We start from the raw sequence: 70,338 nt of genomic DNA on the forward strand, positions 1-70,338 counted from the left end.
TTGGTGATGGGGGGGGGGGACTTTAATACGGTCCTCGAACTGGGGCTAGACCCGGGTCATGTTCCAGACCGGGAAGGCTCCCAGCAATGGCAAGGGAGCTGAAAGGGTTCATGGAGCAAATGGGGGCTGTGGACCCATGGAAAGCCAGACTGCCGACGGGAAGGGGTTATTCATTCTACTCGCATGTTCATAAAGTATACTCTAGGATCGATTTCTTTATCATGAGCAGGGACTGTGTACGGGAGGTAAAAAATACGGACTACTCAGCAATCACTATTTCAGACTATGCCCCACATTAGGTGGACCGGCAGGTCTGTGGGGAGAATTACCAACGCCCGCAATGGAGGTTAGACGTAGGACTGTTGTCGGAGGAGGGGATATGTGAGAGACTTCGGAAGTGTGTGCAAAATTACTTGCAGGTGAATGATACGGGGAGGTGTCAGCAGGGATCCTGTGGGAGGCGCTGAAGGCAGTAGTGAGGGGGAGCTGATCTCAATTCGGGCTCACAGGGATAGGGTGGACAGAGCAGAAATGGATAGACTGGTTAAGGAGATTCACCGGATATGCGAGGAGCATGCGGGGTCCCTGGGGCAGAACCTACTCAGGGAGAGACGGAGACTGCAGGTGGAACTGGGCTTGCTATCTACGAGTAGAACCGTGGAACAACTTAGAAAGGCAAGGGGAGTGGTGTATGAGCATGGGAGAAGGTCAGCAGACTGCTGGCGCAGCAACTCAGGAAGAGGGAGGCGGCCAGGGAAATAAGTAGGGTGGTGGACAGGAAGGGGAGCAGAGTGGAGGACCCGCCAGGACTGAATAAGGTATTTCGGGACTTTTATAGTAAGCTCTATAATTCAGAACCCCCGGAGGAGCCGGAGGAGATAAAACAGTTCCTGGACGGACTAACCTTCCCAAAAGTGGGCAGGGGACTAGTGGACGGGCTGGGGGCCCCGATTAGATTGGAGGAGGTACTGGGGAGCCTAACGGCCATGCAGTTGGGGAAGGCCCGGGGACCGGATGGATACCCAGCAGAGTTTTACAAAAAGTTCTCAGGGATAGTGGGGCCGGTGCTGACCAGAGTTTTTAATGAGGTGAGGGACAGAGGGACCCTGCCTCCGACAATGTCGCAAGCCACCATCTCGTTGATATTAAAGCAGGACAAGGACCCGGAAGCATGCGGGTCATACAGGCCAATCTCCCTGATTAATGTGGACGCCAAGCTCCTGGCCAAAGTCCTGGTGATTAGAATTGAGGACTGTGTACTGGAGGTGATTGGGGATGACCAAACAGAGTTTGTTAAAGGCAGGCAGCTGACAGCCAACTTGAGAAGATTGCTTAATGTGATTATGATGCCCCCGACGGGCAAGGAGGTGGAGGTAGTGGTGGCAATGGACGCTGAGGAGGCCTTTGACTGGGTGGAGTGGGACTATTTGTGGGAGGTACTCGGACGGTTTAGGTTCGGGGAGGGACTGGTAAATTGGGTCAGACTATTGTACCAGGCCCTGAAAACTAGCGTAAGGACGAACAGGATAACGTCAGACTATTTCAGACTACATCGTGGGACCAGACAGGGATGTCCACTCTCCCCGTTGCTGTTTGCGCTGGTCATAGAACCGTTGCCGATTACGCTGAGAGCTGCAAAGGGGTGGAAGGGAATGACGAGGGGGGAGTGGTGGAGAACAGGGTCTCTCTCTATGCGGATGACCTGCTCCTATACGTGTCGGACCCACTGGCCGGGATGGAAAATATACTGGAAACATTGAGAAAGTTTGGCCGGTTCTCAGGATACAAATTAAATATGGCCAAGAGTGAGATGTTTGTAGTGCCAGCAAGGGGCCAGGAGAATAGGCTGAAGGAGCTGCCATTGAGGCTGGTTGGGGAAAGTTTCCGGTACTTGGGGATACAGGTGGCACGAGACTGGGGCAGGTTACATATGTTTAATTTGACTAGAGTGGTGGAACAAATGAAGAGGGAGTTTCGGAGATGGGATGCACTCCCGCTAACACTTGCGGGGAGGGTACAGACGGTAAAGATGACGGTAAAGATGACGGTAAAGGTTCCTGTTCATCTTTCAGTGCCTCCCGATCTTTATCCCACGGTCCTTCATCAAAAGGACCGGCAAAATCATTGTGAGCTTTGTCTGGGTGGGAAAATCCCCGCGGGTGAGGAAGGCGATGCTTGAAAGGAACCACAGCGAGGGGGTACTGGCATTGCCGAATCTGATCGACTATTACTGGGCGGCTAACATAGCCATGATAAGGAAATGGATGGTGGGTACGGGGTCTATCTGGGAGCGGGTGGAGGCGGCTTCGTGCAGGGGCACCAGTCTGGCAGCCCTGGTCACGGCTCCCCTACCGCTTTCGCCGGCCATGTACTCCACCAGCCTGGTAGTGGGGGCGGCCCTGCGGATATGGGGCCAGTGGAGGAAGCATGTGGGGGAGGTGGGTGCGTTGGTCTGGGCTCCAATATGTGATAACCATCGATTCGCCCTCGGGAACATGGATGGAGGGTTTCGAACATGGTGGCGGGCGGGGGTGGGGACGGTGGGCGATATGTTCCTGGATGGGAGCTTTGCGCATCTGAGGTATTTGGAGGAGAAAGCTGGGCTGGAAAGGGGAAATGACTTTAGGTACTTAGAGGTGCGGGACTTTGTACGCAGACAGGTTCCATCCTTCCCACGCCTCCCGCCAATAGGGATCCAGGACAGAATAGTCTCTAGAGAAGAAGGAGGAGAGGGTAGAGTCTCGGATGTTTACAAGGTGCTCATGAAGGGGGAAGAGTCCCAGACGGAGGAACTGAAACTCAAATGGGACGAGGAACTCAGCGTGAGATGGAGGACGGGGTATGGACAGACGCCCTGAGTAGGGTAAACTCAACCGCAACATGTGCCAGGCTCAGCCTGATTCAGTTTAAGGTCGTTCACCGGGCCCACATGATGGTGGTTCGGATGAGCAAATTCTTTGGGGTAGAGGACAAGTGCGCTAGATGCGCGGGAGGACCAGCAAACCACGTTCACATGTTTTGGGCATGCCCTAAGCTTAGGGGGTACTGGGAGGGATTTTCGGGGGTCATGTCCCGGGTGCTGAAAACAAAGGTGGTGATGAGTCCAGAGGTGGCAATTTTCAGGGTTTCGGAAGACCCGGGAGTCCAGGAGGAGAAAGAAGCCTATGCTCTGGCCTTTGCTTCCCTGATAGCCCGGCGACGAATACTCCTGGCATGGAGGGACTCAAAACCCCCGAAGACTGAACTATGGCTTTCGGACATGTCGAGTTTTCTGGGTATGGAAAAAAATCAAGTTCGCCTTGAGGGGATCTGTATTGGGGTTCGCTCATAGGTGGCAACCATTCATCGACTTCTTCGTGGGAGAGTGAACGTCAGCGGGGGGGAGGCGTGGGAGTAGAATAGGAGTGATAAATAGGCTGGTAGTGTTTATGGGAGAGGAGCGGGTATGTGCATTATGGTTTGGTTGAAGTGTTGGTTTTCCGTTGATGTTTGCATATTTCTGTAATCTGTAACTGTTTACAAGCCAAAAAATACCTCAATAAAATTGTTTGTTAAAAAAAAAACATTCCTCTGTCCACTAACTTAGTCACCTCCTCAAGAGTAGTCAGACATGACCTTCACAAATCTATGCTGGATCTATCTCCCTGATCAACCAGAATTTTTCAAGCTGTTCAGTTAATAAGAACATAAGAACTAGGAGCAGGAGCAGGCCATCTGGCCCTTCGAGCCTGCTTCACCATTCAATGAGATCATGGCTAATCTTTTGTGGACTCAGCTCCATTTACCAGCCCACTCACCGTAACTTTTTATTTCTTCACTGTTCAAAAATCTATCTACCTTTGCCTTAAAAATTCACTGGGCAGGGAATTCCACAGATTCACGACCCTTTGGGTGAAGACGTTCCTCCTCAACTCAGTCCTAAATCTGCTCCCCCTTATTTTGAGGCTATGCCCCCTAGTTCTAATTTCGCCTGTTAGTGGAAACAACCTCTCTGCTCCTATCCTATCAATTGCCTTCAGAATTTTATATGTTTCTATAAGATACCCCCCTCATTCTTCTAAATTCCAATGAGTAGAGTCCCAGTCTACTTAGTCTCTTCTCATAAGCTAATCCTCTCAACTCCAGAATCAACCTAGTGAATCCCCTCTGCAACCCCTCCAGTGCCAGTACATCCTTTCTCAAGTAAGGAGACCAAAATTGTACACAGTACTCCAAGTGTGGCCTCACCAGCACCCTATACAGCTGCAACATAACCTCCCTGTTTTTAAACTCCATCCCTCTAGCAATGAAGGACAAAATTCCATTTGCCTTTTTAAATGTCGTGATACACCACATCCACCAGGTGTTACACCTGCAAACCAACTTTTTGCGACTCATACACAAGGATACCCAGGTCCCTCTGCACAGCAGCATGCTGCAATTTTTTACCGTTTGGATATTAGTCCATTTTGCTGTCATTCCTACCAAAATGGACGACCTCACATTTATTAACATTGAACTCCATCTGCCAGACCCTTGCCCACTCACTTTAACTATCCATATCCCTCTGCAGACTTTCAGTGTCCTGCACACTTGGTTCTACCGCATCTTAGTGTCATCTGCGAACTATTGACATATTACACATGGTCCACAACTCCAGACCATCTATGTAAATTGTAAACAATTGCAGACCCAATACTGATCCCTGAGGCACACCACTAGCCACTGATTGCCAACCAGAAAAACACCCATTTCTCATCATTCTTTGCTTTCTGGCAGTTAACCAATACTCTATCCATGCTAATACATTACCCGTAACGCCATGTGCCTTTATCTTATGCAGCAGCCTTTTGTGCAGCACCTTGTCAAATGCCTTCTGGAAATCCTGATACACCACATCCTCCAGTTCCCCGTTGTCCACCGGACTCATAATGTCCTCAAATAATTCCAGTAAATTAGTAAAACATGACCTGCCTTTCATGAACCCATGCTGTATTTGCCCAATGGGACAATTTCTATCCAGGTGTCTCGCTATTTCTTCCTTGATGATATATTCAAACATTTTCCCCACTAGAGAAGTTAAGCTAACTGGCTTATAGTTACTCACCTTTTGTCTACCTCCTTTTTAAACGGTGGCGCATATATGCTGTTTTCCAATCTGCCGGAACAGTCCCAGAGTCGAGAGAATTTTGGTAAATTACCATGAGCGCATTTGCTATTTCCCCCGCCACCTCTTTTAATACCCTGGGATGCATTCCATCAGGACCAGGAGACTTGTCTACCTTTAACCCCATTAGCTTGCCCAACAGTACCTCCTGAGTGATAATGATCGTTTCTAGGTTCTCACCTGCCATAGCCTCCTTGCCAACAATTGTTGGCTTGTAATTTGTGTCTTCCACTGTGAAGACCGACACAAAATACCTGTTCAATGCCTTGACCATTTCCTCATTTCTCACAATTAAATGTCGCTTCTCATTATCTTTTTTTTAAAGAATGTTTTTATTGGGTTTCATACATGGTATATTTACAGCTGTACACAAAGAGAAAGCAAAATGAAATAACAAAACCACTACATAACTAAAAAGCCAAGGGGTGGGAAAATAAAAACAGGGGAAGTGTATATACAGAGAAGCAACAAGGAGAAAATGTCATTATATATGCCATTGGCTTTCTACACCCCTTCTTTTCTGTTTTTTTTGCTTCTCATTCTCTAAAGGACCAATGTTTACCTTAGCTACCCTTTTTCGCTTCATATATTTGCAGAAACTTTTGCTATCTGTTTTTGTATTTTGAGAGAGTTTACTCACATAATCTATCTTGCTTTTCTTTACAGTTTTTTTCGTGGCTTTCTGTTGACCTTTAAAGATTTCCCAATCCTCTAGTTTCCCACTAATCTTTGCCACTTTGTATGCCTTTTCTTTCAATTTTCTTTCAAGTTATCACATCCCCAATTATAGACTCCGGCAATTTCTCCACCACAAGACGTTAGGCTAACTGTTCTGTAAATCCCTGGTTTCCCCTTTTCACCCTTCTTAAAAAGGGGAGTGGCATACGTAATTTTCCAATCCAGAGGGACTACTCCTGAATTGGGGAACTCTGGAAGATTATAGTTAAGACATCTACTTCCTTTTACACCCTAAGCTCAAAACTGTCAGGTCCTGGGGATTTGTCGATCTTTAGTTCCATTAATTTCCTAGTTACAGATGCTGTATTTATGCTAATTATCTTCTAGCAACTATTAATTTTTTTGGGACTTCCGGCAAGTTATCCTTTTCTACTGTACACACCGAGGCAAAGTAATTGTCCAACATGTCTGTCGTGACATGCCTGAATCTATCATCAAGGAAGAAATAGCGAGACACCTAGATAGAAATTGTCCCATTGGGCAGACGCAGCATGGGTTCATTTCCCCATTATCACTGACAATATTTCCATTTTCAGATTTTAGTGGGCCTACCGTTGCTCTTCACCCACTTTTCCTTTATATAACTATAACATTTCTTCTTATTGCTTTTGATATCCTGTGCAAGTTTCCTTTCATAATGCCTTTTAGTACCCCTTGTAAGCTGCTTTGTGACACTTTGCTGGTCCTTGTGCCAATCCCATTCGTCCAGGTCTGTGCTTTGTCTTGCATTTTTGTAATATCCATTACACATGCCACCATCCTACATAACCATTACACTCATTCCCATCTTACATATTCATTACACAAAGTCCCATTTTACCTATCCATTACGTCATCTGACATTTTTTTTTTTTGTTCATTGATGGGTTGCAGGCTGGGCCAGCATTTATTGCCCATTCTTAATTGCCTTTAGGGGGATATTAAGAGTCAACCAGTCAACCACATTGCTCTGGGTCTGGAGTCACATGTAGGCCAGACCAGGTACAAATGGCAGATTTCCTTCCCTGAAGGACATTAGTGAGCCAAATAGGTTTTTGCGACAATCGACAATGGTCTCATGGTCATCATTAGACTTTTAATTCCAGATTTTTATTGAATTCAAATTTCACCATCTCCAGTTGAACCTGGGTCTCTGGATTACTAGTCCAGTGACAATGCCACTACGCCACCACCCCCCCCCCCCCCCCCCCCATTACACATGCCCCATCTTACATATCCATTACACACACCCGGCCTCACATATCTATTAGACGCACCCACATTTTACATATCCATCATACACGCTCCTGTTTCTCATCTGTATTACGCAACCCTCATCCAGTACACATTCCAGATCTTATGATTCCATTACGCACTCCCATCTTATGTTACACACTCCTCTATCTTACATATCCAGTTCACCGCCACCATCTTGCATATCCATTACAATACTCATCCCCATCAATCCCAGATTTTAATTTAACAGCAGAATTATAAATTAGCAGATTTTCATAATATTCAAGGGTTGCAAACATTTTTAGAAGCAAATTATATTTTGAACATATGAGGCATGGGAGGAAAGGTTTGCTTTTTTTAAGATTGTTCTTATTTCAAATATTAATTGCTTTTAACTTCAAATAAATTGCAGTGATAAATCCTGAGCACAGAAACTGTTTCTTCTTTGTTAGATATGAAGCTTTATCATTGATGATAGCAAATTGATCATTTACTTCTTCTGACTCGAGTTAGATGCTTGTTTCTTCTTCTACTTTTTCTTCTTCAGGCTGGTCACTTGGGTCCTGTTGGAGAATACAGGGTTCCACACCCACTGTTATTATAATACCTTAAGAACATTTTGCTCATATTCACAACTCCACTATCTTTTAACCAAACTGTATAAGAGAAAACACAACATGAATCCAGTATATCTTTTTTTACACAAATGACTCCATCAATGGTGTATTATCTAGTCAGTGTTCATTTGCACATAAACTTGACCGAATGGGTAAAGGGGGAATCAGCAATGTTAATTTATCAGTGGCTGATGAGGTTGACCCTCAATCAGTCTTCTAAAGCTTGCCATCTCTGCCTGTGGTGGGCAGCACGGTGGCGCAGTGGTAGCACTGCAGTCTCACGGCGCCGAGGTCCCAGGTTCGATCCCAGCTCTGGGTCACTGTCCGTGTGGAGTTTGCACATTCTCCCCGTGTTTGCGTGGGTTTCGCCCCCACAACCCAAAGATGTGCATGCTAGGTGAATTCAACATGCTAAATTGCCCCTTAATTGGAAAAAATTAATTGGGTACTCTAAAATTTTTTTAAAAGAAAAAAAATCTCTGCCTGTGGTAACAATTGCAACTCCCCTAAAAACTACAATTGCTCTTTAAAGTTGTCAGTAATAATTGTACGTACTGCATTCAGCTGTACACCGCTGCAATTATCATGAGGCTGGTTAGGTGATTGGTTTGTTGTAGATGAATCCTTAAATTTCTGTTTTGAGGCAATTTTCCCTCCTTTTGGTTTGATAACTGTTTAGATAAAAAAAGGCAGTGAGCATCTCAAAATAAAGCAAAAGAATTACATTGACAAACATTATTTTGGCATTTGGTTTGGTGTCCCTTCTATTGACTGGTTTTATATAGTGTTAAACATACATGACATTTATTCCCTCATCCCAGTTGCCCTGAATGGCAATTGTCTGAAAAAATTCTGGAGTGGGAGAAATTAAATAAAACATTGCTTATGAGAGAAATCCAAATTGATTATAAGTCATTATATCTCTTGGCTTAATTCCCCATCTAGGGTTGAAATCCTTCTTGTGACTTTACTATGAACAGCATTTTGCCCCTCTATAGCAAATGCAAAATCCCAACAATTGGCAAAAAAAAGAAACAATGTGAATGACAATAGCGATTTAGAGGCACAGTAGTTTTCTCGGTATGTTACTGGACTAATAGCCCAGGGAGCACATGTTCAAACCGCACCTCTGGCAGTTTGAGAATTTGACTGTGAATTTAGTTTAAGAAATCTGGTAACAAAAAATTGGGATCAGTAGAAAAACCAGGAAGATGTCAAATTTTGTATAAAAGTCTGTCTGCTCTGTCTGTACCTCAAGTGCCACATAAACATGGTTGATTTTTAACATCCTCTGAAGCTACCTCAGTTGAATCAAATTGTTACTCGCAGATTAAGAGGATGGCCCACCATCACCTTCTAAGAACAAGTAGAGATGGCCAATAAATTATGGTCTCACTCACAATGCCCAGATCCTGAGAGTGGATAATAGAAAAACAAAGTTTTCCCAACTTGGCATAGTTTAGAGCATTAAAAAGAAAATACAGTTTCTCCTTATGTACGAAACCTAACTTTGATTTTGGAGCAGCAGCAGCAAGATGGTCCCAAACAGATCCTCTTTTCACTTATCTTATCGGTCCAATCTTTTAAAATTAAATTTTAAGACTAACATTATTACTAACCTTCATGTAGTTACATTGTGTACCTTGTGTTGCCTTATTATGTATTTTCTTTTATTATATTTTATTTTCATGTACTTAATGATCTGTTGAGCTACTTGGTACACGTGACAATAAACAAAATGCAATGCAATTCAATTTAGATGGGAAGAACTTGGGGAAATGCTACCCGCACTCACCTTGTTTTCGAGCATGTTTTGTTGCGCAGGTTGCAGTCAGCATTGCAAAAGGATGCAACGACAGACTAGATGAATGAACGTGTCTCTGCAAAAGAAAAATAAAAGGTTGCACAAGTCCTCTAAATGTCCATTCTCTCAAACATACATTGCAGCAGCATTTCACAGAAGTCTAAAGAAATGATTAATTCATTTTGACAGATTAGTCTCGTCAACACTACATTGTTAGTGTATTAACTTCAAATATTAATCAATACTTGAAAGTGATTTATGTCAGTTAATATTAATGATGAAAGCCAGACCGGAATATTACCCTGATACATGAGAGGTACTAGAAACAAAAGGTAAGCATTTGGATGAATATTACTCATAGGCAACAACTGAAATATTGCACCAAGTTCCTTTGAAGACTCAAGGTCTGCTCAGACAGACTTACTAACACAGTTATTGTACATAAATATTCCAAATCTCCAATGGGTATGAAAAACAAGAAGAAAAATGAATCAGATTAATCTCTTCTGATGTCTGATAGAATTTCATGAGGTGAAACGAAAAACAAAAATGATTTACCTCTATGACTATCTCTAACTTCCTGTGTGGCCCACAGATGGGCCTTTCTTGCTGAGTTTCTGTTTTCCAACGTACTGTATTTTTGTTCAACACCTTGAATTGTTTCTTTAAATGTTTCCTAATGTTGCGGGGATGTGGTGGAGGTGTGTGTTCTTTCGAAGAGCCGGTGCAGACTCGATGGGCCGAATGGCCTCCTTCTGCACTGTAGATTCTATGATTCTATTTATCACCATACCTTTTAGTCTATTTATTCAATCAACCTTAGCCACCTCCCCTCTCATACCTCAGTAATTGGCTTTGTTTAAGTTTAAGATTCTTTTTGTGATTGGAATACGTCAATTTTAAACTTAACATGGAATTAATTTGTATTATGATCACTATTTCCAAGTGGATCTTTTACGATAACATGATTAATTAACCCCTCCCTCATTAGTCAATATTCCTAATCAGTTCCACAATGTCCTGCTCCAGGAAGCTGTCCATGAAAACATTTTACAAACTCATCTTCAAGACCACCCTTGCCAATTTGATTGTCCCAATCTATATCAAGATTGAGATTCCCCCACAATTAATATATTGATTTTGTGCCACTAGTCATCAATTGTTTTGCAGATGTATTATGCGTTCGGATAAAGAATTTTTAATGTAATTTTATTTGCTACTATTCCCTGTATTGGCCTTATTCACTAATGCACAATTAATGTTAACCTCTCTGTCCCTTCCTATACCACTTAACTTGTCTGTACCCACATCGCTATATTGTTCCATTGCTTAACATTTCTCTTTGGATTTCTAAATCTCCCATCACCGAACCCTCCCTCCACCACAACTCTGTTATTTTAAAACTTTGTCCACAACAGCCGATAAAGAACTGGCTAGGACCATTGGTTCTAACCCAGTTTAAGTAGAGCCAATCCCAACAGAATAGCTCCCTCTTTCCTGAGTACATGTGCCATCGTCCATGAATCAAAACCTCTTTTTCCCCTCACCACTCCTTCAGCTACTTGTTTAACTCTCTAATCTGCTGTACCTATTCCAATTGATGGCATGGCTCAGGTAACAATCCAACAAACTGACTACATCATAGGAAAACAGTATGGAACAACGCAAAGTCATTTTGTCCACTCAGCTTTCTTAGTCTCCCAGATGCCCTCTCTCAGTTGTTAGCATTCTTGCCGCTGAATTGGAAGTTATGGGTTAATATTCCAATCCAGAGACTTCAAAATCTAGGCTGATACTCAAGTGTAGAACTGAGGGGGTGCTACACTGTCAACGTGCTGGCTTTCAAATGAAATGTCAAACCAAGGCCCAGGCTGCTCTCTCAGCTGGTCAAAAAGATGCCGCTGCTCTATTTGAAGAACAACAGTGGAATTCTCGCCACAGACTTGGGCAGCATTTTATCCCTCAACCAACATCACTCCAACAGATTACCTGGTCAGCATCGCAGTAGTGTTTGTAGAACCTCGCTGTGTGTAAAGTGGCCTTTCTTGCAACAGTGACCACACTTTAACAACTCTTAATTGGCTGTGAAACACTTTGTGATGTTCTGAGGTTGTGAAAAATACTACACAGGCACCAGTTTCTTTCCAGGCCCAGTTTGCCCATTTACAATAATTTCCTAACCAAACCTCAGTCTTTTTGTGAGTCATGAATTGGACTGCCACAAAATTATCTTTGAACTGTTTTTACTTTCCCATGACCACACATTTCAACTTCAATTATTTAATGCCCCTCAATAACTTAGGCATCTCTCACCTCGGATCATTAATAAGAGGCTCATGCTGAGGAAATATTGTCATTCCATATCCATGGTGACATTTCACAAAGTGTTGATCTAGGATTAAGGTCAGCTTTAGCCCTGCCTATCTTAGAATGTATCGGGGATGGTAGTTGGAGGGTGGAGGGTATGGGGAGAGCAGGAAATGTTTCACTGAGGAGAATGAATCACGAGGCCGGAAATCCACAAAGCCATTTAATCTGTGGTAAAGTCAATGAGACCCGATTTCCAGCCAGTGATGAAGTATGCTGCTGAACCGGCCAGGATTTCCAGGGTCAGCTTAGAAGCATATTGATGGGATGTCGAGAAGCACAGCTCCTGTGTAGCAAGCAGTAAATTGTAGGGAAGGAGATAAATCTTGTTCTTTTAAGATGAAAATTTAAAGAGGCAGCAGATTTCAGGAAGAATCAGTGACGCAACTGTTTAAATTCTCTTCCCAAAGGATGTTTTATGCTTTTTTAAAACTTCCCAGCATATACACCTGGCAGTATGGGACTGCAAGAAAGGGGTCAGGCAAGATTGGCGGGACAAGGAGATTTGCAGGTCCTTCTGAATAAGATTTGTAAAAGAGCCGGATTGCAGGGAGGATACTACCAAAGGCAGTTATCAGCGCCTGGTTGACTGAAGTGACAGTTTATGCTGAGTGCCACTTCTCTCACCTCCAGGAGGGTGGACCAGTACTGGAAATATTTTTCATGACCTGACAAAAGTAAGCATGGTAAGAGAATAGTAACCTTCCACTTTCCATTTGGCATCACAGCCACGAATCACACTCACTTCTTAAATTAAACAGTGGCCGCGGTTTAATGGCCGCGTAGTGCTTAAGCGAGAGCGCTACAAAGCCGTTACATCGCAGGAGAGGCCAAAATTGAGAACCGCGCCGGGCGTCGATCTGTTTGTGATCTAACCGGCCACGCCCACTGGTAACATCAGGATCCCATCTTAGCGTGGTAAGAAACCAATAATTACCAATTAAGCCCAATCTCCATATAACTAACAGGAGCGATCCCCTATCTAACGGCCTGCCCAGCAAGGAGTCACACGGGCACTGATTAGTACACCGTTTTAAAAACGCGAGGCAGGCAGAATGACTACTATGGGGGCCTGAGGAGGTGAGTAGCCATCTTCACTCCTGGGCAATGAGCCCGGGTGTACTGGGATTGCTGCCCCGGTGTTCATGAGTGGGGGTGCAGCCTCATTCAGGGTGAGCCACCATCGGGGGTTGTGGCCACCCATGGCTAGGCTGGCTGGGAGTAGGGTGGGGGGGGGGGTGTTTCAGCGCCAGTGAGTACGCCACGCCAACCCCTGGATCATGTGGTCCTGCTCCTGAGGCATCCATGTCCCCTGCCTGCCTGCTCACCCAGCTGACCACCCATAACCCACTCTGGCCACAGGGTCTCTGGCCACACAACTGAAGACAATTGCTAATAGGGAATTGGCATACCTCCCAAGTGGATCCCTGTGGGTCGGCGTGCCATGTCGCATTTGGGAATTATTGCCTAGCATCCCAATCAGACCATGATGCCTGGACACTGTGCCTGAACACTGTGTGAGGCAACACCATGGACGCAGCAAACAACATTCGAACACCCAGGGGCTGGGCCCCAGGACCGGGGATCGGCGCCCGGTCAAAGTAACGTTACGTGCGGGTGTCTGGGGTACAGGGTATGGGGTCCCGCTATGGCTGGGGGTGCATGGACAGGATGTGCCAGGTAGGATGGGGCCTAGAATGAGTGCTCTGCTTGCATTCCAGAAGAAAGCGGCAGATACATCAGATTGGTCGAGGTCAATGATTTTTATTATTAAACAAATTTTGTCCCCAACTGCCCCAATCCTCCATGGTGCCACCTTCCCTCTTTAGCCCACCCTCCTACACAACGCACCCAACCCCTTCCTTACCCCTCCCCATCCCCTCCACCCAATGCCCTCTCTGTGGTCCTCGACTTAATTACCCTTCTGGGATGTCTGCTGGATGCACATCAGAGGTGGAGGCAGCCTACTGCGTACCACGTCTTGTAGCTTTTGATGCCACTGGTAGGTATCTGGAGTGACCCGGTGCACTTGGCGGTGGCATATGCCTCACCATGCCACCCTGTTCAGGCTGCTGACTCCGAGACGCGCCACTGTCAATGTGGTGGATCTTGGCGGAGCGAATGGCCGCTGTTGCCACTCCATAGGGTGGCTCCATAGGTTGACACCCAGCACCTCTTCTTGCTGATCTGTGCCCACAGGGCCCTGTGTTCACTTCCGGATGGAGGGGCAGCTGCATCAAGCACAGTGTCGGCACCCTCAGTAATGCTCCTCAGTGACTGGAACATGCTCCGGCAATGCCCACCTGAGACAGGGACATGTCCCCTAGTGACCGGGACATGCTCTGCAGTGCCTCGGCTATGCCCACCTGAGAAAAGGACATGTCCCTCAGCGCCTCGGCTATGCCCATATGTACTTGGGAGAACTCTCCTGGAGACTGGGACGTTTCATGGAGTGCGTTGGCAATGTCCACCTCAGACTTTGACATGCCCCACAGCACCTCATCAAGGTCCACCTGGTCTGGGTCACATCCCCGAGTGACTGGGACACACTGTTGAGGCACTCAGCCATGGCCGTCACTGACTGAGCCATGCCTTGGACACCTCCACTCATGCTGACAACATCGTGCACCAGGCTGTCCACTGCGGTCGCCAGCCTAACATTGTTGGCTTTGGTGGAGCTCGGGGTGGGTGGAGGAGACAAACTTTATGGGGGGGATGGGGGAAATGGGGAGTATAAGTGGGTGGGGGCGGTGTGGGCAGCACTCCTGGACATGGGCCGGGGTATGGGACAGTGCTGGGCGGGGGTGGTGCCAGACGTATGCTCTTGGTGGTGGGGAGCAGGGTTCGGGGTCCGGTGCCAGCTGCCCCGGTGGAAGTCATTGACCTTCTTGTGGCGTTAGGTGCTGGTCCTCCTGGTCACACTCCTCCCAGACGGCACTGGCTGCCCTGTGGCTGACCCTCCTTGACCCTCGGGGGAACAGAGTATTCCATCTGGTCTCTACGTCCAATAATCTGCCCAGGTCGGCATCCCTGAATCATGGGGCTGGTCTCCTCGGTGGCTTGGCTGCAAGCTGTGTGGGGTTGGCTGTGCAGGATCAGTTTAAGTGCTGCTCTCCCTTGTTAGCGGAGGGGCCGGCGAGCATAGTCCCGGCGAATCAGCCGGCGGGATTATCATTTGTGGCGTGAAGCCCGTGGACCTACGTTAAGTGGTCACATTAACGTTTTATAGCGGTGACAGCCGCACCGGGCCGAGCGTCGGGACGCTCGCAGCGGTTCCTGCACACTTAGAAACGTTTTGGTTAAATTGTGCCCTATAAGTCTCCACTCACAGTACATTCTAGTTCAATAGTCCTATAAATCTTCCATCGAGAATCTGTATTTAGAATCCCCCCCTCCAAGCTCTTTTTGCATTAAGACTATTACAATGCAAACCTTTCAAGGGGCCCTTCGAGCATTCATTCTGCAGCATTTAAGAGAGCGAGCTGATTCTGTGGAGCAAACGCTCAAGCTGCTGGAAAGACAAACCAGTGCTGACAACATCGAGATTGGCAACTACAGGTGAATGAATTTCAAACAGTTCCTGCACCAGCACTTTAAAGAACCAAATCTGCAACAAACACCAACTTTGTCACTCTCTCTGGATGCTATATACCCATTAAACCACAGGTCCAGCGCAAGAAAAATAAGGTTAATGATTACATGGTAATGGTGGATGTAAATGTTTTTGGAAGATAATGAAGAGGAACATAACGATGATGATGATGATGAACATCCCATACTCTGTGCCATTGGTGCTCCTGCCTTTTACCTACCTCAATTCCACATCCCATGTCACCCTATGGGGAGATCACAATCATAAGGATAACATTGCAGTGACTGCAAAGTAAAGTTAATCATGCATTTTAATTTTGTTCTGTTCTTTGATGAGCAGGATAGGTATTGTGAGGCCTCGTTACTTTGTTGTGTTGTATGTTAGTGAGAGCCAGAAATAGTGATGGTAATGTCTGGAATTATGGGAGTCAGCAGGCAGATTGGGGAGAGGTCGTGATGGAAGTTTGAAAAGGGTACCACTTAAATCCTACAGAAATGTATTGGGAATGATCTCCAACAAACTTTACAAGAAGCCAGCATGTAACAGGCCTCTAAATACTGATCCATGAAGCTGAATTCCAAAATCTTCAACAACCAGGTCCACTTCAATTAAGGGTTCTATTTTCAATCATTGTAGTTAGTCACAAAGCTTTAGTGACATCGAAACAAACCTGTTGGGCTTTAACCTGGTGTTGCAAGACTTCTTACAAAGATTTTGAACACACTTTCTAAGGAGGGCATTAAATTGGTTCTCAGGAGAACCGAGTAAAATGTGAGAGTAATCTATTGCTCTCTGAACTTTGGTTAAACCAGCATCATGGCAGAACTGAATCACCCCACAATGCTGCTGTCCAGGAGTCAATACAAGATCAATCACACAGAATTATTAAACAAATTAATAATATCTGTCAAGATGATTGACAGAAATTGCCTCCACGTGTAAACTGACATAGAACAAAATGACAGAAGTGATAGCAGCTACAACACTTGACACTTTTTTTAAACCACCAACAGTTCATAAGAATGAAAAGATGGGATAGTTTCAAACCAACAGAATTATACAAGGATTTAATTTGTGCCTCTACATTCAGAGTTAACTGCTGTAAAGGATGGTGTGTTTGGATTGGATCGGATTTGTTTATTGTCACGTGTACCGAGGTACAGTGAAAAGTATTTTTCTGCGAGCAGCTCAACAGATCATTAAGTACATGAGAAGAAAAGGGAATAAAAGAAAATACATAATAGGGCAACACAACATATACAATGTAACTACAAAAGCACTGGCATCGGACGAAGTATACAGGGTGTAGTGTTAATGAAATCAGTCCATAAGAGGGTCATTTAGGAGTCTGGTGACAGTGGGGAAGAAGCTGTTTTTGAGTCTGTTCGTGCGTGTTCTCAGACTTCTGTATCTCCTGCCCGATGGAAGAAGTTGGAAGAGTGAGTAAGCCGGGTGGGAGGGATCTTTGATTATACTGCCCGCTTTCCCCAGGCAGCGGGAGGTGTAGATGGAGTCAATGGATGGGAGGCAGGTTTGTGTGATGGACTGGGCGGTGTTCACGACTCTCTGAAGTTTCTTGCGGTCCTGGGCCGAGCAGTTGCCATACCAGGCTGTGATGCAGCCTGATAGGATGCTTTCTATGGTGCATCTGTAAAAGTTGGTAAGAGTCAATGTGGAGATGCCGAATTTCCTTAGTTTCCTGAGGAAGTATAGGCGCTGTTGTGCTTTCTTGGTGGTAGCATCGACGTGGGTGGACCAGGACAGATTTTTGGAGATGTGCACCCCTAGGAATTTGAAACTGCTAACCATCTCCACCTCGGCCCCGTTGATGCTGACAGGGCTGTGTACAGTACTTTGCTTCCTGAAGTCAATTATCAGCTCTTTAGTTTTGCTGGCATTGTTGTCGCTACACCACTCCACTAGGTTCTCTATCTCCCTCCTGTATTCGGACTCATCGTTATTCGAGATCCGGCCCACTATGGTCGTATCATCAGCAAACTTGTAGATGGAGTTGGAACCAAGTTTTGCCACGCAGTCGTGTGTGTACAGGGAGTAGAGTAGGGGGCTAAGTACGCAGCCTTGCGGGGCGCCGGTGTTGAGGACTATTGTGGAGGAGGTGTTGTTGTTCATTCTTACTGATTGTGGTCTGTTGGTCAGAAAATCGAGGATCCAGTTGCAGAGTGGGGAGCCAAGTCCTAGGTTTTGGAGCTTTGATATGAGCTTGGCTGGGGTTATGGTGTTGAAGCCGGAGCTGTAGTCAATAAATAGGAGTCTAATGTAGGAGTCCTTGTTTTCGAGATGCTCTCGGGATGAGTGTAGGGCCAGGGAAATGGTGTCTGATGTGGACTGGTTGCAGCGGTATGCGAATTGCAGTGGATCAAGGCGTTCTGGGAGTATGGAGGTGATGCGCTTCATGATCAACCTCTCGAAGCACTTCATTACGACTGAAATCAGGGCCACTGGTCGGTAGTCATTGAGGCACGTTGCCTGGTTCTTCTTTGGTACCAGTATGATGGTGGTCTTCTTGAAGCAGGTGGGGACCTTGGAGTGGAGTAGGGACTGGTTAAAGATGTCCGTGAATACCTCTGCCAGCTGGTCCGCGCAGGCTCTGAGTGCACAACCAGGGATCCCGTCGCCTTCCGAGGGTTCACTTTCAGGAAGGCCAATCTGACTTCGGAAGCTGTGATGGTGGGTATGGGTGAATTATGGGCTGCTGGGGCACTCGCCAGCGGATTGTTGGTTACCTGCTCGAACCGAGCATAGAATGCATTGAGTTCATCGGGGAGTGGTGCGCTGCTGCCAGAGATACTGTTCGGCTTTGTTTTGTAGCCCGTTATGTTGTTTAGTCCTTGCCACAACCGCCGAGAGTCTGTCTGTGACTCTAGCTTGGTTTTGTGGGCAAAGGCTGCAACCTAGTGGCAATATTAAAAGTGATGCAAGTCTTTTAGTTTTAAAGCCAAATGGTCATAACAAACAGAAGAAAAACATTGCATAACAATTTTTCTGTACCTTATTTGATCTTTAACTTCACTATATCTAACTGTTTAATAATGTACGGAATTTTGCAATTAATGTAAAGGCTTGATGACTTTAAAAGAAAAGTAAATTCCTGCAGCTAATGTTTTAAATACGTTTGAAATCTATCGAATGATCAAGAATACATTTCTCACAAGTTATTATTTTTGTTTTTATCCCTGCATCAGATAACTTACCGTAATTGTCTTACAGAACTGAGTAACTGAGGGTTTATATCTGTAAACCTTAAGAATGTCTTCAAATGGTATGCTGTTCTGAAAACAAATTTTAAAATGTTGATTGAATCTTTCAAAAGGACTTCAGGAGCATTTCTTAATAAAAAGCTAACTGTTAAAATCACAACAAGATTGGAATACGATGAACAATAGTCGTTTCTGTGCATTCCTCTCATTTCACATTTTGACAAATGATTTACAGATGTTAAAACAACTGATTGCTGAAATTCTTTTGATTAAATATTAGGAAACAAATGGAGCATCTACGATATAGCCAGTTATTGCAGTAGTATTCTTTCAATAATTGAAAGCAAAACTGCACTGTTTGAATTTCTAAAGACATCATAGTACATTATTAATAATAGTTTGTTTGTTGCTCACTTTTGACATTGTATTGCATCTTTATAGGCTGCAAAAATGTTTTGTTGAAGAGACATGGATGATCCAAAACAATGGACTTTCCAGTTGCTCTATATCTCCAATACAGGATAAATCATTCTGATTTTCTCTCTCATGATAGAGAACTCCATTAACAGATCAGCCAAGAACTAGCAAATTTCACCCATAAAATTTATGAGTTAAAGCTATTGTAAATCCCACAATTCCAAATCAGTTCCTATAGCTGGGAGGCTCAGTCACTGGCTTCAACACTTGGTTCCCCCATTTGTCTTCCTTGTTCGGAATAATACTCAGAAAAAATTAAAACTTTTACTCCAATACACAATGTTCTCTTGTTACAATTACCTTTAATTTCAATAGATTAGATTTAAGTGATTGGTCAAGCAAATCATTTATTGCCAATAAAAGTCTGCATGCCTAATTAACAAAACTGAGTGTGCTGGCTGGGGAACTTTAGCTGACTAATCATTCAGCTGTATTCTATGCTGTGGCCTACGTTCCGTCCTATACTTCAGCATTAAAGTGATTGAAAATTTGTCTCACTTCCACCAAATAAAAGGTGCTGCTATGGGTACCCGTATGGGTTCTTGCTTGGCCTGTCTTTTTGTGGGATGTGAGCTCCAGTCCAACTCTGGCCCCGACCCTCAACAATGTTTCTGGTACATTGCTCATTGTAGCAGTGCCATTTCCTGCTCTTACCGTGAATTGGAAAGCTTCATCAACTTTGCTTCTAATTTCCATCCTTCTCTCACCTTTGCATAATTCATCCCCCACTCTTTCCTTCCTTGACTTCTCTGTCTCCATTTCTGGTGATAGGCTATCAACTAATATTCACAATAACCCCACTGCTTCCCACAGCTACCTCAACTACACTTCTTCACACCTCCACCATGTAAGGATTCTATTCCATTCTCCCAGTTTCTCCATCTCTGTTGCATCTTGTTCTGATGATGTAGCCTTCCATACTCGTGCTTCTGATATGTAATCCTATTTCCTCAACAAAGGTTCCGCCCTCCCACCCCACCCACCACCATGGTTGACAGAGCCCTCAATTGTGTCCAACCCATTTCCGACACTGCTAGTCTCACCCCTTCCTCTCCCTCTCAGAACCATGATAGGGTTCCCTTATAGTCATCATCCCACACCACCTGCCTCTCTATTTAATGCCACCTCCAGTTATGCCACCACTAAACACACCTTGCCCTCCTTTTTCAGCATTCTGAAAGGACCATTCCCTCCATGAAATCCTGGTCCACTCATCAATCACCCCTGACACAATATCCAGTTCCCAAGGCACCTTTCCATGCAAGCGCAGGAAAGATAACACCTGCCCTTTACCTCCGTTTTCCTTACTGTCCAAACACTCCTTCCAGATGAACAGCAATTTACATGTACGTCCTTCAATTTAGTGTACTGTATTCTCTGCTGACATGCAGTCTCCTCTACACTGGGGAGACCAAACACAGATTTCCAGAACACCTCCATTTATTCCAGAAGAATGGCTCTGATCTTCGAGTAGCCTCTCATTTCAATTCTCCACCTTGCTCTGACACTGGTATCTCTGACTTCGCCTACAGCAGTGTTGCGATGAGCCTCAACACATGCACAAGGAACAGCACCTCATTTTTCGATGAAGCACTTTACAGCCTTCTGGACTCAAAATCGAGGTCAATAATTTCCGATTGTATTTCTGCCCACCCCTTCAGGGTTTGGGTTCTACGGAGCAATGATCCTGTTGTCTCTGGACTGATGCCAGTTAGATTGTGGGTTTCTTTTATAACAGTTGATAGGTCAGTTTTATTTCAGGGTAGAATTTGAGGTTTTCACCAATAGCTGAGGAAGAGTTCATAGTGGTACTCTCGGGTCACAGAATCTGTTTAAAGTACCTTTTTTCCCAGGGGCAGATTCCCCCATTGGAGGGAGGATTCGAGAGATGAGCCCCGAGCCAAATTCATGTTCCCACCTCCTTTTCCAGCCTGCCATAAAGTGTGTTTATGCAGTATCCAGGACCTTGGTTTTCCTGGAGATGTGACTACCGCCCACTTTGGCAGACAACTTGGAAATGGAGGCAGGCTAATTCCAAAGTGGATCCAATGAAAGGTTCACCTCGTCCTCCATCCTTTCTGAAAATCGTGAAGTCGGTTGCACTTGGAGCTGGAAGAGATCCAGTTTGCTGAGATGTGGTTGTCTGCAGCTCAAAGTGTGAGTATTGACCTTCATACTTTTTACCCCTTTGCTGTCCAATATGTGAATGCCCCTGTGAAAGACCGTCTAGCATAGTGGAATATGAAATAGTCAAATCAATGTAGACTCCTTGGAGTCCTTACTCTGTTACATCAGAGCCCCACACAAGAAAATTGATGACCCAAACTATTTCTGCTCTCCCCGAATGTGCTTGCACTCTGTCATGTGCAGCTAGTCCCAGAAGAATACTGGAATTGAGCACAGCAGCCCATTTGAGTGCAAGTATATCTCTGAACTGAAGTGCCTCCTTCCCCTAGCCCAGTCTGACAACCCTTTAAATAGGAGGCTATTCACTGTGCAAGGACCCGGGCACTCCTAACCTCACACCATTCTAACAGAAGTAAAGACTTAAGAAGGTCTGCTTCTCAATACCTTTGCTACACAGCAGGAACCCATTCCATAATGGCCTGCATACAGGAAGTGAGGCAGCCAAGCCATCAACCAAGCCACACAAGCTTTCCTAGCTGATGCTACACTCACCATTCAGAAAACAGACGTACTGACTTCTGTACGGCTTGCACTCCAATGCCAGAGAACCACAGGCAACAGCCAGGCGAGCCAGCCCCAAGGTTCACAGATGGGAACCTCCAGATGATCGTGTGCGAGGTCAGACGCAGGGATGCCAAAAACTGTCACATATGATCACAAAGAGGGCCTGGATTGACAATACGGATACCATCAGTGCCACAGGGGAGCATCGCCATACTTGCTTCTGATGCCACAAGCGGTTCAACAACTTCTTGTAGTGTGGAAAAGCGAGTGCTCCATAAGGCCAGTTAGGCCCTTGGCCACACATTCTGCACTATACCCAGCAGCAGAGGGGCACAGGATGTGTGCTGCTCCTCACCATTGGAGCAGGCTGCACACAGGCTCACTCTGCCTTCGGAAACACCTTACAGCATAGTGTGTGGGGAACATGCTTCCTCAGAGAAGCTGCCCTTCATATCGAACTGCAGTTCCTTATCTCACTCTCCTTCTAGTCTTGCTGGGGAGATGAGTGCACCATGCCACAGAGGTGGCCTGGATGGGGATCGAAACCCAACAATGAAGTCAGTAGGACAATTGAAGAGGTGGCTATGGAGATAATAATAATCTTTATTGTCACAAGTAGAACATAGAACATAGAACATTACAGCGCAGTACAGGCCCTTCGGCCCTCGATGGTGCGCCGACCTGTGAAATCACTCGAAAGCCCATTTACACTATTCCCTTATCGTCCATATGTCTATCCAATGACCATTTGAATGCCCTTAGTGTTGGCGAGTCCACTACTGTTGCAGGCAGGGCATTCCACGCCCTTACTACTCTCTGAGTAAAGAACCTACTTCTGACATCTGTCCTATATCTATCGCCCCTCAATTTAAAGCTCTGTCCCCTCGTGCACGACATCACCATCCGAGGAAAAAGGCTCTCACTGCCCACCCTATCCAATCCTCTGATCATCTTGTGCCTCAATTAAATCACTTCTTAACCTTCTTCTCTCTAACGAAAACAGCCTCAAGTCCCTCAGCCTTTCCTCATAAGACCTTCCCTTCAAGTGGGCTTACATTAACACTGCAATGAAGTTACTGTGAAAATCCCCTAGTCGCCAATCCGGCGCCTGTTCAGGTGCACAGAGTGAGAATTCAGAATGTCAAAATTATCTAACAGCATATCTTTCGGGACTTGTGGGAGGAAACTGGAGCACCCGGAGGAAATCCACGCAGACACAGGGAGAGTGTGCAGACTCCACAGTCTATGGTCTTGCAACAGAAGCAAGGTGGTGATGGTAAGATCAGCATTGCAGTTGCACATGTTGTTGAAAGGCTCATGTGTGCTTGGTATGCTAATAGGGCGGAGTGAGCAGGAGGTGGGGGGAAAGAGGGTGGTGTCACTGCGCAACACCTCGTCTGAAAGCATATCACACATGGTGATGTCGAAGAACCATCAGAGTGTCCAAGGCTACCTCTCATCAACTCTTCTTGTGTCTCACACAAATCCCAGTGGTTTCAGATCAAGCCGCCCTCTGAGGAAAGCAGTGTCACAGCACATTTGTGCACCATCCACCAGTGTAGAAACCCAGCAACTTGGTGGACTCATGCATATGTGCAGAAATGGCACTGGGTGAGGTACACACATGTGCAGGAGGACGTGTCTGAGGCAGAAGAGTCCGTGGACAGTAACAGTGATGCTCTGCGGGACAGCCAGTAAGGATCACAAGCATCACAATTTGGGGTCAGTACTATGAGCAGCAAGATCAGGGGCGTCATTCTCCGACCCCCCTGCCGGGTCGGAGAATCGCCGAGGGCTGCCGTGAATCCCGCCCCCGCCGGTTGCCGAAGTCTCCGGCACCGGAGATTCGGCGGCGGCGGGAATCGCGCCACGCCACTTGGCGGGCCCCCCCGCTCGATTCTCCGGCCCGGATGGGCCGAAGTCCCGCCGAGAAATTGCCTGTCCCGCCGGCGTAAATTAAATAACCTATTTACCGGCGGGACAAGGCGGCGTGGGCGGGCTCCGGGGTCCTGGGGGGGGCGCGGGGCGATCTGGCCCCGGGGGGTGCCCCCACAGTAGCCTGGCCCGCAATCGGAGCCCACCGATCCGCGGGCGGGCCTGTGCCGTGGGGGCACTCTTTCCCTTCCGCCTCTGCCACGGTCTCCACCATGGCGGAGGCGGAAGAGACTCCCTCCACTGCGCATGCGTGGGAAACTGTCAGCGGCCGCTGACGCTCCCGCGCATGCGCCGCCCGGGGATGTCATTTCCGCGCCAGCTGGCGGGGCAACAAAGGACGTTTCCGCCAGCTGGCGGGGCGGAAATCCCTCCGACGTCAGCCTAGCCCCTCAATGTTGGGGCTCGGCCCCCAAAGATGCGGAGCATTCCGCACCTTTGGGGTGGCGCGATGCCCGTCTGATTGGCGCCGTTTTGGGCGCCAGTCGGCGGACATCGCGCCGTTTCGGGAGAATTTCGCCCCAGATGTGTGGCTATCTGTTGGAGTTCCCTGAGGCTGTGTGGGCTCATGGACTGTAAATGGAGGAGTCCATGGTGCAAATGAGCTCAGCCATGTGTCTTGGGGCTTCACGAGCATAAGCTCCTCCCCTGAGGGAACAGCAACTTCATAATGGGCCATCTCTGGCAGTATCTGGAATGCATACAGGAAAATTGTGATGTCCGGCACAGGATGCAAGAGGATTTATACAGCCTGGACCAGTCAGTTCATCAATGAGCATTGATGCCCACGGTATTCATTCTGTGCTGAGTAGCCTGCACAGGTGCCCAGTACATAAATAAATGAATTCTTTGTGATAATTAACTGTATTATTATAACTCTCAGCTAAACAGTTGTAACAGCATGTAAACAAACCTTTTTTTAACCTGTGACAGTGGAAACTACAGGCCATACTCCATCTCTCTGCAATGTTAAGATTGCATGGCTGTCTTTCTTGCACCAACACATGCTTGCTGCATACAAAGCCACATGGTTAGTCCTGCTAGCCTCAAAGTTCATTCGCTGAACTTTTGCTGGATCAGATGGTCCCTCGCAGGAATGGTTTCCTAAGACAGACTTCATTGTGACACCCCAGACATGGCCGCCTCCATGGTCACCCAGACCACTCCGCAAATGCAACTCTCCCTCCGGATTCCCTACCTCATCATCTCCCATATCTGTCATAGTATCCACACATGTATATAATGGAGTGCAGACAGGCAGTGATTGACACACAGGATGACCAGTAAGCACACAGCACAGTGCAGCCTATCACCAGACAGGACACCACCACTATAAAGCCAGAGGGCACTAGGTTTCCTCTCTCTGGACCCAGCCACTGAGACAGTCAGAGTCCACGAGCTAGCACAGTGCAAACCTGACTAGCACCATGCGGTAGCTAGTAAGTCTGGTCAGGCTAGTACAAGGTCTCCAGTCAGTTCAGTATAGTGTCGACCCACAGTTAAACATGTATGTTAGTTCTATCATTCAATTAAACCATGTTGGATCTTCTACAGTGTTAGAGGTCTGTTTCTCGCATCGCTACATCAAGTGCAGTCCACACCGAACCGACCGGCCTAGCACAGCAATATCCAGCTCATCCTGTTTCTCCCAGGACATCACACCTTCCTTTTCTCTGTCACTACAAGGGTCTCTCCCCTTTCTGGGCCATACTGTGAGGTATGCAGCAGAACACAATTATGTGGGAAATCGTGGCAGGTGAGTATCGCAAGACACCACCCTAGCAGTCCAGACAATGAAAGTGTAACTTGAGCAGGCTGCTCTACTTTTCAATGAAGGTTCTTATCAGCAAACATCTGTCATTTTAACACCTTTAGAGAGGTGAAGAGCCAGTGCCTCAGAGGGTAACCCTTGTCCCCTAAAATCCTTCCACAAACATTTGAGGTAAAATGAAAGAGCAGCAGAAGGCTTGAGTGGCAGAGAATAGATGCATGATGGAAGCCTCCAGGAAAGCATGTTCAGACATGTTTATTGTGGTTACACACGAGATGTATATTCAGAGTTGCAGGGCTTTCTGTTGATGAACCATTCCGGCTACATAGGTGCAGTCAGTGCTATGATGGGCTTGTGTGAACCTGATGATTGCAGCAATTCCAAGTGCCCCAGGCCTCTGGGAGGCTCCACTGGAGGGGAATTTCATGTAGTCTCCAGCCTGCTAAAGACATCTGTGACCATCATGATGCAGATGTTTACAACTGAGTGTCAAATGCTGCAGTGATTTGTGATTGAGCCGTGAAATGATCCAGTGAAGAAATTCAAGGCCAGTTACTGGCAAGGCCCGATTATATGCCGAGTAAGGTGTGAGCTCCTCATTGACAAGGGTACAAATAGCATGACCATTGGAGAGTCACAGTCTCCTTCGGCGTGACTTTTTGACATATCCAGGTAGCTTTGCCTGTCCTAGCAGACCCTGTGCTCTGGATAGTCTCTCCTTCTCCTCTGTGGCACTGGTTCCCCACCTGTGAGCTCCTTAGGCTCAGCGACTCTTCCTGGCGGTGCATACTGCCACTGTGATCTTTTGACAGCCTCTAAGATGATGGTGCACACTTCCCAGCTGCACCCTCCCTATTGTACAGGTGATGTCGACAAAACCTGGTTCAATGCCCCAGCGCCGAGACAAAGCCAGCTGTATTCCTAACCAAAGGTGGCAGAGACCTTGGGCGTCATTCTCCAATGGCCGTTGGTCGCCGTGAATCCCGCCCCCGCCCCCGCTGAAGTCTCCGGTACCGGAGATTGGGCGGGGGCGGGAATCGGGCCGCGCCGGTTGGCGGGACTCCACGCTTAATTCTCCGGTCCGGATGGGCCGAAGTCACGCCCAGAAATTGCCTGTCCCGCCGGCGTAAATCAAAGCTGGTATTTACCGGCGGGACCAGGCGGCGTGGGCGGGCTCCGGGGTCCTGGGGGGGCGATCTGACCCCGGGGGGGTGCCCCCAAGGTGGCCTGGCCCGCGATCGGGGCCCACCGATCCGCGGGCGGGCCTGTGCCGTGGGGGCACTCTTTCCCTTCCGCCTCCGCCACGGTCTCCACCATGGCGGAGGAGGAAGTGACTCTCCCCACTGCGCATGCGCGGGAAACTGTCGGCGGCCGCTGACGCTCCCGCGCATGCGCCGCATTTCCGCGCCAGCTGGCGGGGCAACAAACGCCATTTCCACCAGCTGGCAGGGCAACAAACGCCATTTCCGCCAGCTGGCGGGGCGGAAATCCTTCCGGCGTCGGCCTAGCCCCTCAATGTTGGGGCTCGGCCCCCAAAGATGCGGAGCATTCCGCACCTTTGGGCCGGCGCGATGCCCATCTGATTGGCGCCGTTTTTGGCGCCAGTCGGCGGACATCGCGCCGTTGGGGGAGAATATTGCCCCTTAATCTGCTTTTCCACACTCCCTTGCTGAGCAACTTTTCAGTACAAGGCGAGATCTTTCAGCCAGTTGGAATCAATCAAATATACTTTCAAAGACTTTCCTCGCCTGCTGACCTACTTAAATTACTGTCTATGCATCCAGTCACTGGGTGTGATTGCTCAGGGCTCCCAATTCTGGGTCACCTCTTGGAAAATGGTGTGGCCTCTAATTTGGGACCTTTTATTGCAGTCTCAATGAGTTCACAGAATCACAAAATTGTTCTGATGCAGGAGAATAGTTCATCGCCTCTCTATTCTTGCTCCCAGCACGAGCACAAATCAGAGGCAATTCCTCTCCGGTGAGAGAATATAGGGCGGTATTCTCCGAGCCCGCGCCGGGTTGGAGAATCAGCGGGGGTGCGGGAAATTCCCACCACGCTGCTCCGACGCCGAACAGCCGATTAATTTTGGCAACCCGAGAATTGGCACCAATCGTGCCCACGTGGTCGCCGCAGCGCTGGTCAGGGGCGACTGAAATAGGCCCCCGCGGCGATTCTCTGCGGGCAACGGGCCGAACTCCCGCCGGCGTGGTTCTAACCTGGTACTGACGGCTGGAGCTCGGACCCGCAGCCCCTGTGGACATCCTGGTGGGAGGGGCGGGGTGATCTGACTCCGGGGGGAGGCCTCAACGGGGTCCACGATCTGGAGGGGGCCTACCTCCTTCCGCGCGGCCCGCTGTAAAGTCCCCGATATGTTGCTCCGCGCTGGCGCGGAGGCAGCAACCATGCGCATGCGCCGGCGCAGAGACGGCCATCGCTCACATGTGCAGACCCACGCCGGCTGTGCAGAGCCGCCTTTCAGTGCCGGAGCAGCACGCAGCTCACCGCCACCGTGCCCCCTGAACTGCGGTGACTTGCTGGGCCAGCAGGCCCTTTGACGCCGGCGTACACCACTCCGGTCTTTACGCCGGCGTCAACACTTGGCTGGGATTTCGGAGAATACCGGCCATAGTCTCCCAATCAGAGAATTCAGCTCATTGTCTCTCCATATTCTTCCGACCAAAAATCATCACTTCACACTTCTCGACATTGAACATTATCTGCCACCTACTTGTCTATGTCCTTTTGAAGTTCTGCACTGTCCTCTTCATAGGTTACAATATTTGAAAGTTTGTATCATACAGAAACTTTGAAATTGTCCCTTGCACATAGATCTAGAGCATTAATGTATATCAGGAAAAGTAAGGGTTCTGGTACCGACCCCTAGGGAACAGTTTAATTTACTTTAATTGAAGCTCAGATCATCACGGTTCCAGTTTGACCTTCAAGCACATTCCTGTGTCGCACAAAATGGCCGGTGCTGAAACAAAGGCAGGAGCCACACTAATCAGCTGTCTTTTTTATGTCAGCCTTCCTCATTCAGTTCCAGATCCAGACGAGAAGATCCAGCGCCCAGTGTCTCATGCACCTCTGAAATTAATCTGTCTTAGTCTTGTGGATGTGGGAATAATGTGTTATTTCAAGTTGACAGCCATATTAATTCCCTATTTAGATTAGCTTTCTGAATTGGAGTTTCTCTGGCAGGTTCACTTAAAAGAATAAAACTAATATTTACTTTTATTTTTTCAAAATAGATCCCTTGGGGAAGAAGCGGCAAACACTGAGCAGAAATGTGTATGATCCATAACAAACAGATTTTGTTTAAGATCATTTTAGATCATAGATTATGATGGAGTTGGATGATTGAGACAATTACAGAAGATCAACTGCTTTAATTCTGCATGTGTAAATGTAATTTTCAGACTCAGCACAATAAAAAAATACATCTTTTCACGAAATCAAAAGTTGACTTGCCATTAGAATTCCAGCAAAAGAAGAGAGGATCATTGCTTTTCTTTCCATTTCATTTGGGTACTTAGAGCCAGCACGACTTGAAATTACCCTAGAAACATGGGGTGGAATTAGGCTCAGTTTAGAAACACACCAGCTGTTTCACAATAGTGCAGATTGTGCTGAACAACTTCAGTTCCCTGTACGTGGAGTGTATGCGCTGCCAGAGAGATATGCTGAGGAGTTAAGATTAGAGAGCACGTCACCTGCATTAAATAAATTAGTTTTCATCAATTAAATCATTTTTTTGATTGACTTCCGGTGGCGGCCATGGAAAGGTCACACATTTGGCAGCTCCCGCTCATGGTGTTTTTTTGTGGTTAGGGTTAGGCTTTGACACCGGATTGTTGCAGGAATTTTGTAAAGTAAAGGTGTAGAAGCAGGAACAGGAGGAGGGGACCCCCCAGTTTATGGTGCTGCGGCCCCCAAAAAATCAGAAAAGGAGAAATCAGAAGTTGGTGGTGAGTGAGGACCAGATATCGAGTGTGGAAATGGCGGATACGCAGGGTCCGGTCCCGTCAGCTCAGTGGTAGACGGACCAGTTGGTGAGCTTCCTAAATGAGAAGTTCACTCAACAACTCAAGGAGTGTGCGGAGGTCCTGGCACGGGCGGTGGACTCGATCAGGGCGGTGGTTGACCACGTGGAGGTGAGACTGAGGGCCCAGGGAAAGGCGACCCAGAGGCTGGAGGAGCTGGCGGGGGAGCATGAGGAGCAGTCCACCTCGATGGCAGCAGAGATCGGGATGCTGCAGGACCAGCAGAAGGGACTGCTGGAGAAAGTGAAGGACATGGAGAACCGTCCTCGGAGGCAGAAGATCTGGATCGTGGGTCTGCCGAAGGGAAAAGAAGGATCGGACCTGGTGCGTATGTGGGGAAAATGTTGGAGAAGCTGCTGGGAGAAGGTGCGTTCGACAAGCCGCTGGAGGTGGACCGGGCCCACAGGGTGCTTATGCGTAAGCCCCAGCAGGGTGAGCCCCCGAGGGCGATGGTGGTACGATTGCATCAGTTCCTGGGCAAGGAACACATTATGAGATGGGCAAGGCAGACGAGGCGCTGTACGTGGGAAGATGCTGAGATCCGGGTGTACCAGGACCTGGGAGCGGAACTCGCAAAGAGGAGGGTGAGTTTTAACAAGGTCAAGTCAGCCCTGTATGAAAAGGGAATAAAGTTTGGACTGCTGTACCCGGCCCGCCTGTGGGAGACCTATGAGGGTCGGGAACTGTACTTTGGCTTGGTGGAGAATGCGGCAAACTTTATGAAAGATAATAAACTGATGAGAAAAGGAAGACCTTGAACCTTGACTGTGGGGAACAGGGTCATGTTTTGAAAAACCTGTAACTTTTGACTTGCGATGTTCGGACTGACTGTGGAGGTTCTGTATGTATTTGTTCCGGTTTTTTTCGGTTCTGTTTGTGATTAAGTTAACAAATAGTACTTTGTTAAGGGAGGAGGGGTGGGCCTGTGTGCTCGTACCTTGGGAGGGACTGTTTGTATGTTTTTGCTTCTTGCCATCGTTTTGATTCTTTGGACTAAGAGCGGGGGGGAGGGGAACCAGCGGGTGGTAAGATGCTAGGTGCCAGGGGCGGGGGCTGCCAGGTTAGCTGGGAGGGCTAGTTCACGGAAGCAAAGTGGGGGGTGAGCTGAAGACCAATGTAGGGGGAGGAAGGATGGGGTGGGGGGGGTTAGACTGCTGACGGGGAGGGGACTTTTAAGTTGGTGGAGGAGGAGAGTTGAAGCCGGTAGCTGCCTGGTGGCGGGCCAGGTGAGGTGCGGGACATGGGCCAAGGACTGGCCTAGGAGAGGTTATGGCTGACCGGCACGGGAGTGGGGTGGGGTGCCCCCCGACTAGGCTGGTCACGCAGAACGTTCGCAGGCTAAATGGGCCGGACAAAAGGACCGCACACTTTTAAAAAATAAATTTAGAGTGCCCAATTCATTTTTTCCAATTAAAGGCCAATTTAGCGTGGCCCATCCACCTACCTTTCACATCTTTGGATTGTGGGGCAGAACCGACGCAGACACGGGGAGAATGTGCAAACTCCACATGGACAGTGACCCAGAGCCGGGATCAAACCTGGGACCTCGGCGCCGTGAAGCAACAGGGCTAACCCACTGCGCCACCGTGTTGCCCTGTGTGTTCACACACTTGAGGCAACTGAAGGCGGACATGACCATGTTGCAGGAGAACACACTTGAAGGTGGGGGATCAGATTAGCTTCAGGGAGGGATGTGTCGGACAGGTGTTCCATTCGGGATTGGACTTTAAAACGAGGTGGGTGGCAATCCTGGTCAATAAAAGGATGGCATTTGAGGTGGAGAGGATAGAGGCGGACCCAGGGAGGTAGATTCATTATGGTTAGTGGGCAGCTGGAGGGAATGGCTGTGGTTTTGGTGAATATATATGCTCCAAACTGGGATGATGTTGAGTTTGTTAGGAGGGTGCTAAGGAAGATCCCGGACCTGGATTCGTATCGACTGATTATGGGGGAGACTTTAACACGGTACTGGATCCGAGACTGCACCGGTTGAGTCCCAGGTCCGGAAAGGTGTCAGCTACGGCAAAAGAGCTACGTGGGTTTATGGAGCACATGGGAGGGGTGGACCCATGGAGATTTGGGAGGCCAAGGAGTAAGGAGTTTTCATTCTACTCCCATGTGCATAAGGTCTACTCCCGGATAGATTCCTTTGTGCTGGACAAAACGCTGCTGGCTGAGGTGGTGGATACTGAATATTCAGCAATTGTGGTGCCAGGCCACTCCCCACACTGGGTAAACCTGCAAGTGAGTAAAGGAAAGACCCAGCGGCCGCAATGGAAGTTAGATGTAGGGCTGCTGGCAGAGGACGAGGTGTGTGAGCGGGTGAGGGAGGCGATTCGTGGATATATAAGGATCAATGATATGGGTTAGATCTCGGCAGGGGTGGTGTGGGAGGCACTGAAGGCAGTTATCAGGGGGGAACTCATTTCAATTTGGGCCCATAAGGAGAAGGCTGAATGGGCGGAGCTGGACAGGTTACATAGAACATAGAACATAGAACGATACAGCGCAGTACAGGCCCTTCGGCCCACAATGTTGCACCGAAACAAAAGCCATCTAACCTAAACTATGCCTTTACCATCCATATGCTTATCCAATAAACTTTTAAATGCCCTCAATGTTGGCGAGTTCACTATTGTTGCAGGTAGGGCATTCCACGGCCTCACCACTCTTTGCGTAAAGAATCAACCTCTGACCTCTGTCCTATATCTATTACCCCTCAGTTTAAAGCTATGTCCCCTCGTGCCAGCCATTTCCATCCGCGGGAGAAGGCTCTCACTGTCCACCCTATCTAACCCCCTGATCATTTTGTATGCCTCTATTTAGTCTCCTCTTAACCTTCTTCTCTCCAACGAAAACAACCTCAAGTCCATCAGCCTTTCCTCATAAGATTTTCCCTCCATACCAGGCAACATCCTGGTAAATCTCCTCTGCACCCGCTCCAAAGCCTCCACGTCCTTCCTATAATGTGGTGACCAGAACTGTACGCAATACTCCAAATGCGGCCGTACCAGAGTTTTTTACAGCTGCAACATGACCTCATGACTCCGGAACTCAATCCCTCTACCAATAAAGGCCAACACTCCATAGGCCTTCTTCACAACCCTATCAACCTGGGTGGCAACTTTCAGGGATCTATGTACATGGACACCTAGATCCCTCTGCTCATCCACACTTCCAAGAACTTTACCATTAGCCAAATATTCCGCATTCCTGTTATTCCTTCCAAAGTGAATCACCTCACACTTCTCTACATTAAACTCCATTTGCCACCTCTCAGCCCAGCTCTGCAGCTTATCTATGTCCCTCTGTAACCTGCTACATCCTTCCACAATGTCGACAACACCACCGACTTTAGTGTCGTCTGCAAATTTACTCACCCACCCTTCTGCGCCTTCCTCTAGGTCATTGATAAAAATGACAAACAGCAACGGCCCCAGAACAGATCCTTGTGGTACGCCACTTGTAACTGAACTCCATTCTGAACATTTCCCATCAACCACCACCCTCTGTCTTCTTTCAGCTAGCCAATTTCTGATCCACATCTCTAAATCACCCTCAATCCCCAGCCTCCGTATTTTCTGCAATAGCCTACCGTGGGGAACCTTATCAAACGCTTTGCTGAAATCCATAAGGTTTGTGAGGCATGACCTACCCTTCACAAAGCCATGCTGACTATCCCTGATCATATTATTCCTATCTAGATGATTATAAATCTTGTCTCTTATAATCCCCTCCAAGACTTTACCCACTACAGACGTGAGGCTCACCAGTCTATAGTTGCCGGGGTTGTCTCTGCTCCCCTTTTTGAACAAAGGGACCACATTTGCTATCCTCCAGTCCTCTGGCACTATTCCTGCAGCCAATGATGGGGGGGGATTATGGAGATATTGGAGGACATTTGGTCGGTTCTCAGGCTACAAATGAAACATGGATAAGAGTGAGGTGTTCACGATCCAGGCATGGGGGCAGGAGAGGAGACTGAGGGAGTTACCGTTTAAAGTGGTGGGAAGGAGTTTTGGGTACTTGGGGATTCAGGTGGCGAGGGACTGGGGTCAGTTCCATAAGTTAAATTTGGGCAGGGCGGTTGAGCAAATGAAAGGGGACATCCGCAGGTGGGACATGCTCCCGCTGACATTGGCGGGGAGGGTACAGACTGTGCAGGTGACAGTCCTCCTGAGATTGCTATTTGTATTTCAATGTCTTCCAATGTTTATCCCGAAGGCATTTTTCAGGAAGATGAACGCGGTGATCTCGGGTTTTGTATGGGCTGAGAAAGCCCCGAGGGTGAGGAAGGTCCTTTTGGATTGGGGTTGGGGCGCGGGATGGGGGGCTTGGCCCTTCCGAATTTTATTAATTATTACTGGGCGGCGAATATATCGATGGTTAGGAAATTGGTAGTTGGGGAGGGGTCGGTGTGGGAACGAATAAAGGCAGCATCTTGTAAGGGTACGAGTTTGGAGGCTTTGTTAACGGCACCTCTGCCGTTCTCACAGCTCGGTACTCCACAAGTTCAGTGGTAGTGGCAGCCCTGAGGGTGTGGGGCAATGGAGGCAGCACATGAGACTGGAGGGGGCGTCGGTGTGATCACCGATCTGTGACAACCACCGTTTTGTTCCAGGAGGGCTGGACAGGGGCTTTAGGAGGTAGCAGCGAACAGAGATTGAGAGATTTGGTGATTTCTTCATTGAAGGGGGTTTTCTGAACCTGGAGAGATTAGAGGAGTTTGAGTTACCGGGTGGGAAGGGATTTAGGTACCTGCAGGTACGGGACTTTGTCCGGAGGCAGGTTCCAAGTTTCCCTCGCCTCTCTCTAATAAGGGGACTGCGGGATAAGGTGATGTCTAAAACAGGGGTTGGGGAGGGGAGGGTGTCGGAAATATAAAAGGAATTGATGGAGTGGGAAGGGGTCCCAATCGGGAAGGTGGAGAGGAAGTGGGAGGAAGAGTTGGGAAGGGAGTTGGAAGTCGGACTATGGGAAAAGGCCTTGAGGAGAGTCTATTCATCCTCATCGTGCGCCAGGTTTAGCCTGATCCAGTTCAAGGTGGTCCATAGGGATCAAAGAACAAAGAACAAAGAAATGTACAGCACAGGAACAGGCCCTTCGGCCCTCCAAGCCCTTGCCGGCCATGCTGCCCGACTAAACTACAATCTTCTACACTTCCTGGGTCCGTATCCCTCTATTCCCATCATATTCATGTATTTGTCAAGATGCCCCTTAAATGTCACTATCGTCCCTGCTTCCACCACCTCCTCCGGTAGTGAGTTCCAGGCACCCACTACTCCCTCTGTGTAAAAAACTTGCCTCGTACATCTACTCTAAACCTCGCCCCTCTCACCTTAAACCTATGCCCCCTAGTAATTGACCCCTCTACCCTGGGGAAAAGCCTCTGATTATCCACTCTGTCTATGCCCCTCATAATTTTGTAGACCTCTATCAGGTCGCCCCTCAACCTCCGTCGTTACAGTGAGAACAAACCGAGTTTATTCAACCGCTCCTCATAGCTAATGCCCTCCATACCAGGCAACATTCTGGTAAATCTCTTCTGCACACTCTCTAAAGCCTCCACATCCTTCTGGTAGTGTGGCGACCAGAATTGAACACTATACTCCAAGTGTGGCCTAACTAAGGTTCTATACAGCTGCAACATGACTTGCCAATTCTTATACTCAATGCCCCGGCCAATGAAGGCAAGCATGCCGTATGCCTTCTTGACTACCTTCGCCACCTGTGTTGCCCCTTTCAGTGACCTGTGGACCTGTACTCCTAGATCTCTCTGACTTTCAATACTCTTGAGGGTTCTACCATTCACTGTATATTCCCTACCTGCATTAGGCCTTCCAAAATGCATTACCTCACATTTGTCCGGATTAAACTCCATCTGCCATCTCTCCGCCCAAGTCTCCAAACAATCTAAATCCTGCTGTATCCTCTGACAGTCCTCATCGCTATCCGCAATTCCACCAACCTTTGTGTCGTCTGCAAACTTACTAATCAGACCAGTTACATTTTCCTCCAAATCATTTATATATACTACAAACAGCAAAGGTTCCAGCACTGATCCCTGCGGAAGACCACTGGTCACAGCCCACCAATTAGAAAAGCATCCTTCCATTGCTACTCTCTGCCTTCTATGACCTAGCCAGTTCTGTATCCACCTTGCCAGCTCACCCCTGATCCCGTGTGACTTCATCTTTTGTACTAGTCTATCATGAGGGACCTTGTCAAAGGCCTTACTGAAGTCCATACAGACAACATCCACTGCCCTACCTGCATCAATCATCTTTGTGACCTCCTCGAAAAACTCTATCAAGTTAGTGAGACACGACCTCCCCTTCACAAAACCATGCTGCCTCTCACTAATACATCCATTTGCTTCCAAATGGGAGTAGATCCTGTCTCGAAGAATTCTCTCCAGTAATTTCCCTACCACTGAAGTAAGGTTCACCGGCCTGTAGTTCCCTGGATTATCCTTGCTACCCTTCTTAAACAGAGGAACAACATTGGCTATTCTCCAGTCCTCCGGGACATCACCTGAAGACAGTGAGGATCCAAAGATTTCTGTCAAGGCCGCAGCAATTTCCTCTCCAGCCTCCTTCAGTATTCTGGGGTAGATCCCATCAGGCCCTGGGGACTTATCTACCTTAATATTTTTTAAGACGCCCAACACCTCGTCTTTTTGGATCTCAATGTGACCCAGGCTATCTACACACCCTTCTCCAGACTCAACATCTACCAATTCCTTCTCTTTGGTGAATACTGATGCAAAGTATTCATTTAGTACCTCGCCAATTTCCTCTGGCTCCACACATAGATTCCCTTGCCTATCCCTCAGTGGGCCAACCCTTTCCCTGGCTACCCTCTTGCTTTTTATGTACGTGTAAAAAGCCTTGGGATTTTCCATAACCCTATTTGCCAATGACTTTTCGTGACCCCCTTCTAGCCCTCCTGACTCCTTGCTTAAGTTCCTTCCTACTTTCCTTATATTCCACACAGGCTTCGTCTGTTCCCAGCCTTTTAGCCCTGACAAATGCCTCCTTTTTCTTTTTGACGAGGCCTACAATATCTCTCGTTATCCAAGGTTCCTGAAAATTGCCGTATTTATCCTTCTTCCTCACAGGAACATGCCGGTCCTGAATTCCTTTCAACTGACACTTGAAAGCCTCCCACATGTCAGATGTTGATTTGCCCTCAAACATCCGCCCCCAATCTAGGTTCTTCAGTTCCCGCCTAATATTGTTATAATTAGCCTTCCCCCAATTTAGCACATTCACCCTAGGACCACTCTTATCCTTGTCCACCAGCACTTTAAAACTTATTGAATTGTGGTCACTGTTCCCGAAATGCTCCCCTACTGATCCCACCTTCTACCACCTGGCCGGGCTCATTCCCCAATACCAGGTCCAGTACCGCCACTTCCCTAGTTGGACTGTCTACATATTGTTTTAAGAAGCCCTCCTGGCTGCTCCTTAAAAACTCTGCCCCATCTAAGCCCCTGGCACTCAGTGAGTCCCCGTCAATATTGGGGAAGTTGAAGTCTCCCATCACCACAACCCTGTTGTTTTTACTCTTTTCCAAAATCTGTCGACCTATCTGCTCCTCTATCACCCGCTGGCTGTTGGGAGGCCTGTAGTAAACCCCCAAAATTGTGACTGCACCCTTCTTATTCCTGATCTCTACCCATATAGCCTCACTGCCCTCTGAGGTGTCCTCCCGTAGTACAGCTGTGATATCCTCCCTAACCAGTAGCGCAACTCCACCACCCCTTTTACATCCCCTTCTATCCCGCCTGAAACATCTAAATCCTGGAACGTTTAGCTTCCAATCCTGCCCTTCCCTCAACCAGGTCTCTGTAATGGCAACAACATCATAGTTCCAAGTACTAATCCAAGCTCTAAGTTCATCTGCCTTACCCGTAATACTTCTTGCATTAAAACATATGCACTTCAGGCCACCAGACCCGCTGTGTCCAGCAACTTCTCCCTGTCTGCTCTGCAGAGCCACACTGTCCCTATTCCCTAGTTCTCCCTCAATGCTCTCACCTTCTGACCTATTGCTCCCGTGCCCACCCCCCTGCCATACTAGTTTAAACCCTCCCATGTGACACTAGCAAACCTCGCGGCCAGGATATTTATGCCTCTCCAGTTTAGATGCAACCCGCCCTTCTTATATAGGTCACACCTGCCCCGGAAGAGCTCCCAGTGGTCCAGATAACGGAAACCCTCCCTCCTACACCAGCTGTTTAGCCACGTGTTTAGCTGCTCTATCTTCCTATTTCTATCCTCACTGGCACGTGGCACAGGGAGTAATCCCGAGATTACAACCCTAGAGGTCCTGTCTTTTAACTTTCTGCCTAGCTGCCTGAACTCCTGCTGCAGGACCTCATGCTCCTTCCTGCCTATGTCGTTAGTACCAATATGTGCAACGACCTCTGCCTGTTTGCCCTCCCCCTTCAGGATGCCCTCGACCCGTTCGGAGACATCCTGGACCCTGGCACCAGGGAGGCAACATACCATCCTGGAGTCTCTTTCACATCCACAGAAGCGCCTATCTGTGCCCCTCACTGTAGAGTCCCCTATTACTATTGCTCTTCTGCGCTTTGACCCTCCCTTCTGAACATCAGAGCTAGCCGTGGTGCCACTACTCTGGCTGCTGCTGTTTTCCCCTGATAGGCTATCCCCCCCGACAGTATCCAAAGGGGTATGTATACCTGTTCGAGAGGGGGCAACCACAGGGGATTCCTGCACTGACTGCCTGCCCTTTCTGGTGGTCACCCATTTCTCTGCCTGCACCTTGGGTGTGACCACATTTATATAACTGCAATCTATGACGCTTTCCGCCACCTGCATGCTCCTAAGTGCATCCAATTGCTGCTCCAACCGAACCATGCGGTCTGTGAGGAGCTCCAGTTGGGTGCACTTTCTGCAGATGAAGCCATCCGGGACGCTGGAAGCCTCCTGGACCTGCCACATCTCACAGTCAGAGCACTGCACCTCTCTAACTGACATTGCGTCAATTAATTAGTAAATTAAAATTAAAAGTTTTTTTAAAATGTTTTTAAAAGTTACTGTTAACTATCTGTTTCCTAGCACTAGATTTCTACTATAAATGTGAAAGCTAAATATAGTACTAAATTATAATTAAGTAATTATGTTTAATTAGTTACCAATGCTTAATTTTTTTAATTTAGTGTAGATTCCCAACCAACCACTCAGGTCACAGCTTTTCTGTGATGTCACTTCAGTTTCCCACCCCCACACACACACAATTTGACTCCTATGACTATGGCCCGGATGAGTAGGCTTTTTGAGGAGGTGGACAGGTGTAGACGGTGTGGGGGAAGCCCGGCGGATCACGCACACATGGTTTGGGCGTGTCCGAAGCTGAGGGGATTCTGGCAGGGAGTGGCGGACGTCATGTCAGAGGTCCTGGAAGGGAGGGTTATTCCGAGTCCAGAGATGGCAATATTTGGGGTGTCAGAGGATCCGGGTGCCCAAGAGGGGAGAGAGGCCAACATTTTGGCCTTTGCCTCCCTGGTGGCCCAGAGACAGATTTTGCTGGGATGGAGGGACTTGGAGCCTCCAAAGTCAGGGGTGTGGGTCAGTGACATGGCAGGGTTCCTCAGGCTGGAGAAGATTAAGTTTGCCTTAAGAGATTCGATCCAGGGGTTCGCTTGGAAGTGGCAGCCATTCATCGACTTCTTTAAGGGGGGGGGGGGGGGGGGGAAAGAGGGGGGGGGGGGGGAGAGAGAGGCATTGGCATTGTAGAATAAGGGTAGGGAATCAAACATACGGGCAGTCAGGAGGTAGGGCGGGGTGGAAGTTGGGTATGTTATTGTGATGTTGTTGCGTGTGTCGGTCTGCTCTGCTGTTTAGAATGTTTAAATGTTAAAATTATAAATGCGTCAATTAAATGTTTTTTTTTAAATTAAATCATTTTCCATATTCAGAATAAATTTGTACAACATATCAGCTATTGCTTATAAGGTGTCTTAACATCCTTCGAAATGTTTTTGCCTGGGTGACAATTACAGCAGCAATAATGTCAAAAATACAAAATCAACAATAAAAACATTTTTGGAAAAAAGTACAACCATCTACTGTTAATGCACTTCAGGATTGACACATTCCAACATCCAAATAAACTGCATTATCAAAATACTTAGATCCCAGAATTGTTTGCAATACAATAAAAGTTGTGTTGTAGAGTTGTGTTACGCCTTAAAATCCCGAATGCATAAACTTTGAGATAAACAGGTTATTAACTCAATAGATGTTTACTGTGGTTTATCCGGGGGAAACTCTCCACTGATTGGAGTCATACCTAGAACAAAGGAAGATGATTGTGTTGGTTGAAGGTCAGTACTCTCAGTCCCAGGACATCACTGCAGCAGTTTCTCAGGATAGTGTCCTAGGCCCAACCATCATCAGCTGCTTCAACAATGATCCTCCTTCCATCAGAAGGTCTGAAGTGGGGATGTTCTCTGATGATTGTGCAATGTTCAGCACCATTCACAACTCCTCAGATACTGAAGTACTCTCTGTCCAAATGCAAAAAGACCTGGACAACATTCATGCATGGGCTGATAGGTGGCAAGTATTATTCTCACCACACATGTGCAGGCAATGATCATCTCAAACAAGAGAGAATCCAACTATCTCCCCTTGGCATTCAATGGCATCACCATCACTGAATCCCCACTATCATTAGCATGCTAAATAGCTGGCTTTTACAGCAGACCAAGGCAGGCCAGCAGCCCGGTTCAATTCCCGTGCCAGCCTCCCCGAACAGGCGCCGGAATGTGGCGACTAGGGGCTTTTCACAGTAACTTCATTGAAGCCTACTTGTGACAATAAGCGATTTTCATTTCATTTTCATCATCATCCTGAGGGTTACCATTAACCAGAAACTGAGCTGGACTAGCCACAATAATACTGCGGCTACAAGACCAAGTCTGAGACTAGGAATTCTGCAGCAAATAACTCACCTCCTGACTCCCTAAAGACTGTCCACCATCTACAAGGAACAAGTCAAGAGTGTAATGGAATACTCTCCACTTGCCTGGATGAGTGCAGCTCCAATCACACTCAAGGAGCTCTACCATCCAAGACAAAGCAGCCCACTAGATTGGCACCCCATCTACAACCTTAAACATCCATTCCCTCCAGCACCAACACACATTGCCAGCAATATCCGCCATCTACCAGATTCACTGCAGCAATTCAAGAAGTCTCCTTCAACAACTCCTTCCAAACTTGTTGCATCTACCACCTAGAAGGATAAGGGCAGCAGATGCATAGGAATACCACAACCTGCAAGTTCTCCTCCAAGCCATACCCCATCCTGACTTGGACATATATTGTCGTTCCTTCACTGTCACTGGGTCAAAATCCTGGAACTCCCTTCCTAACAGCATGGTGGCACAGTGTTAGCACTGCTGCCTCACAGTGCCAGGGACCCAGGCTTGATTCCAGCCTTGGGTGTTTGTCCGTGTTGAATTTGCACGTCCTCCCCATGTCTGCATGGGTTTCCACCGGGTGCTCCAGTTTCCTCCCTCAGTCCAAAGGTGTATTGGCCATACTAAATTGCCTCTTAATGTCCAAATATATGCAGGTTAGGTGGGGTCACGGGGATAGGGGAGGGGAGTGGGCAGAGGTGGTGCTCTGATTTTGTGTGTGGGGGGGGGGGTAATGCCTTCAATAAAAATATTTATTTTTTAAAAACTTGGTTGTGCTGGTTGCATTAATTCCATAGATTCAGGGGAAGTTCCATTAGATTGGAAAATAGCGAATATAACTCCTTGATTCAAAAAGGGAGCGTAATAATGCAGGGAACTGCAGGCCAGTTAACTTAATGCCTGTCATAGGGAAAATCTTGGAAGTTATTATTTAAGATGTTATGGGCAGGCACTTGGGAAAATTCAAGTTAATGAGGCACGGTCAACATAGTTTTGTGAAAGGAATATCACGTTTGTTCTTTGTTCGAAGAGTTTGTGCAGACTCAATGAGCCAAATGGTCTTTTCTGCACTGTGGAGATTCTGTGGTGCATTCTATGGAGCACGGTGGGTGTACCTACACTACATGGACAGCAAGTGGTTCAAGAATACAGCTCACCATGACCTTCTCAATGGCAATTGGGAATGGGCAATAAATGCTGACCTAGCCATTGAAACCCACATCCCATGAAAAGAAAAAAAAAGTAATTAACAATTAAATATAATTTAAACAATGCATCCTTGCTCGTTCAATCAGGAACTCTTTTGGGAGCCTGCTTTTAGACAGTACTGGCAGATTATTTGTTTTGCGTTGCGTACTACTCTGAGAATTCTTTGCCCTTCAAAAATGATTAGGTGACTTTTTTTCAACTAAGGAAAATATGACACTTGTTTGTTCAAAACAATGTAATTGTATCATTTACTTTGATTAGTAAAACGTGACCTGTCTTGTTGGACAATATAATTTACTGGCCAGTTCTTTATCCGTGACAGGTAGTACTCACACTTTCTCATTTTCAAGAACTTCCTGATCTTCCTCTTCATTTAGCCAAAGCAAAGCAACATTGATCGCCAAATCATAATGTGCCTGTGTAATAAACATTACAAGATTATTTTTAATCTTGTTTAATCTATTCTATAGAATTATCTTTGTATGGTGTTTATAAACTGCTTGCTGTAATCATGCACATTAGAGCGATAGTTCTTGGAGAGCCATTTAAATGTGAAACAGAATTATTAGCATTTGGCTAAACTCTTCTTTATTCAGTAAACATTTGAGTTTGACCATGCTCACAAAGAGAGACTGTAAAATGGCTTCCCTTTTAACATATTGTATACATTCCCTCAGTATTGATGTATAACTCTGGTGCGGGAAAAAATTCTGAGTATATGTGAAAGATTTTATAAATAATATTTTGAAATAATAAAAACCCAAGAAATTGAAACTTATATTGTACAATCTCAACAAATTATGTATGTTATGAAAATTAAGCCCAGTGTAACAGTTCATATAATTCACTCTCACCTGTAGCATTCATGGTCTGATTAACAGAAGTGTCATTTCTTTTGAGCCCCTATTTTGCAATAGATGTTCTCAATATGTTTTTGAAGTGGCACGGTGACACAATGGTTAGCACTGCTGCCTCACAGCACCAGGGATCCAGGTTCATAGAATCATAGAGTCATAGAATCATATACCACAGAAAAGTCCCTTCAGCCCATCGCATATGTGCCAATCAAAACAACCACCTAACCATTCTAATCTCACTTTCCAGCATTTGACCCACAGCCTTGTATGCCTCAATTCCAGCCTTGGGTGACTGGTTGTGTGGAGTTTGCACATTCTCCCCGTGTCTGCGTGGGTTTTCTCCGGGTGCTCCGGTTTCCTCCCACTGTCCAAAGATGTGCAGGTTAGGTGGATTGGCCATGCTAAATTGCCCCTTAGTGTCCAAAGATTTGCAGGTCAGGTGGGGTTATGAGGATAGGGCGGGGAGTGGGCCTAGGTAGGGTGCTCTTCTGCACTGTAGGAATTCTATAGTATAAATTACAAACCAATTCACAATGACATTTATTTGGGTTGATAGCGGTATGACGAGAAGATTGTTATTGGCAATCCTTTTGGCTTGAGATTGGTATGGAACTCTTGGACAGTGATGGAATAGTATCTACGTGGGGAGATACAGCTAAGATGTATGGGAAAACTGAATGGAACAGGATAGACGGCCAGTAAAGACAATTGACAAGATTTTGTATTTTTAATGTTTAATCAGGTCAAGAAAAGTGACTAACTGGATGAAGAATGATTGTCTGTATGCTTGAAGCCATTCTACTTTACAGCAGTATGGCTGGCAGTACTATAATTTAAATTACTGACCAGCTCACATTTTACTTTTACTTTTTCCAACTACTATAAGTTGCCTCCTGTAAATGCAGTATATATGGTATGAATTCTGTTTCCTAATTATTGCATTCATTTTTAGTCAGCAATTACCTTTCTTTGAGAGGACACATTGAATTACACATTACATAACTGATTAGTAGCGGAGGTGTCGGGGAGTTTAATCAGCTCTGTCACAAGGAATTCATTATCTGTAGTTTAACATTCCAATATGTTTTGGGGATGAAACTGTGATCAACTTTGTTGTACCTGTTCTAGAGAGGTGAAAACAACTATTGTTCAGTTCGTGTTTGCTATTTGGCGTAGACATGGGGTGTGGACAGGATCAGGCACCCATGATCAAATAACTGCCAACAATTACTGTCTATGTAGGTGAAATCTACCATTTGGACTGTTGAGTTCACAGAAGCAGCCACACGGGAAGAGTTGGGAATTAAAGGTTTATTTACAGATGTATGAAGCGCCTCTGGGCATGATTCAACTAAAAGGGAACAAGGTCCCTTAATGAGCGGTTTCAAACGCGTGTTTCCGGTGCTCACAGCACCGAGAAATACATGGTTATAAAATGTTACCGTGTTAGATAAGGGCCTAAATGGAAAATGCGCAGCCGAGGCTGCACATAGCCCCATTTTGTGCACTGAGGAGCTCCGCTTGCCGTAACTTCTCGCTGCAGCGAGATATCGGGCAACGCAAGGCGAAGGCAAGTTCAAAACCGATGTCCTATGAGAAGCTCCACTGGTGCCACGAGCTGCGTGCAGCATGGAGCAATACCAGAAAATGAAGCACACCAAATGCGTGTCATGGGACCCCGAGGTCTGCTTATTCATGCCATGTTTGAATGCTTGGACCGCTCTTTTAGCAAAACATTTGAAGTCGGGTGATATGGGGTAGTACGTATGTGGAGCACTCCATTCGTCCCCATGACATTTTCGAACTCTGCACTAGTAAACAGTTTTCCATTGTCGGAGACTAGTACCTCCGAGTACTGGTACTGCCGCGCATGCTAAAAGAGAGCCTGAGCTTCTCGATCACCACTTTCAAAGTCGTTGGTGACATCCTGTGGACGTCCAGCCATTTTGAATGCGCGTCAATGAAGAACATGGACCACTGAAGAGGACCGGCAAAATCATCATGGAGACATACTCACGGTTGACCCAGCCACTCCCAAGGATGAAGCCGTGCCACAGGCGGGAGCTTCTGCTGCTCCGGGAACACTCCGCACTGTTGAGCAAGCTGCTCAATTTCCGTGTCAAATCCTGACCACCACACGTAACTTCGGCTGAACATTTTCATTTTAGACACTCCAAGAAGTCCGTTATGGGGTTTGCCAAGGTGGGGCCTTGTCCCTTGTGTGGAACCACCACGCGCGTCCCCCAAAGGAGTATACTGTCGTCCATGCTGAACTCAGCAATCTTTGAGGTTAAAGCTTTCAGTTCACTGGGAAGGGCATGATGCTGGCCCCCATACAACACAACATGATGAACCTTGAATAACAAACAGTCAGTTTCGGTCCACATGTATTTGGGCCTCGGTGACTGGCAATGTATCCATAAAATGTATAGTAGCAATGACCTTGTCTGCACTGCAGTATGTTAGTGGCCTCGTCTGTAGGGGGAGCCTACTCAATGCATCAATGTTCATGAACTGCGTCCCAGGGCTATGTTCCAGTGTGTATTCCTATGCCGCCAACAATAGAGCCCATCGTTGAAGAATTGTAGCTGACGCTATAGGTGGGATTGCCCTGTCCTCTTTGAATAACCCCAACATTGGCTTGTGATTGGTCAATACTGTGAAACAATGCCTGTCGACTGATGTACCGTCAATGACCACGAGACGAGAATGGTGGAACAATCGAGGCTTTATTGAACAAGATGTTGTGCCTCCTGTAGCTGGAACCAGTATACTGCAGCATCGGAGAGCACACACTTTTATACGCCGCCTTCTGGGCAGAGCCAGCAGGCAGGGGTTTACCATTGAACCTCTAATATATGGGCAGTGCCGTAACACATATAATATGCCACTAGTGGTGTTCACCACATTCACCTCCTGTTAAAAAGAAGAGTCCGGCGGGGGTGGTGGAAACATTACAAATTAAGTCTGTCGGGGGCTTTGACACTCCTACGCGATCGCCTCAGTCCTGGTGGAGATGTGGGTGCCGACCTGGTCACCTGCGACTCCGGGAGCGTGTTGTCCTCATCTTCATCACCCCTGAGTGGATCCAGTGGGAGGACGGATCCTGCTGGGGTGGGGGCTGCGGTGAGGTTTGCTGGACGGAAGGTGAGTGACGCAGGGGTGAATGAGGCAACTGGGGGCGGGGGGGGGGGGGGCCGTGTCAGGTTGGGGGTCGTGTGTGGGGTCCCAGCGGGTGCCAGGTCCCGGAGGAAGACTGTGTCTTGGCGCCCGTCGGGGTGTGCCACATAGGCGTACTGCGGGTTTGCTTGTAGGAGGTGGACTTTTTCGACCAAGGGGTCCGATTTACGGCTCCGCACATGCTTCCGGAGGAGGACGGGTCCAGGAACTGTCAGCCATGTTGGGAGTGAGACCCCGGAGGTGGACTTCCTGGTGAAGGCAAACACACGTTCGTGAGGGGTCTCATTTGTCGCGGTGCAGAGGAGCGATCGGATGGAGTAGAGCGCGTCGGGGAGGACCTCCTGCCAGCGGGAGACCGGGAGATTTTTAGACTGCAGGACGGCCCGTTCTCCCTCTCCATCTGCCCGTTTCCCCGGGGGTTGTAGCTGGTCAGCCTGCTTGAGGCGATGCCCTTGCTGAGCAGAAACTGACGCAGCTCATTGGTCATGAAAGAGGAGCCCCGACCACTGCGGATATAGGTGGGGAAACCGAACAGAGTGAAGATGCTGTGCAGGGCTTTGATTACCGTGGCAGAAGTCATATCGGGGCATTGGATGGTGAAAGGGAACCGGGAGTACTCGTCAATCACGTTCAGGAAGTACGCGTTGCGGTCGGTGGAGGGGAGGGGCCCTTTGAAGTCCATGCTGAGGCATCAAAGGGGTGGGAGGCCTTCACCAGGTGCGCTCTATCTGGCCGAAAGAAGTGCAGCTTGCACTCTGTGCAGACTTGGCAGTCTCTGATGACGGTTCTGACCTCCTCAATGGAGTAGGGCAGGTTGCGGGCCTTGACAAAATGGAAGAACCGGGTGACCCACGGGTGGCAGAGGTCATAGTCAGAGAGTCCAGGTCAGAGAGCCCGGAGTCGGTCCACTTGTGCGCTGGCACATGTACCTCGGGATAGGGCATCAGGGGGTTCGTTGAGCTTCCCCGGGCGAAACAAGATCTCATGAATGTAGGTGGAGAGCTCTATCCTCCACCTCAAGATCTTGTCATTTTTGATCTTGCCCCGCTGTGTATTATTAAGCATAAAGTCAACCGACCGTTGGTCAGTGAGGAGAGTGAACCTCCTGCCGGCCAGGTAATGCCTCCAATGTCGCACAGCTTCCACAATGGCTTGGGCCTCCTTTTCAACAGAGGAGTGCTGGATTTTGGAGGCATGGAGGATGCGGGAGAAGAAGGCCACAGGTCTGCCCGCCTGATTGAGGGTGGCGGCCAGAGCTACGTCCGATGCATCGCTCTCCAGCTGAAAGGGGAGGGGCTCGTCGACTCCATGCATCGTGGCCTTGACGATGTCTGCCTTGATGTGGTTGAAGGCCTGCCGGGCCTCAGCCATCAAGGGAAAAACTGTGGACTGAATGAGTGGGCGGGCCTTGTCCGTATAATTAGGGACCCACTGGGCGTAATAGGAGAAAAACCCCAGGCATCGTTTCAGGGCCTTGAGGCAGTGGGGGAGGGGGAGTTCCAGGGGGGGGCGCATGCAGTCGGGGTCGGGCCCTAGGACTCCATTTTCCACTACGTGGCCAAGGATGGCTAAGCGGTTGATGCGGAACACGCATTTCTCCTTATTGTATGTGAGGTTAAGGAGTTTGGCGGTATGGAGGAATTTTTGAAGGTTTGCATCGTGGTCCTGCTGATAGTGGCCGCAGATGGTGACGTTATCTAGGTACGGGAAGGTGCCCGCAGTCCGTACCGGTCAACCATTCGGTCCATCTCTCGCTGGAAGACCGAGACCCCATTAGTGACGCCGAAGGTAACCCTAAGGAAGAGATAGAGGCGGCCATCTGCTTCGAACGCAGTGTATTGGCGGTCCTCCGGGCAGATGGGGAGCTGGTGGTAGATGGACTTCAAGTCTACTATGGAAAAGACTCGGTACTGCGCAATCTGATTGACCATGTCAGATATGCGTGGGAGGAGGTACGCGTCGAGCTGCGTGTACCGATTGATGGTCTGACTGTAGTCAATGACCATTCTCTGCTTCTCACCAGTCTTCACTACCACTACTTGAGCTCTCCAGGGGCTGTTGCTGGCCTCAATGACCCCCTCCCGCAGAAGCCGTTGGACCTCCGACCTCATGAAGGTCCTGTCCTGGGCACTGTACCATCTGCTCCTAGTGGCGACGGGTTTGCAGTCCGGGGTGAGGTTCGCAAACAGGGAAGGTGGATTGACCTTAAGGGTCGTGAGGCCGCAGACGGTGAGGGTGTGGTAGGTGTCCCCCGAATTTTAAAGTCAGGCTTTGAAGATGGCACTGAAAATGCAGGCCGAGTAACAGGGCAGCGCAGAGGTGGGGGAGGACGTAGAGCCGGAAGTTGCTGAACTCTACGCCCTGGGCGGTGAGGGTCGCGATACAGTACCCCCGGATTTCAACGGAATGGGATCCGGAGGCCAGAAAGATTTTCTGGTTGACGGGGTGTACCGGGAGGGAGCAGCGCCTTACCGTAGTGGGGTGGATGAAGCACTCTGTGCTCCCGGAGTCAAAGAGGCAGGTCGGCTCGTGCCCATTGAACTTCACTGTCGTCGTAGCGGTCGCGAGGCCGAGACTGATCCAGGGTAATAGAGGCGAGCTGCGGAAGATGCTGGGAGGTCCCGGGCTGATCAGCGGTGGCGGAGGTAGCGGTAGGCAACGAACGGTCAGACGAGCAGAGATCCTGAGGCGCGGTCCAAAATGGCGCCGAAGATGGCGGCGCCCACGGGACGCACATGGTGGGCGGCATCAAAGATGGTGGTGCCCACGGGCCGCACGTGGCCTGTGGTGGGGAAGATGGCGGCGCCCACGGGCCGCATGTGGCTTGCAGAGGGGAAGATGGCGGCGCCCCTGGGGCGCACGTGGGGGGTGTAGAAATGCCGGGCCTGGAAACAGCGGTGACCAACCGGGCCTGGCAAACAGAACCGAAGTGTCCTTTCTTCCCACACCCGTTGCAGGTTGCGCACCGCACCGGGCAGCGCTGCCTGGGGTGTTTGTTTTGCCCGCAAAATAACACTTGGGCCCCCCAGAGTTGGCTGGCTGCCGGGCGGTGCAGGCTTGCAGTGAGCTGGAGTCGGCAGCTGGTGGGGCCCACGATGCCCACGAGGGTGCCAAGCGGTCGGAGGCATAGGACTGAACATTACGGGAGGCCACTTCTAACGAATTAGCGAGCTGCCTAGCCGCTGCAAGACCGAGCGTACCCCCTTCCAATAGCCACTGGCGGACGTACGCAGACTTCATGCCCGTGATGTTAGCTTCTCTCATTAAAAGTTTGGTGTGCTGGACTGCCAAAACTGCCTGGCAGTCACAGTTCCTACCTAGGATCTGCAGGGCACGCAAGATATCGTACAGAGTCTCCCCGGGGAGTTGCTGTCTCGTGGCCAGGAAGTGCCTGGCGTACACTTGATTCACCGGTCAAACGTAATGTCCCTTCAGGAGCGTTATCGCTTCGGAGTAGGTGGGCGCTTCCCAGATGAGGGGAAAACTGTCAGGGCTCACCCGTGAATAGAGGACTTGAAGCTTCTGCGAGTCCGAGGGTTCTTCAGCGGCTGCTCTGAGGTAGCCTTTGAAGCAGGCTAGCCAGTGGTCAAAGGTGGATGTGGCGTTGGCTGCTTGAGGGCTCAGCTGCAGGCGATCAGGCTTGATGAACAGATCCATCGTTTACAAATCTTGTTCAATAAATTGATGTACCGTCAATTATCACGAGACGAGAATGGTGGAACAATCAAGGCTTTATTGAACAAGATGTTATGCCTCCTGTAGCTGGAACCAGCAGGCAGGGATTTACCATTGTACCTCTAATATACGGGCAGTGCCGTAATACATATAATATACCATTAGTGGTGTTCACCACATAGACATACTGGTGAAACTTTTTTATAAAGAAGAGCACTGCAAGACCATCCTTCTCTATTTGGGCATAATTGTGGCCAGCGTCCTCGAGGCGAAAACGATTAGACATTCCTCGCCATCGCTCATCCGATGAGACAATACGTACCAATGCTGTATGGTAAGGCATCACAGGTGACAAAGAGCGTTTTAGCGGGATCAAAGTGTGTCACAGCAGTCGAGAAGAAGTGAGCTGCCTTTTTACCTCAGCGAATGTCACCTCCTGCAGTGCCCTCCACGCCTATTCATGGCTCTTTTTGAGTAAATCGTGCAGGGGAGCCAACATAGTTGCAAGGCCCAGAATAAACTTCCCTTGTGATTTACTAGCCCCAGGATTGGATGGTGCTCTGTAACGCCACCCGGTGCAGGGCCTGTTGGATGGCCCACACTTTGTCTTCAACCAGCTGGACGCCCTCCCCAGTCCACGCGATAACCCAGATAGGTCACTTCACGGGCGTGAAAATGCATTTTTCTCTGTGGAGGCAAATGGCAGACTCAGCAAAGCAACGGAACACCTTGTCCAGGTTATTCAGGTGGTCCTGTTCAGACGTTCCTGTGACCAACAGGTCGTCTAGCTAGACCGCTACGCACGGTAACCCCCGCAGAATATTCTCTATCATGCACTGAAAAATGCTGCAGGCTGATGATACACCAAAAGGCAACCTCGTATATTCATATGCGTGTTTACCGTCACGTACTGACGAGACTCTGGGTCCAGCACCAACTGGAGATATGTGTTTTGTTACCTGTGTGGTAGGTAACATATGCTACCCAATCCAGTTACAGCAGAGGCTCCCGGAAGAAGGTTCAAAGTCGTCCAGAAGTTTATGTAAGGTATATTGAGTAACAGAACTTAACAACTGCGTGAGTTCTTACTTTACGAACTATACTAGGAGAAAGGTTACAACTTTTACATATAACAACTAGGCCTGACCACACTAGCAGCCCTGAGCTAAATCTCTGCTTCTGCTCTCCTCACAGTCTAATCAGCCTAAGAGGCCGGAGGGCTGCTTGCTTCTCCTTTTATACCCGCCAGTGCTGCCCCCTAGTGATCTTTCCATTTCCCATCAACCCCTTCATTACATACCCATGTAAAGATCACTACATCCCCCTTTTTCTCTTTGTTTTTTTTTACATAGTTGCAGTGTTGTAACTAAATGGAACAAACACAGTTGGTGTCGTGCACAAATACATTACAGGAAGCAATGATTGCATCAGTTCAATGTTCACAAGTTCAGACGGTTGGGCGCTCGTCTGATTCGGGTCGATCTCCTAGGTGGACATGGAGACCCTGAGGTTTTAATGTCCATCTGGTCACTGGCTGATGGTTGTGGTGAATGTATTGCTGTAACAATTCACCATGGACTGCCAAATCTGCGCGGAGTGTAAGCCGCACTTCTATCAACCGGATAAGGCCCACCTGGTAAAGGCATCCCGGCACTTCGAGCGCCTCAGTATCGATTTCAAAGGGCCCCTCCCCTCCAACAACCGCAACACACATTTACTCAACATCATCGACGAGTTCTCCCGCTTCCCCTTTGCAATCCCTTGCCCCGACATAACCGCGGCCACCGTCATTAAAGCCCTACATAGTGTCTTCACCCTGTTTGGTTTCCCCACGTACATTCACAGTGACCGGGGCTCGTCATTCATGAGCAACGAACTGCGTCAGTACCTGCTCAGTAAGGGCATCGCCTCGAGCAGGACAACCAGTTATAACCCCAGGGGAAACGGGCAGGTGGAGAGGGAGGACGCAACGGTCTGGAAGACCGTCCTCCTGGCCCTACGGTCTAGGAATTTCCCAGTTCTCCACTGGCAGGAGGTCCTGCCCAACGCACTCCACTCTATTAGGCCCCTACTTTGCATGGCCACAAACGAGACCCCTTATGACCGCCTATTTGTTTTCCCCAGGAAATCCACCTCAGGGGCCTCGCTTCCGCCCTGGCTGAAGACACCGGGGCCCGTCCTGCTCTGCAAACACGTCAGGAGCCATAAGTCCAACCCCCTGGTCGAGAGGGACTAGCTCCTACACTCCAACCCCCAGTACGCATACATCGAACACCCCGACGGCCGACAGGATACGGTCTCCCTCCGGGACCTGGCACCCGCAGGTTCCACTACCACCGCCACCCCATCTTACCCCGCCCAACCTACGCTGACCAGCGCCCCCGCCCCTACATGGCACCCACACCCCCTCCTGCCTGCCATTCCCCCTTCACCGACCCACAGGAATGAAGCCCCAGAAGACACGCTCCCGGAGTCCACGTCTGTGCCCGCACCGGCGACTTCACTACCGATGCCAGCACGGCTGAGTTCAACGCCCGTGCCAGCTGCGATACCAGAGCTTCGGCAATCACAGCCCACAATCCGTGCGCCGGACATGCTGAACTTATGAAACCTTCACCCCCGCCGGACTTCATTTTTTTAACAGGGGGTGAATGTGGTGAATGTATTGCTGTAACAATTCACCATGTACATATCTGTATTACGCTGTTGCCCATGTGGGCTCCACCTATGAACCATTGTAAGGTATTACCTATGATGTAGCATGTTGGAGCCTGTGTGGGCTCTGCCCCTGGCTCCTCCCCTTGAGGGGAGGTATCAGAGCAGTCGACCTATAGGCGGCTTCCACTAACAGATCAGTCGCAGGCAGGCACTATTCTAGTTCATTAAAGCCACAGTTTACTTCTACTCCTGGTTTCGCGTGAATTGATGGTCGCATCAATGGTGTCATGGGATGTCGCATGATAGAGTCCTGCAGATCTAACGTCGGAAAGACAGGTTGATGAGGTGGAACCTTTAGCAGGTCTCGTCGATTGCGTCTGAACAGCACACCCTCGTCGGACTTTACAATGTATGATCATGGCGAGACCCGTCGTAGCACCATTGCCGTGTTGGACCATCCTCCACCAGGGTGTCGCAGACGAACCATGTAATTGATCGCTAACAGATGCAGCAATTTGGCATGTTGGTCATCGTGCTGCTTTTGTGTGTGACGTTGGTGGCGCATCTTGTCCAGCACTTGCGAGTGATCCGGATTGCTGAAGCGTAATGCTGGTAGCGTTGTCCTCACATCTCGATTGAAGAGCATTTGAGCCGGTGATAGCCCTGAGCTCAACAGTGATGACCGATATGATAGTAGAGCCAAGTGTATGTCGGAATTCGAGTCAGTGGCCTTGCTTATGAGTTGCTTAATAATGTGTCCACCTTTGTCTGTACTGCCGTTGGATTGGGGAAAGTGTGGACTCGATGTCACATGCTTAAAGTTGTATATCTTGGAGAATTCCGTCCACTTCCAGCTTGCAAAGCAAGAACCATTGTCGGACATGACTGTTTGTGGGATGCCATGCCTCGAGAAGGTTTCCTTGCAGGCTTTGATAACTGTTGCCGATGTGAGATCCGGGAGTTTCATTTCTTCCGGAAAGTTGGAGTAATAATCAATGATAAGAACATAGCTTCGGCCCATGGAGTGAAACAAGTCTATGCCAACTTTGTCCCACGGTAACGTAGCCATCTCATGCTGCTGAAGTGGCTCCTTGCCTTGTGCCGGTTGATGTTTTTGACACATGTCACATGTGAGCACCATGTTTGTTATGTCCTCATTTATCCCAGGCCAGTACGGATTGCCGTGCTCTTCTTTTGCACTTCTCGATTCCAAGATGTCCCTCATGAATCCTGCGGAGCATGTCTGATTGGAGCGCCAGTGGAATGACGATTCTGTCATTTCGCAGTATTACGCCATCCACCACTGACAGTTCAGTTTTGACGATTTGGAACTGTGGGCACCGCCCGCTTGGCCAACAATGCTGAAGGTTGTGCATGAGCTGGAGCAAGGTGGTACCTTCTCGTTTAGCCAGGCAAATTTGCTGCAGCCTCTCGTCTGATGCCAGGAGTGTCTCTCTGCACAACTGTGCGGGAGCTTCTACATCATTAATGATGCCGGAAGGGAATTGTCAGTGTCAATGGCTCGGGACAGGGTGTCAGCTATGATTAGGTCCTTCCCAGGAGTGTAGATCAGTGTGAAGTCGTACCTCCGCAACTTCATCATCATGCGTTGTAGGCGCGGCGTCATGTCATTGAGATTCTTGTCAATTATGTTGACCAGTGGTCTATGATCAGTCTCCACTAGGAACGTGGGAAGGCCGTATACATAGTGGTGGAATTTTGTTATTCCTGTGATCAGTCCCAGGCACTCCTTCTCCATCTGTGCATACCTGCACTCTGTAGTGGTCATTGCTCTAGATGCGTATGCCACTGGGACCCAGTCCGACTGGTCACTCTGTTGAAGTGGCACCACACCAATTCCATGTTGACTGGCGTCGGTGGCGATCTTTGTGGGTTTTGTTGGGTCAAAGAATGCCAGCATTGGAGCTGCCATCAATTGGTGCTTTAGATCCACCTACTCGTCTTGGTGGCGCGGAGTCCAGTCAAACTCCGTGTCCTTCCTTATCACATTTCGTAATGCTGCTGTCCATGCTGCTAGGTTCGGTATGAACTTGCCTAGGAAGTTGATGAATCCAAGAAACCTGAGCACCGCTTTCTTGTCACGTGGCCGCTGCATGTTCTGGGTTGCCGCAATCTTTTCAGTTTCCGGCTTCAACCCGTGCTTTGATATCGTGTCACCAGGAAGGTCAGAGATGAGCGTGCGAAGGTGCACATGAATCGGTTGAGTTTCAACCCAAATTGGTGAATTCTTTTGAAGACTTGATTTAACCGAGCAATGTGGTCTTCCTCTGTCATTGACCACATTATGATGTCATCGACATATACTCTGACGCCTTTAACGCCCTCCGTCATCTACTCCATAATTCTGTAAAATATTTCGGATGCAAAGATGATCCCGAAAGGCATGCGATTATAACAGTATCGTCCAAATGGTGTGTTGAAGGTACACAGCAGTCGGCTGGAAGCATCGAGCTGCATCTGCCAGAAGCCTTGTGAGGCATCAGGTTTGGTGAAGATGCGAGCCTTCGCCATTTCACTCGTTATCTCCTCTCGCTTGGGGATGGGATAGTGTTCCCTCTGAATGTTTTCGTTCAGATCTTTGGGATCTAAACAGATTCTGAGGTCACCTGATGGCTTCTTGACACACACCAACGAGCTGACCCAGTCAGTCGGCTGTGTGACCTTTGATATGATACCTTGAGATTGTAGGCGTAGGAGTTCTGATTTTAGCCTGTCCCGCAAGGGAGCTGGTACCCTCCTTGGTGGGTGAATGAGAGGTTTTGCATCTTCTTTGAGTAGTATTTTGTATGTGTAGGGCAACGTACCCATGTCACGAAAGATGTCAGGATACTCGCTGAGAAGCAGCTGGATGGCATCATCCAGTCGGGATGAGTCATTCGTGTGCATGAAAATTCTCTGTACCAGCCGCAAATACTTGCAGGCTTGAGCACCTAACAGCGACGTTTTTTCGTCATCCACGATCTCAAAGCGTAGTCCTTTCGTGACCTTCTTATTGACTACTTGTAGGTGGCATGATCCCCTTGAGGTGATCTGGTAGCCATTGTAGTCTTTTAACTTGCATGCAGCAGGTATCATCTCGTGTGTCCCTGGGATGGGCGCGAGATCTTTGCTTGTCATCAAGTTCACGGACGCTCCCTTGTCGAGCTTGAACGTAATTGCGGAGTCAATTGCATTCACGTATTGAGGAGTCGTGGTCAGCTTGTGCAGTTCCTCCGCCGAATGTATTATTCCGACGCAGTATGCATCCTCCCAGGAGTGGAAATCTTCGTGGTTGGAGAAAAAAATTTCAGGTGTTTGGTTGTCCATTGCATCTACTGTGCGAACCTTGAAGTTTCCATGTCTTTGTGTTGGAGAGTGATATTTTGCTGTTGACTGACACTGGGAGGCGAAATTATTCATTTTGGAGCACTTTAAACATCTTTTCCATTGTGCAGGACATTTCCCTTTTAAGTGGGTGTTGCCACAGTGGTAACACGTCATCGCTCTTCTGGCTGGGTTCAGTACTTTGCATACTGCGCATGCGCAACTTCTTGCGCATGCGCATACCAGGATCTCGCCGGGTCGTGTCTCTCTTGACTGTGCGCATGTGTATACATGTTTGAATGGGAGCCAGTGACTGGAAGAGGATGCCTGTAAGGAGAGGCCACCATTTTAACGTCTTCCAACTTGTGGAGGATTTTCTCCCCGTTTTCTTTCTCTAGAAACTCCAGGTACTGCTGTTTCTTTTGTTCTTGCTGTATGCACTTTGCTGTGGTGGTTATTAGAGTTAGATCATTTTGCTGCATTAGTGATTCCCTTAACTTTTCATCAGAGAGGCCATAGATTAATTAGACTCTGATAATGGAATCTGTTACATCAGCATTGTTACAGCCTTGTGCTAGTAATCGGAGATCTGTGATAATACTAGAGATAGTCTCCCCATTTTTTGGAACCTGTTACGTAGGTTAAATCTTTCCATGATTTAATTGGACTGTGTTTTACAGTGTTCGTCAAATTTTGCAATTAACACTTGAAAGGTAGTTTTGTCTTCATTGTCACCTAAGTGAAAGAGTTATAAATGTCTACAGCTTGCTGGCCTACTGTTGCTAGTAACAGCCCAATCTTTCTCCCGTCGGAGGCTGTGTTTAAGTCATTAGCTGCCATGTATATTTGAAGCTGCTGTTTAAACATTTTCCAGTTACTATTTAAATTACCGGTAGTTTTCAGCGGCCATGGAAGTGGCATGTGTTCCATCATGTCAGTTAGTTGTCTGGGATCCAAGTGCTGCAAAGTCTTCCACAGTGAGCGATCGGCCCTTTACTTTTTGTTTCCTTTCATGTCTCTAACCTAATCTATCTAGTACTGTTCGATTAAAGCCAAGCTGGTACCATGTTTTGTTACCTGTGTGGTAGGTAACATGTGCTACTCAATCCAGTTACAGCAGAGGCTTCCGGAAGAAGGTTCAAAGTCGTTCAGAAGTTTATGTAAGGTTTATTGAGTAACAGAACTTAACAAATGCATGAGTTCTTACTTTAAGAACTATACTAGTAGAAAGGTTACAACTTTTACCACGACAACCAGGCCTGACCACACTAGCAGCCCTGAGCTAAATCTCTGCTTCTGCTCTCTTCACAGTCTAATCAGCCAAAGAGACGGAGAGCTGCTTGCTTCTCCTTTTATACCCACCAGTGCTGCCCCCTAGTGATCTTTCCATTTCCCATCAACCCCTTCTGTACATACCCATGTAAAGATCACTACAGTAAGCATGGCTCATATCGAGCTTGGTGAATGAGTGACTTCTGGCCAATTTGGCATTTAATCCGTGGCATCAGATAACGGTCCAGCTTGGAGGCCCTATTCACCATCAGTTTATTGTCACCACAGAAGTGAACCGTGCCATTGGGCTTCATGATGGGGATGACTGGGGACGACTTTCAAGCTGACCGACCTGCGTCTGTAACTTAGGGAACCGGGCAAGCACGAAAATGCCATGGTTGCGTCAGAGGGTCCATATGGATCTTCGTCATGGCACCATGTATCGTCCCCAACCTGGAATGGAAAACCTCAGAGCACTTTGGCAACACCGTCTTTCGTCCTCCCGAGACCATTCCCAGTCAATCTAGAGGTGTTATAGCCAGTCGCAGCCAAGCAGACTGGGATCATCACTTTTCACCATGATCAGGGGTAAACAAGCAGATTATTGCTCGTAGACCCTCGGAGCCACTGTGGTCCCTGCTACGGCCAGTAGTTTTCCGGTGTTCATGGCCAATTGAGCCTCAGTGTCCCGTAATGACTAAATGAAGCATTGAATGAGGCCACATAGGTTGAACTTTAAAATGTTTTAAAGTGCTGTCACATTGTTAATATTATACTATAGACCCCCAAATATAGTAAAGACCCCCAAAGAGCAAATATGTGGAATGATTTTTGACTGCAAAAACAATAGGGCAGTATTTGTTGGGGATTTCAACTGCCCTAATATCAGGGTCGGTGCAGACTCAATGGGCCAAATGGCCTCCTTTTGCACTGCTGGGATTCTATGGTACCGAGGAAAGGTGTCCACAGGAGAATCAATCATTTTGAAGTAATCTTGTTGCGACCTACTGAGAGGATTGAATAAAGAAAGGGAGCCAGTTCATCCCTCCTCACCCAAGAGCTTAACAATAGGGGTATCCCATCCGGAATTTAACAACTTGAGGGATCATGTCTGGGATAACACATTGCGGTGGGGGGAGGGACCTCGCTTTTAGCAGATAAAAGTGTGCCACTGTGAGGTGAGGTGCAAGTTCGGAGGCAAGATTTCAGACAGTTGGTTCAAAGTGCAGAAGGTGAATTTATCCAGGAGACATTCCATGAGAATAGCATTAATGACGGGTTTATCTCTGATGTCTCGATAAGCTATCACCATTCTCCCAGAAGACAACTAGGCAATAAGTCCATCTACGCCAGCTCAAAAGAATGCAATAGTTAATTGTGCTGGACGTGTAGCTGACAACTAGCACATTGGCGCAAATCAATTTGAAAAACTGACTTTGAAATGTACTGTTAGCTTGGCAATATCCAAGGGGCCCCACATTATCTTCACCAATAATGTGAATCTCAGCAAGCAATTAATGCTGAAATACTGCGATATTACTGGACTAACTTTCCAATCTGTTATTTGGTTCATCAGTTCACCCTCTCTATTAACTTTAGGTGTTGCCAGCTATGATTTTAAGGTTATTAAAGGATTGTTAGCTATTGTCGTTGATGTCTCCTTTAATAATTGGTAAGAATTAATTAATTTACTCAATACTCTGTTGCTAGTGTAAATGCCGAGGTAATCCGAACTTGTTGACAAGGGCAGCATGCTAGCACAGTGGTTAGCACAGTTGTGACACAGCACCAGGGTCCCAGGCTCAATTCCTGGCTTGGGTCACTGTCTGTACAGAGTCTGCTCGTTCTCCCCGTGTCTGCGTGGGTTTCCTCCGGGTGCTCCGGTTTCCTCTCACAGTCCAAAGATGTGCAGGTTAGGTGGATTGGCCGTGATAAATTGCCCTTAGTGTCCAAAAAAAGGGTGGGGTTACTGTGTTAAGGGGATAGGGTGGAGGTGTGGGCTTAAGTGGGGTGCTCTTTCCAAGGGCCGGTGCAGATTCGATGGGCCGAATGGCCTCCTTCTTCACTGTAAATTCTATGATTCTCTAATTCAGCAAGCCACTAGGTGCTATTAACTACGAGCATATACTGAAAGGTAAAGTGCATTTGGTTCATTGACCAGAAGTTAAGGTTAAAGGTTAGTTTGATATATTTCATCAATACTATTATCTGGGTATTGATTCCTGCATTCTTATTAAGGGTATAAAGGGTTTCAAGCAGATTTCATATTGTGAATTCCCAATAAAAGAATATTCATAACAGACGAACATTGTTTTCAGATTATCTAGTTAGTAGTAATTATCTCTATTGCCTATAGCTTTACCAAATCATTGAAGTAAGTTGACTCCATTTTTCCCTTGGGATCGAAGTTGTTTTCACGAAGTCTGGTGCCAATATAATTTTTCCTTTGTACAGAAACAGATGCTGGTTACATGAGAGAAGGAAAATAGGTGACCATAACTCTGATATTCTTATTAAAAATACAGTTTCTGACCTATAAAAGATCATTGAGCTTCACTGACCTATGCAACTGTAAGTAATGCAGACAAAACAAAATGGGTTTGATTCTTGGTCTCTGCTGCACGAGGTGACAGATGTGGTCCCATAATTGGCCTCAAGGTCCCTGCCCCAAAGAGGTAGGAAATGACCTGTAAATGAACATATAAAGGTCCCACCCAATTGCTATCAGTGGCTTCTCGTAGAAAGTATGCATAATAAAGATGTTGGCACACAGCAAAAGTTCAGCTGTTAACTCCCAGAATGGTCAAACAGTCAAATAGTTGTTGACGACCATGTCAGGCTTCACATGGGAGGAATTTCCACTTTTATTAAGCACTGGAGGACTGCCAGCACCTGTGGGATGAGACAATCATCAACACACTTATGCAAAGCTTGAAAAATAGAAGTGATTGACCATTCTGATAAACTTCAAATTAAGAGTTTATTTCTCTCTCCTTAGTGCTGTTTGGGGGCGGCACGGTGTCATAGTGGTTAGCACTGCTGCCTAACGGCGCCGAGGTCCAGGGTTCGATGCCGGCCCGGGTCACTGTCCACGTGAAGTTTGCACATTATCCCCGTGTCTGCGTGGGTCTCACCTCCACAGCCCAAAGATGTGCAGAGTAGGTGGATTAGCCACGCTAAATTGCCTCCTAATTGGGAAAAAAATAATTGGGTACTCTCAATTCTTTTCTAAACTAACTGTTTAAGCACACACATAAAACACATTTAGAGAGGGAGTTTCCCATTTGATACTTACAATAATCTTTCAATTTCTTTCTTTATACGCCTTTTTTCCACTTTCAGTGACATTCCTGTTATTCAAAAATCACTTTGGATACGACGACCAGAAATTATTCATTAGTTCATCCTCTGCAATGAAGTTTAGATTTGTTTACTTACAAAGGAGTACTATAAAGCTTAACACAGTTGGGTTTACTGACAAGATATTTTCAATTTTTTTTCATTCATGGAAGTTGCTCTCCTAAAAATTAAAATCTTGAAAATAAGTGTACATTACCTGAATAATAATTCTCTCAAATACAGAGTGGTTCCAGGTTCACAGCCGTCTTATCCCTAAAAATTAATATGCAATATGTTCTAGGCTTCTAGAAATGTAATTTTCAGTGACGGATGTCAGAACGTGTTTGCAGGACAAATACGAGGAGGATGCCTTCTTCGATGTGTCTGCAGTTGCTTTGCTGCTGCAAGGCAATACTCTGGTTTCTGAACTCAATCCAAAAAACCAAAGTACTTTTCCTGTTGCTAGGAAACCTTGGTGTAAACACAAATGGCAACAGGTGCCCTGGGCTTAAATTACATACACGTCTCTCACAGCATTCTACTCCAGTTAATTAGTTTGCCAAGTTACCTTCAAATAATTGACAACTAAGCGATATTTATTCTATAAATATAGGGTAGCTTTCAGACATTTTGACCAACCGTTTGTCGGAGTCTCAAGTGCCTTGATAGTACATAGCTAACATTGTCACTCCGTTTGGGGAAATACGATTAATTTTGCTTAATGGAATATTTTTGCATCAATATTGAGACAAATTGTATCTGTAAAATGGTTAAGCAAGTAATAATTCTAACTTCCAAGTGTACGTAAAAAAAACAGTCTACACATTAGAATTGGATTAACAGAAATACAATTCATATTTATTCAATTAAGTTTCATTTCAAGTGACTCCATGTAAATCTCTACTTTAGATAACAATCCGTAATAGGGAAACCTGCTCTGTTCCCTTCTCAAGGCTTTGAATTGTCAATCCTCCTGGTCTCTATACAAATGTCATTTTATTCATTGTAACATTTTGAAGTCTCAAAACCAAACTCCCTTGATATCTGTGATGAATGGTTACTGTGTTACTGTACCCTTATCATCCTGTAAGGTGATATCCCCTTTAAGACCGGGCTTGGAACTCTGGCGGACTCCGCCTCCGGCTCCGCCCACCAGGGAGTCGTGTATAAGGGGCCGCCCTGTAGGCGGCACCCAGTAAGCGCCCGTCTCGGCATCAGGCTAGTTCTCAGCTTATTAAAGCCTTCTTTACTGTTCTACTCTCTTGATCGTTATTGAGGGTACTACAATTTAATAAGCTGAACTACGGTAGGATGGACGCAGGTCTCAAGCCAGAGAAGCTCAACCTGGAAGCACGGACACCGCTGCTTCGAGGCCTACCTGGACTCCTCGGAGACTCCCGTCCTAGGGCCACGCAAGCTGCGCCTACTCCACACCCGGGTGAGTCACAGAATCTCCGCCACGATCGAGAAGGCGACTACATACGACGAGGCAGTCGAGATCCTACCCAAGCAGTTCGTCAAACCCGTAAACGAGGTAGATGCCCTGCATCTGCTCTCTATCTGCCGGCAGCGCTCAGGTGAAACGCTAGACGAATTCGTGGAAAAGCTCACCGCACTCGCCAGGAACTGCAATCATCAAGATGTGATGGGGGAAGTCCATATGTACCTGCACATCCAAGACGCTTTCGTGTCCGGCATCCGTTCGACCTATATCCAGCAGCAACTCCTCGTAAATGGAGCAAAAGACCTCCAGGACACGGTAATGCTCGCCACCTCGCTGGAAGTGGCCGGCCACAATCTAGGCACGTACACCACGGACCCTGCGAGCCCCCCTCGGACTTCCCCAGATTCGGCCACGATACGGGCCTGCACCGCGTGGTGATCCGCCCAGACTGGGGGCACACAGTGCTATTTCTGTGGACAGGGTCAGCACCCACGTCCATGCTGCCTAGCCCACTCCGCCACCTGCAGCGACTGCAGGAAGAAGGGGCATTTCGTGAGGGTCTGCTTGGCCCTAACAAAAAGATTATCAGGCCCGAAAATCAGGCTCACAGGTCCGTAGGCTGCACAACGACCAGACACGCCCCCTTCTCACAAATGGGGTCTCCGACTTCCAGAGGGCGATGGACCAGATGGTGGACCTGTACGGCTTGCGGGCTACAAACCCGTACTTGGACAATGTCACCATCTGCGGCCATGATCAGCAGGACCATGACGCGAACCTTGAAAAGTTCCTCCAGACCGCCCGAGCTCTCAACCTGACCTATAACAAGGAAAAATGCGTTTTCCACACAACCCGACTAGCCATCCTCGGCTACGTCGTGGAAAACAGGGTCCTAGGTCCTGACCCTGACCGCATGCGCCCACTTAAGGAACTTCACCTCCCCCGTAACCTCAAGGCCCTCAAACGGTGCTTGGGGCTTTGTTTTCTCCTATTATGCCCAGTGGGTCCCCAAATATGCGAACAAAGCCCGCCCACTCATAAAGACCACGGCATTTCCCCCGACGGCTGAAGCCCGGTAGGCCCCCCCTCTCACGGATTCCCTGCGGGACCTGGCACCCACTGATGCCCCCCCTCGTTTCCCCTCCCCGTCGGTGGACACCGACTGCGTGCGCCCCCTAGCGCCCCCCACCACCCTCCCTGCCGGTGCCGGCACTGCTACCCCCAACCCCAGCTAGCCCCTCTGCACCCCGACCCCCTACCCCAACCTGGACCAAAGCTCCGACCACCGTGCCCCCGGATGTACCCTCTCCTAAGACGTCCGTGCCCGCCGCACTACCGCCCGAGCTGAGGATGTCGACGAGGACGATCAGGCCGCCGAAACGAATAGACTTGTGATTCCACTTCACCCCCGCCGGACTTTGTGTTTTTTTTAAACAAGGGGTGAATGTGATGAATGGTTACTGTGTTACTGTACCCTTAAATATCTTGTAAGGTGATGTCCCCTTTAAGACCGGGCTTGGAACCTCCGGCTCCGCCCACCAGGGATTCGTATATAAGGGACCGCCCTGTAGGTGGCACCCAGTACGCACCCGTCTCAGCATCAGGCTCATTCTCAGCTTATTAAAGCCTTCTTTACCGTTCTACTCTCTTGCGTCGTTATTGAGGGTACTACAATATCAAGGCAAGGTCATGTGGTAGTCACCACTAGCAGTATTATATGTATTACGGTAAGACACGTTGCTCGTTTTAGCCTTAGTTTAATTACTCTTATTCTGTCACCTTTGCTCTTGAGTCGCCAGGTATCTTTCTGATACCGCCACATGGTTCAAGTCCGAGTAATGATTAATAATGCAACACACCGCTTAGTAAGAGTTAAATCAACGCTCATTTATTATATACGACAATTAATATTTATACATTAATTCTACTTCTAATCTACTTCCTACAACTAACAGGCCAATACTTAACTTTGGAAATGGCCCACCAGGTCAGGGAAACAAATGGCCTTTTGTATGTGTTCTGAGCCTGCGGGATTCAAAGCTGGTGCAGGTCGATAGTCAGGAGTGTCTATCTTATAGCGATCGTTGGAGTAAGACTTACGATTCTAGCGGCTGTGGTAGAAGGTCAGCAGAAGGGTCTCGAAGGGTGCGGAGAGGAGAAGAAGGGAAGAAGGTGCGATTTGAACTTGGCACCTATACTTATAGTCCCCAGGGGCTTCCCGCCTCTCGGGGCGGACCTTGTACCTGGTTCCAAGTGATTTTACATGACTACAATGTATAATAGAGGTACATGGGTAAATCCCTGCCTGCTGGCTCCGCCCAGTAGGTGGCGTATACATGTGTGTGCTCGCCGGTGCTGCAGCCATTCTGGTAGCAGCTACAGGAGGCACAACATCTTTGCTCAATAAAGCCTCGATTATTCCACTACTCTCGTCTTTGTGGTAATTGATAGTGCATCAGGTCAGTTGAAGCTTGGTGTTTTATGTGGTCTGCACTTCATTCATTACAAAAGCAAAATACTACAGATGTTGGAAATCTGGGGCAAAATTCTCCCGAAACGGCGCGATGTCCGCCGACTGGCGCCCAAAACGGCGCCAATCAGACGGGCAAAGGTGCGGAATGCTCCGCATCTTTGGGGGCCGACCCCCAACATTGAGGGGCTAGGCCGACGCCAGAGGAATTTCCGCCCCGCCAGCTGGCGGAAACGGCCTTTGTTGCCCCGCCAGCTGGCGCTGAAATGACATCCCCGGGCGGCGCATGCGCGAGTGTCAGCGGCCGCTGACAGTTTCCCGCGCATGCGCAGTGGAGGGAGTCTCTTCCGCCTCCGCCATGGTGGAGACCGTGGCGGAGGCGGAAGGGAAAGAGTGCCCCCACGGCACAGGCCCGCCCGCGGATCGGTGGGCCCCGATCGCGGGCCAGGCCACCGTGGGGGCACCCCCCGGGGCGAGATCGCCCCGCGCCCTCCCCCAGGACCCCGTAGCCCGCCCACGCCGCCTTGTCCCGCCGTTCAAAAGGTGGTTTAATCCACGCCGGCGGGACAGGCAATTTATCGGCGGGACTTCGGCCCATCCGGGCCGGAGAATCGAGCGGGGGGGCCCGCCAACCGGCGCGGCCCGATTCCCGCCCCCGCCGAATATCCGGTGCCGGAGACTTCGGCAACCGGCGGGGGCGGGATTCACGGCAGCCCCCGGCGATTCTCCAACCTGGCGGGGGGTCGGAGAATGACGCCCCTGATTTTCCCCATTCTTTGTACCATAAAGGGGAGAGAATCAGGCAACCTAGGTTCTAGCACTTCATTCTTTCTTTTCAGGTTCAGAGTCGTACAGCACAAAAAAGACCCTTCGGCCCATCATGCCGGCGCCGGTCGAAACAACCACCAATTATCTTAATCCCATTTTCCAGCATTTGGCTCATAGCCTTGTATGCCTTGGGATAGCAAGTGTACATCTAAATACTTTTTAAATGTTATGAGGGTCACTGCCTCCACCACCCTTTATGGCAGTGAGCTCCAGACTCCCACCACCCTCTGGGTAAAAATGCTTTTCCTCACATCCCCTCTAAACCTCTTGCCCCTTACCTTAAATCCGCCTGGTCATTGATCCCTCCACCAAGGGGAAATGTTTCTTCCTGTTTACTCTACCTATGCCCCTCATAATTTTATACTTCTCAATCATGACCCCCCACAGTCTCCTTCTTCTCCAAGGAAAACAATCCAAGCCTATCCAATCTCTCTTCATAACTAATACTCTCCAGCCCAGGCAACATCCTGGTAAATCTCCACTGCACTCTCTCCAGTGCTATCATATCTGTCCTATAATGTGGTTCCAGAACTGACACAATACTCTAGCTGTGGCCTAATCAATGTTTTATACAGTTCCAGCATAACCTCCCTGCTCTTAAACTCTAAGCCTTGTCCAATAAAGGCAAGTATTCCTTCTTAACCCGTATCCACCTATTCTGCTACTTGAAGGGACCGGCGTACATGCACACTAAAATCCTTCTGATCCTCAGTCCTAGGATCCTGCCGTTTATCATGTATTCCCTTGCCTTGTTTGTCCTGCCCAAGTGCATCACCTCACATTTATCCGGACTGAATTCCATTTGCCACGATCAGCCCATCTGACCAGCCCAATTATATTCCCCTGTAATTGAAGGCTATCCTCCTCACTGTTTACCACCCCACCAATCTGTGTATAATCCGCAAATTTACTGATCAACCCTCCTACGTTCATATCTAAATCATTTATATAAACCACAAAGATTAAGGGCCCCAACACTAATCCCTGGGGAACCCAACTGGACACAGGTCTCCAGTCAGAAGAACACCCCTCAATATTCACCCTGCCACTCGGCCAATTTTGGGTCCAATTTGCCAAATTCCCTTGGATCCCATGGGCTATTACCTCTGCTCTCAGTCTCCCATATGGGACCTTATCAAGAGCTTTGCTGAAGACCAAGTAGACTGCGTCAAATGCATTTCCCTTATCTACACACCTGATCAACTCTTCAAAAAATGTAATCAAGTTGGTCAGACATGACCTCTCTTTAACAAAACCATGCTGACTGTTCTTGATTAATCCCTGCCTCTCCAAATGCGACTCTTAAATGTGACTCTTCTAGTTTTCAATATGTGGAAAAAGAAAAGCAGCTTGGGTTTTCTGGAGGAGAATGAAACTGAACTGAATTAATTACAAACTTAGACTTATCATAGAATTTACAGTGCAGAAGGAGGCCATTCGGCCCAATGAGTCTGCATCGGCCTTTGGATAGAGCACCCCACTTAAGACCACACCTCCACCCTATTCCCGTAATCCAGTAACCCCACCTAACCTAAGGGCAATTTATCATGGCTAATCCACCTAACCTACACATCTTTGGACTGTGGGAGGAAACCGGAGCACCCGGAGTAAACCCACGCAGACACGGGGAGAACGTGCAGACTCTGCACAGACAGTGACCCAAGCTGGGAATTGAACCTGAACCTTGGAGCTGTGAAGCAACTGTGCTAACCACTGTGCTACTGTGCTGCCGTATCTCGCATTCCCTTTGAAATGGAGGGGTGGGAATGCAAAGTAAAACAATGTGCGCGATTCTCCGGTGGCGGTACGGTTCCCAACAGTCTTCCCGCCTCGCAGGATTCATCCAAGTCCCGCGAGGCGTTCAAATCTGAAACACGCCCACATGGGGCGTGACCAAACGGCGTGCCAAAGCCGCTTTTAAGCTGGCTTGAGCGAATTTACCCATTATCCACCGGCAATGCGGGATCTACCGGCCTCCCCAGCGAGGCCGCAGCCAGGCACGGTTTGGTACTGGTCTACACAAACGTGAACCAGGCGGAAGGGTACATGGAGGTTCTCCTGGGCCATTGGAAACCCCTGAATGGTCAGGGAAAGTGCAGGATGGCTCCCTGGCCCTCCCCCTGGAACAAGGGCACCTTGACATTACCCAGCTGGTGCCTTAGCACTGGCACCCTGGCACTGTCAATGTGCCCAGATAGCACTGCCAAGCTGGCAGGAGCACAAACTGGGTACCAGGGTGGCAGTGCAAGGGTGCCCGAGTGCAAGGGCAGACTGCCAAGGGCCAGGGGGTGAGGTGGGTCCTGTTTTGTTATGTTGCCTTTGTAACATAAGCGGCTTCCTTGTGTTGCATTTGTCAAAGGAAGGTCGAGACGTGTAAATAACTTCAACACATTTATTTACACTATTTACACTTTTATAACTTGAGTTCAACACTACTGCCAATCCTATTATAGCTACCCAGGCTGACTAACCAGCTGCTGTCTTCCACGTGTTGGGTGTGATAATGAATCAACCCTGTGCCTGTCCTCACTGACTGTCTCCACTGGCCAAAGGGCAGATCATGTGTGTGGTGTCCTTTATATATGGGTTGGTGTAATGCCCCCCTGTGGTCGTGTCACCTCCTTGTGTATCGTGAATGTCCATTGGTCGCCTCCTATCTAACTTATCTATTGGTTGAGTGTGTGTGTGATGTTTCTGGTGCTCCTTCTAGTGTCTGGCTAGCTTACATGTATTTACAGTGATGCACATCACCACATCCTCCCTTTTTTATATGTTCATATTTTCTGTACACTTTAAGAAAAACTGAACAAAGAACAGGTAGATAAGGTAAGGTATATACAAGTCATGGGAACGGTGATTAAACAATAAGTCCAAATTATTCATGTGAGTCCATAAACCATCAATCATCATGGTCAAATGTCTCTCTTGGTTATGAACGCCATCAACAGGAACCAAGAAGTGGTCGAATCACTGCACTGTCCGCTTTGGAGTCTTTTTCTTTTTTGATGTTTGTGGTGGTGCTGTCGGATGGCATCTTGTAGCTGATAGGTCGTTGACATTGAAGAGGTACCATCAACAGTATCATTCGAGGTCATGGATGTGCCAGATGTTGAAGTTGGATGAGACTGTGCATACTGGTTCTGGCCACATGCTGTGCTGGAAGGGTGATTCTGCTGAGAAGCGTTGAAGCATGTCGATTTGGAGACAGAATTGCTGCTCGCATCAATGTCTGGTGATGGTGTGAAACTAGAACCTTGGATCTGAGAGGAAAATGCTGTCTGGCCAGGCTGTGGTGCAGCAAATCCTGGGCTGTAACTAAGGCATCCAGTCTGTAGTGCAGATTGCGCTGGTGGTAGTCCTCCTTTGGTCTTGATTCCATTAGTGGGCAATCCGTAGTGCTGGCCTGTTTGAGAATATGCTGCATAGACTGCTGGCTGCTGCAGGCTTGAATACTGGGTTTGTCCAGCATGAGCTGTCATTGGCCGCACTGTTGGTGTGGAACAAATGTGTGGACATAGCTGTGGTGAAAATTGGTGTATTCCTCTTGGACTGTAGCTGCTGCTTGTTATTGCTGACCCAGTGTGATTGTCACGTGATCCATCTCCTGTCGTTGTGGCATCTGCTGTCACCCTGAGCGTGCCATCACTGAGGTTGCGACACTGCCTGTCTGGAGTAAAGTCTGGCTTACGTGAATCAGAGTCGGCGTTTGGTTGCTCCCCATCTGGAGTCTGGTCTGTTTTTTGTTGATGCTCCCCGTCCGGAGTCTTAGCAGGTTCACTGGAGTCAGCTGAGATTTCTTGAAGCTGCACGTCTGGAGCCGGAACATGCAGGAATGCATTGACTAGTGGAGAGGTTCGAGCAATTGAGGGTGGAAGTAGTGTGGTGTCACCGGAGTCACCAGTGGTCTCACAGTGATCGTCGAGTGCCTCTGTACACACTAGCTGAGGTCTGTCACTTTGCACCTCTTGCATGGGAAGTGGGATGCTGTCGTCACTCGTCTCACATACCGTGGGTAGATCCTCAGTAGCTGCTTGCTGTTCACTAGGGTTGGGTAAATTGTTAGAGTTTTCATCTGGTGGTGCAAACAATGTGGGTGGACTGTCATTGTCTTGCCATTGTCGTTCATTTGGGCTTGAACAGTCATCATCGCTTTGTCCTTCATTGTAGCATGATAGACCGTCATGGTCGTCCTGCTGTGCAGTGGAGCGTGGTATACTGTTATAGTCTCCTTGCTGTTTACGTGAGCATGGCAGACTTGCATCGTCTGCCGCTAGTTGGTCAGAGGAGGTTGCTAGACCCTCATGGTCTTGTTCCTGCAAGGACTGCGCATCGGAGTCATGCATTTCTGCAATTGTGGAGTCTGTCCACGAGCTTGCTGTGGAGTCTTGTGACACTGGAGTCACGTCTTGTTCATGCAAGGACTGCGGTGTGGAGTCTTGCATGTCTTCTTTCGTAGAGTCGGGAACCCTGAGCGGGGCGTAGACCATGCTCTGTGTGGCAGCAGGCCGCTCTCTGTGGGCTTGTACCGCTCTCTGTCTCTTAATTTCAGGCTGCAGCATCATCCTGCACTGACGAGTTGGGATGTCATATCTGCTGGGTTGAAGATCCTCAAATCCGAAGAATGAATCCGTGTCTGCGTCGGAGTCAATACGGGGGTCGCCAATGTACAACACGTCCAGTTGCGGTTCGGATTTGGTACTGGGGTAGCCTCTCAAGGTGAAAGGTTCGTCCGAGTCGTAGTCGTCTAGGACCATGGAGCTGTCATTGGGCTCGCGAGGTCCAGAGAAAATGTAAAGGTCGGTATCAAAGTATACAAGGTCGGAATCATCAGTTTGTGCGTAGGTAACTGCTTGTTGCAGGGTTCTTCGGAGGTTAAATTCATTTCCAGGTTCAATTTGTGGCATTGTGCTGTCATTCCAGGTGAAGGAAGGTTGGTTTACAGCTTTAAAAGATTTTTTCTTTGATTTGGAACGTTTCCCCTTTAAATTGATGCGGTCTGGGGCCTCTGACGTCATGACACACATGACGTAGCATGTAGGAAGCGATTGCGCATGTGCAGATCGCTGTTCCTTTATCGATGGCCATTTTCTTGATTGCGCATGCACGGCGTCTCGCGCATGCGCAAACGAACCTTCCGGTTCTGCGCACTTCTCGCGCAACTGCGCTAGTGTAGTCCCTTTAGCAAGATGGCCACCGACCCAAATCGTTCTCTGGTCCGGGATTTCGGCCTCGAGGTGAGTACTGGCGCTTCTCTTACCTTTTCTTGCCGATTGGAGTGTGTTTTCCTCACAGTATTTGCCAAATTTGTCCAGGACTGCCTGGAAGTCGCACCTATTTTGCCCCTTGGAGAACTTGAATTTTTTTAAGATTTCTTCTGCTCTTCCACCGGCGATGATGAGGAGAAGCTCTGTTTTTTCATCATCGGCCAGGTCTTTAAGTTCGGTTGCCACCAGGAAGAATTCAAACGTTTGCCGGAATAGCTGCCAGTTTTCGCGGAGATCGTCGTGGCAC

The 70,338-nt window shown here is 48.2% G+C and overlaps 1 protein-coding gene across 6 annotated transcripts; it reads right to left on the minus strand.

Annotated features, from left to right (window-relative positions):
- Positions 1-7,091: 7,091 nt before the first annotated feature.
- LOC140393638 (uncharacterized protein C2orf80) lies at positions 7,092-60,478 on the minus strand. 6 transcript variants are annotated; one of them, XM_072479940.1, is made up of 9 exons: positions 60,303-60,478; positions 60,042-60,154; positions 59,109-59,190; positions 42,114-42,196; positions 29,043-29,130; positions 18,692-18,769; positions 9,512-9,596; positions 8,272-8,387; positions 7,092-7,662 (listed from the first exon to the last, which is right to left on the minus strand). In XM_072479940.1, the coding sequence occupies exons 2-9, from the start codon at positions 60,092-60,094 to the stop codon at positions 7,609-7,611; spliced, it is 639 nt and encodes a 212-aa protein (XP_072336041.1). In that variant the 5' UTR covers positions 60,095-60,154; positions 60,303-60,478; the 3' UTR covers positions 7,092-7,608. The 6 variants fall into 6 exon arrangements, with proteins under 6 accessions (XP_072336041.1, XP_072336018.1, XP_072336026.1 ...); XM_072479917.1 differs by lacking the exons at positions 7,092-7,662; positions 8,272-8,387; positions 9,512-9,596 and adding an exon at positions 17,930-18,391; XM_072479925.1 differs by lacking the exons at positions 7,092-7,662; positions 8,272-8,387; positions 9,512-9,596 and adding an exon at positions 17,930-18,391 and having other exon boundaries at positions 59,109-59,209.
- Between the last annotated feature and the right edge of the window lie 9,860 nt (positions 60,479-70,338).

Source organism: Scyliorhinus torazame, chromosome 2 (genome assembly GCF_047496885.1).
Source record: "Scyliorhinus torazame isolate Kashiwa2021f chromosome 2, sScyTor2.1, whole genome shotgun sequence".
Taxonomy (NCBI): Eukaryota; Metazoa; Chordata; class Chondrichthyes; order Carcharhiniformes; family Scyliorhinidae; genus Scyliorhinus; species Scyliorhinus torazame.

Excerpts from the sequence above, each read along its gene's own strand:
- LOC140393638 (XM_072479917.1), bottom strand. The coding sequence starts at position 60,094 with ATGTCACTGAAAGTGGAAAAAAGGCGTATAAAGAAAGAAATTGAAAGA. Across the intron at positions 42,197-59,108 it reads CAACTTACTTCAATGATTTG|GCACATTATGATTTGGCGAT; the intron begins GTAAAGCTATAG and ends TTTATTACACAG. Across the intron at positions 18,770-29,042 it reads CTTTTGCTGGAATTCTAATG|AACAGCATACCATTTGAAGA; the intron begins GCAAGTCAACTT and ends ATTTGTTTTCAG.